Source organism: Cryptomeria japonica, chromosome 8 (assembly GCF_030272615.1).
Source record: "Cryptomeria japonica chromosome 8, Sugi_1.0, whole genome shotgun sequence".
NCBI classification, from domain to species: Eukaryota; Viridiplantae; Streptophyta; class Pinopsida; order Cupressales; family Cupressaceae; genus Cryptomeria; species Cryptomeria japonica.
The window spans coordinates 454,853,195-454,925,283 of NC_081412.1; the positions used below are offsets into that span (position 1 = coordinate 454,853,195).

A 72,089-nucleotide genomic window follows, 5' to 3' on the forward strand; every position below is an offset into this window, starting at 1 on the left:
TTTATTGCTCATGATGTTGTATTTTGTGAATCTTTCAAAAGTGATACACATATTGAAAATGAGTTAAAACAGCTTGATAAATTTGCCACATCTTCTCCTTGGATAGAAAATTCTTGTGAGATTTTACACTCTGGAGGAATGAATACATGTGTAGAACCTGCATCTCAAGCTACCTCAACTCATGATGCTCCACCTCTTCATGTACCAGAAGAAGCCCCTTCTCATAGTGATGTTCTCACTAATGATGAGCCTGACTCATTACCTCCCAATGAAGATTCTAATCTACAAATAGAAACATCTACTGTCCCACAAAAATCCTCTCATAGGTGGACCAAACAAGTTCAACAAACTTTGAAAGATTTGCGACCTGATGAAATAGGTAAAACAGGTACAAGAAGTTCTTATAAAGCAAGGCTACAAGCTCAATCTAATATTTCAAATAACCTTGAGTCTATTGATGAACTCAATCTCACAATCGATTCAACACCAAATTCCTATAAAGAAGCTCATCATATTTCATTTTGGAGGCAAGCTATGCAACATGAGTATAATGCACTTTTGAATAATGGCACATGGGAGTTGGTTGATCCTCCTCTTTATTGTAAACCTATTGGTTGTAAGTGGATTTTTAGAAATAAATATAACGCTGATGGTTCACTTGATAAACACAAAGCACGCCTTGTTGCCAAAGGTTATGCTCAAAAAGAGGGCATAGACTATGATGAAACATTTGCCCCTACAGCAAAATGGACTACTATTCGTGTTTTGTTGGCTTTAGCAGCCCAAAATGGTTGGAACATCCATCACATGGATGTTAAAACTGCATTCTTGAATGGTGATCTTAAAGAAACAGTATATATGACTCAACCTGAAGGCTTTGAAGTTCCTGGCAAAGAGGACAAGGTATGCAAGCTTATAAAATCATTGTATGGTTTAAAACAAGCCCCACGAGCCTGGTATGAAAAACTTACTGAGCATCTCTTGCAGTTGAATTTTCATCACTTTGAATTTGATGATGCAACTCTTTTTGTTAAACAGATTGATGGTACTATTGTCTATCTTATTGTTTATGTGGATGATTTATTTATCACTGGAACTAGTGAGGCTAATATTCAAAATGTAAAAGAAGGATTGCAGCAAGGTTTTGATATGACTGATTTGGGTCATCTTCATTACTATTTGGGAATTGAGGTGATTCAAAACCCCCAATCTATCTTCATCAGTCAACAAAAATATATTGGTGATCTTCTCAAAAAGTTTGGTATGGCTGATTGCAAGCCTCTCAGCACTCCTATGGAGCAAAATCTCAAACTTTCATCTAATGATTCCTCTGATTTGGTTGATGCAACTTCTTATAGGCAACTAGTTGGCAGTTTGATTTATGCTACAACTACTCGACCTGATATTTCTTTTTCTGTTGGAGTTCTGTCACGATTTATGCAACAACCTAGAGAAACTCATTGGTTAGCAGCCAAACGGGTTCTTCGATATCTACAGGGCACTCAAAACTATGGGCTTAAATACTCCAAGATATCAAAATTTTCTTTGCTTAGTTATTCAGATTCAGATTATGCAGGTGATATGGATGATGGAAAATCTACATCTGGTTACTTAATGTCTCTTGGTTCTGCTGTAATCTCTTGGAAATCTAAAAAACAACCAGTCCCAGCTCTCTCTTCTGCAGAAGCAGAATATATAGCAGCATCTGAGGCAACTAGAGAAATCTTATGGCTTCGAAGAATTCTTGCAGATTTGCAGGCATCACAAGCTTCTTCCACACCACTCTTTATTGACAATCAATCTACTATAAAAATGGCTAAGAACCCAGTGTTTCATGATCGTACCAAACATATCAACACCAAGTTTCATTTTATTCGGCACTATGTGAAAGATGGCAGTATCTCCCCTCAATATTGTGCTACTACAGACCAACCTGCAGATATCCTTACCAAAGCATTGGGTCGTGTTAAGTTTGAAAAATTTCGTGAAATGATTGGTTTAACTCCTTCAGATTAAGGGGGAGATGTTAATGTATTAATCTTTAGGTTAAAACTTAGTTATTTTAGGTTAATTTTAGTTTTGTTTGATTTTATTAGTTTTTGTATAGTTATAACTTATTTGTTCCATCCGACAGTTTTTGTGTAACTGTGCAAACTGTTCGCTGCCTTTATTATGCAGCAATTGCTTCTTGAATTTTATTGAAATGTGTTTCATTTTATCAATTCATTTACATTTCTGCCCTAACAAGTTAAACTTGGAACAAATCAATGTTTTCTACCTTCTCTTCCGACAACAAAGGGCGTTGTCAAGAAAAATCAAAACTACGACGATCCTCCACCACAAATCTGTCTTATCCGCTCGTACCACAGCAAACTAGAATTTGCCTCTAAGCCTGCTTCACTGAATTCTATTGCAGATTGAAGGTATGCTCCCATAGATTCAGTTAATAAAGCGGAGAATGTATTGCTGCCTAGAGTGTATGCTTTAAGATTTAAGACGAGATTCAACTGCCTAGGTGTGAAAGAATCAAGCATTCTGTAATCAATTGGTTCAAATTATACAAGGTTAGAAAGACATTTTTCGCTTCAAAATAAATTTGTTTCAATGAATCAAATGAAATACTGATGATTGGATAATTTCATAGGTAATTTTCTAAAGATAGGCCTTGAAGGAATGGGAGGTTCGAAGTATAAATCGTTACACAATTTATCTACCTAGATTAGAAACAAAACGAATTTTTTGTACAATTTCAACTATGTAGAAATGCTCAAGCCCAAGCGCCTCCCGTGGTAAAATCATAAACTTCTAAAGAAAATTAAAAAATTCGCTTCTTTCTTTATTTTTTCTATATAGAATTAGAATAATGATATTTATACAGTTCCTTTATAATAGTAAGTTTGCACCAGGCTGCCATGGATAATTTTTGAAATGCATCTATAGTTGTTGTCATTTTAATTTTTGTATCTGATAAGTAATCATAGTCTTGCGAAATTACTTTCCTAATCAGAACTACTGTAACTGATAAGTAATCATAGTCTAGATTGCTACGCTTGAAGCAAACAATTGCTGTGTGAGCTAAAGAATTATTTGGCGATAGTGTTATTTTATTATGGTTGGCATACAGAAGCAAACATACCCTAGTAGGTCTACATGTACATAGATGGATGTTCTTTGTTGAGGAAATTGTATGGGGTTTAGAGGTTTAGAATGATAATGGGTATACCCAAGGGAATTGAATTATTACATCTGAATAAAATCATTCATGCTGATCTAAGCCTAGAATGTTCTGTGGAGGCTAATGATAATGAGGTATACCTCTCAATTGATAAAATATTAATAATGGGTACAAAAAGCTATTGGACTCCAGAGTATCGCTGGTAAGACAAACCCTTTCATGTAGCATAAATGATATCATTAATGAAAACACAAAAAAAACATCAAAATAGAACAGTTTTTTTTTCACTATTCTCTTCCAAAACTGTTTTTACAACCCAAATAAATTATAATCTATAGTAATCCGAAATTACTTTTTGACAGTTTTGACAACTTTCAGAACTTATCATTTTTTGATAATTTCCAAACTTTTACAAAAAAAATCATTAACTTCCACGCAAATTGTTAACTTTCTAAACTAATAACAAACATGAATTGAAAAATAACTAAAAATCATTTTTTTAAAATCTAAAATAACTGAAAAATCAACAAACATCTAGAAAATGCTCTTCTAGGATCCCCTGCATCACCCTATTATTAGCGATGATGTTTACAACTTTGAAATGGTTGTGTTAGAGATGATAACACGGCAGAAGCATGTTGATCAAGCACAAGGTTACAGCCAGTTCCACATTTCACGATATATAAGGCACATGATAGAGAACAATCGTTTTGAAGAAGCTGTAGACACTAAGATTAAAGAGGAGGGGTGGAACATCTATAATGTAGGAGAAGCCGGGCAACATGATACAAAACTCTGTTCTTTGACAAGCAATGTCCACAACAATATTATTCTTGTACAGTAAGAAGATGAAATTGAAATCATAATTGTCTAGATGGAAATAGTACATGTTCAGTTTTTTATGTTAACATTGGGTTCTTTGGTTGTTGGGAAAACTTATCCATCCCATATGTTGTATATTCTATTTTAGCAACAGAAGTAGTTTAAAGTTACAGACACATGTGCAGGGCGGTTTGTTGAGAGATTGATGTTGGCCTTGGATTTTATTGATGCCATTTGCAATGTAAAAGGCTTCTTATATACTTACTTCTTTTCGATTTGAAGAACAAAGAGCAACCCAATTCAAATTAAGCATCGCTCACTCTAGCAATATTTGATATTTCAGGGTGTGAAAATCAGACAATTATATGAAATTGTAGTCCATATGACATTTACCAATATTCCCATTACTTTATTTATGTAGGATACTTAGAAATTGTTTTAATAAAGGAGGAAGGAAGTCTATCCTATAGAAGCTCAAATTGTTATGTGCATATACACAACAATATTCGCCAGTATCCCAAATACATTACTTATTACATGCAAGAAAACAAATATGTAAGGCTTCAAATTGTTTTAATAAAAGAGGAGGCAGAGAGTCTATCATATAAAAGCTCAATTGTTTTCTTCTGCCCTTCTTCATTAGATTTGCGAGATATACAGCCTGCAGCTGCTCAGCTGCTCATACCCTTTGCTTCAATGCATAGTTAGAGCTGGTTCTCATACCAGATAAAGGGAAATAAATTAATTGCTCTTCTCTTCATCACAAAACAAAGAATATGTAACTGGCTTTAAATTGTTTTAATAGAAAAGGGGGCGGGTATTCAGCATATAGAAGTTCAAAGTTGTAATGAGTATTATTACACGATCATATTCAAGATTACTTCTACCATTTCATAAGCTATCTTTGATTTCATAGCCAATAGAGTTTTTTGCTGCTAAGAGCAACTATGAAAGTAAAAGATCAGTTCTATTGATCCATAAGCTATTTTTTACCTCAGAGCAGTTATATTTCTTCTATTCTAAATAAGCCAATAAATCCTGTGGACTTTATTACTGCCAAGAGCAACTAAACTCTAACATTTACATGGAATAATGTGAGGCAGACTATTTGTTGCAGGTATGGAACAAGCAGAAAACCTGGGCGGCTTGTAAGAAAAGCATCATCCCTGCATATAAAAATGGTATAACCAGCCACAGTTTTGAACTGTGTTTTTCCCAAAACTCGGCTAAAAGAACTCTCCATTTGCTTCTGTAGTACTTCTGTGCTTCGTCTATGGCTTTCTCTACAGGGTCAAATGTATTTTTCCCGATTGATTTACACATACAGTTCCACATCCGAGCCACCTCAGCATCGCTATCCATTTGACAATTAAGAATGCCACACCTCTGGAGCAGAGCAACATCCCCCTCCGTACGAATCAGTCGGCCCATTAAAAATGTGTAGCGTGTGAGAGGCTTTTGCTTCTCTTTCAGATTGAGTTCAAATGCCACTAAGTTTCTTAGCACAACCTCTGTAAAATCATTAATATTGATTTTAGGTAAGAAGAAAGTAGATATTGTTTTCTTAAAACATATTTTCCTCAGATCTCCTGAATCATAGGGTGCAAACTTTATCCCCGCTTCACTCAATTCTGTTGCAGATGGAATGTATCCAGCTGTTGTAGTAGATACCATCTTGCTGAGCTTAATAACGCAGCCTTGTTGAAGAGGATTAGACTGATGTTGAGGTGAAGCTGTAGTAACATAATGATAGAGATAGTCCAGAAGATGTCCTGTGCTGTTCCTGTCTGGTGGCTGTGGAAGATAATTCTCCTCACGGATAAAAGGATTGAAATGCAAGCAAGCATCCTGTAATCAAGGGTTCAAACTATTTAAGGTTAGTAAGACATTTTTCCCTTCAAAATAAATCCTTTAGCGAATTAAAATGAAATAGTGATGATTTGAGATTTTCATAGGTAACCGTGTAGATTTTCTAAAGAAGGACCTTGAAGGTCGGGGGGATTCGAAATGATAATATTTACACAATTTGTTTATCTTGATTAGAAACAAAACGAATTTTTTTTAGAATTTCATCACTATGTATAAATTTTCAGACCGGTTCGCCTCCCATAGTACAATCTTAAACTTCTAAACAAAATTACAAAAATCCTCCTATTCTTTTATTTTTTCCGCATGGACTAGTGATATTGACACAGTTTCATTATCATAGTAAGTCCGGACCAGGCTGCCATGGATAAATCTGGCAATGCATCTATAGTAGCTGTCATTTTAATTATTGTAATTGATGAGTAATCGTAGTTTTGCAAAATTACTTTCTAAATAATGAATACTGTAACTATTGTAGTTTATTGTGCTTGAAGCAAATAAGTGCTGTGTGAACTAAAAAGAATTTGGGAATAGTATTTTTTCTATTTTTATTTTCCTCTGTTGCAGTTGTGCTGTTATGTAAATTATTCATAGTGTACAAGAGAGTGACCAAGTTCGTCTACGAACATAAGCCAAAATATAAGATAAGCTCCTCTTATTCTTCAACTGAAGGTAAATGTAGAGGGGAGAGCTGTTGTTCAACAGAACCACCCGTTCATTCGGGTATTTCTTTCAACCTGAGAATTATAGTGCCTGGTATAGCAACTACTTCTCATAATACAATTCAAACAAATGGGATTACAAAGAGAAGAAGAATTCTAGAGATGCATGCAGGGAGCAGGAAGGGGTGGCTACACAAATTGTTACAAACCTCGCACTTTATTAAATAATATATATAAAAAGCTATTGCCGATAGTTTCACGGAATTGAGGAAGGATGCATTACAGGAGTAAAGATTAGGGTATAAAGGAAACAGGTTATGGATCCCCTGAAACCAAAATATGGGTGGAAAATGAAATTATACTTCTGCAGGTAAAGGAGCGCATAAACATAAACAAACTATATGCTTGGTATACAGAAGCAAACATGTCCTATTTGATATACATGTATATGGATGGATGTTATTGTTCTCTGGAATAAAGAAAATACCCAAAGAGGAAGCCATGTTGTGTGATGCTCTTGAATCGAGTAGCCATCATCTTGACCGAATACTAGTGGATGCAAAGAGTGTCATTCCCTTCATCGTGTATGTGCTATATGCCATGCTTAATTATGTACATAACGATGTGAAATAAGAGGATATACTAGATAATATAGATGAAATAGATGAAGGTAATTAAATATTATTTTTTATAGAAGATGCTTCAATTCATCAATCTATTTTACATAATTATGATGTTTATCATTTTCTTGTTTTCTTGAAATATATACATTTTGATTTCTCCTTCTTAGATGATTTCTTCCTAAAAAAGGAGAAGACTCAATGGTGTCATGGGAATGTGATTCTTTTGTTTTCTCATGTTTTTTGAGATCCTCGTATTTCTATTTCTTTTCTTTTTCATTTGAAGTCTTTGGATCTTTGATGCTTTGTGTTGCAATAAGAGCTTGTGGTTTTGAAGACTTCAATGTGTCCATCTATACCAATTTTACATGTTTTATGGTCACTGATATAGAAAAATTATCAAGTGAAGGCATGTTAAATTGAAGATAGTATCAAATCATCTCTAGTAGTATAGAAGGTAAAAACACATAATAATAGGGGTAAAACTTGACGAGGATGGAAATAATCAACTAAGAGTCTATTTCTTAATACCATACTATGACAAATGCAATTTAAGATACTTGAGTTTAGTGAAGGAGCCTTGGATGATATCAAATTTGTAGGATTCATACCAATAAGTTCATTCTCTAATTGAAAATCTTTCAATGTATCCTACTTTCCAAACAAAGACTCCAATTAAGTCCACATCAGACTGAGTGTAGTGTAAGACTTGATATGAAATAGGAGATCAAGAGACATAGACATAGATAATGTCTCAAAAGCTTCTTCACATCTATTATATTATTTTACCTTGTATAGCATTGTTGTTATTGGTCCAATTTGTACTCATGATCACTTTATACAACCATTGTTTCTTCAAATTGATCTCTATTTAGTTTTTTCTACCCTTAGTAAATTATATGTAGTGAGTGAAGTTTTATGGATCGAATCCATGATATTTATATGAATTTTTTTTATTTTTTTTAAATAGCAATGTAACCCTCACATTACAATAAATTCATCCCTTGACCCAAAAAAATTGACCTTATTTGCACTATTTCTAAGAAAATAACTAAAAATAAAAACTTAAAATTTGATGAAAATAATAGGTACCTCGTAAATATTCAAGAAATAGGTCTAACATCTATACAGAGGGTGAACCATCTTTTCAACACCTTAGGAACCATGAATTTGGAACTCTAAATAAAAAATTATGAGCTTGGGAGTGAAAATAGGTAGATTTGACTTCAATAGGCAATAACTTTTACTAATAGTAGTCCAAAAAAATTGGTAGTAGTTCCACTAGAAAGATCTCAAAATCATCTCTTTGATGATATCTCATTTGTTAAAAACCAAAGTTCATACACCTAAGTTATACCCAATTTCGTAATATTGCTCCAATTTGACTTGTAAAGGAGATTGAAGGGCTAAAAATGTTGGCCTTAGTCACATGGGAACTACTCGATGGGTACTAGGTGGTAGAATAGGTTGTTGGCCCTTGACTGCTAATGGGATGATGAGTTAGGTCCTGATATTAGTAGAGTGGTGAGATCACGCAACATCATGGCTTGGGTGACCATGGGGCGTCAAATTGGTAACAATGGTAGCTCATGGGCCAATGATGTCTACAAATCAAAAAATTATGGTAGGTCCCTAATTTAATGTATCATCATGCCCAAAAAATAGTTGAAAACCCAAAAAATTAACTTCTCCAAAAAATCATGTAACAACCTAAAAAAATTATGTAGTTTCACTATAAAATTATATAGCTTCAAATTTTTATGCACTAAAAATTACCCTTTCTTAAATTTTGATTATGTAATAGTTGATCTTAAGTTTCTTGAGCATTTTGGAAGCAATGGTGAAGTTTATTTTAATCTAAGATACATTGTTTTTATTCAATGTTGAATCTCTAAGAAAATGGATTGAAAAATACATATTTGGTACTCTTATACTATGTTGGAGTTAATTGTTGAATCTCGCAACTCTTAGAAATAATCTATTATAGAGAGAAAAACATTGGATTTTTATATATGCAACTTTGAAAATTTTATTGATGCACTTAATATTACAAAATATGAAATAAATCCTTAAAAGAAAAAAAAAATCTCAAATGAAGATTTGTGAGATTTTGCCAAGATCAAGGGCACAATGAAAAACACATAAAAGAGACAATAGTATGACAAGAACAAATTGTATTCTCATCAATATACAAATGATCAACTATATTAACCAAAACAATGAATATGGGTCTGCTTATATAGGCAATGCCAAATGGATATGTGAGCACACAATCATAACATGTAACTCAATGAGAAACAAGGATAGGTAAGAAAAAGTAGGGGTAGGTAGGAGAAATAATATAATATTTCACAAGAGGTGTATGACCCACCAAATGTGGAGTGTAATAGCAAGATAAGACCACAAAAGGTTGAATTTCTCCTACAAGCATCACCCCTATGTGCACACTTCCCTAAGTGTCTCATATCCAAACTATGATGAGATGCATTATCCTAAGTTAATTTAAGTAAAGTGTAATTATATCCTATAAGAATAAATAATTACACCAACAAGATTTAACTAGATTAAGACAATTGTCCTCGTCCTATACTATGAAATTAAAAAACACATGAACTAATTACAAAAACATATCTCCTAAATTTAATTTGAATATAATAAATAATAAATTCTATTTAATTAATTAAATGATTTTACTAATTTAGTCTAACACCCTCTAACTAATAACAATATTTTTTTTCACCACTTAATATTTTTCATATTGATAATCTAAATTTGACGTATTTAAAATGAGACTTCTTCTATTCAATTATTTTTGGAATGTATGCAATATACTCGTGAGTTGAAGCTCACTTTGTTCTTAGAGGTATATGGAAATAGTTGGGTAAACTAATATAATAATACTATATAATAAAATAATATAAATTATAAATTAAAAGAATATAATATATTTGTCTATAATAAATATCTTGCCACTATATAGTCAACGATCGTCTCATCGTCTTCAATGTCGTCTCCTGATACCTCGAGAGTCTCGTCTCTTGCAGGAAGATCGAATTTCTGGAGTATCGGAGATATCAATTCCAAGCCCGATTCAGGGCTTTTCCCTTTTTTAAAACAGATATTTGTGGAATATCCAATGGTAAATAGAGTGTATCTAATCCATGGCAAAAGGCAAAAGGCAAAAGGGAGAGTACTTACCTGTAATATAACATCCAGATGATTCGATTCTTGAAATCTTCTGTCATCCTGCGTAATCTCCCTTCCACTTGTGTTCACCATTTGTGTGTCTGACTGACTGTTAGTTATAAAGAGGAATGCCTGGATGAGCACAAACATTGGCACCTGATTTTCAAGCATTAGAATATCCTTTTCAATGGCATACCAGAGCGGGGTATTTCTTATGGACTCTAAAATACGGTCCACCTGGCTATCTACACTGAATTTGTAAGACCTGCAAAAGGACTTCAAAAACAGGGGAATAAAAGAGGTGTCCAGAGCAAGAATCCGAGACAGCTCATCACGGCTGTATGAAATACGCTTGCTATAGCAGGCTCTGATTCGATAATCAGAGGATTGCATTTTCCCCACAAGCCTGCTGAAGTTGAATCCGGGGACCTCTCTTTCCAGTGCGCACTTCAATTTCAGTTTATAACTCTCCGTCTCCTCGTACTGCTGTGAACTTTTGTCGTGGTAAGCTCCATTGGAAATCACTTGGGGAACGTATGCTTCGTGCTTTAGCCTCAGAAGTGCGGGAGTTATGCCGAATATGGACACACTAGAATCTACTTCAGAAGCTCCCAATTCAAATTCCTTCAGGTTTTCTTCCACATCTATTGAGCACTCACCATTGTGTTCAGGAGATATAGCCATGTCAGAATGTAATACAGTCAACAGTCACTGCCAAAACAAAATAAAGGCCATCAGTTCAACCAATTCAACAATGCAATCTATTCATGTAGCTTTCATTAATTTACAAGCAAATCAGGAGTGGAAGTCTAAAAAATACAAACCTTATAAACAACAGTGCAGGTTCGAGGAGTCGCTAGGAATAGAAATGCACCTGAAAGATCTTCTAGCAGGTATAAGGAAATTGCTTCACCACTGTAAATGAAGGCAGCATTAGAAAAACAGTTCCATACAAATAAATTATTCATTGGTCTCCGTTTCATCCAAATTTAACTGTTCCATACTAAAGCTTATTCATGAGCCTCCATTTCATCCAAAATGAACATTTACATACAAATAAATTATTCATTATCCTTTTATTCTATCTAAAATGAACATTTATACACAAATAAATTGTTCAATAATCCCCCTTTCAAAATGAACATTTATTTTTTCCGTATGGACTACTGATATAAGCACAGTTTCTCGGATCAGGCTGCCATGGATAAATCTGGAAATGCGTCTACAGTAGCTGTCATTTTAATTATTGTAATTGACAAGTAATCATAGTTTTGAGAAATTACGTATCTAAACAAAATTTACTTTAAGTAGTCTAGATTGTTATCCTTGAAGCAAACAAGTGCTGTGTGAGCTAAAGAAGCATTTGGGAAAAGTTCTATTTTATTATTTTTATTTTACTCTGTTTCATTGTGCTGTTATATAAATTCTTCATAGATACAAGATAGTGTACGAACTGAGTCAAAACATAAAAGAATTTCCTTTTGAATGTAGAGGGAAAAGCTGTTGTTGAATAATGGTGAGATTTAACAGCGTATTTTATGTTTTTACATTTAGCATTAGTCAAAGCTTAAAATATGTTGTTTAAGCCAAACCTTCAATTTTCGATTTTTCTCCAGCCTGCAAACGATGCCTGTTATAACGACTTCCCTCATAATACAATTCAAACAAATGGAATTGCTAGGAGAATAAGAATTCTAGAGATTCCTGCAGGTCTCTTCTTCGAGCAGGAACGTGTGCCTACACAAATTGTTACAAACCTCGTACTTTATCAGGTAATTTATATCAAAAGTTGTTGTCAAGAGTTTCATCAAATGGGGGAAGGATGCATTGCACGAGTAAAGATTTGGCTTTAAAGGAAACAGAGCATGGATCCCCTGAAACCAAAATATGGGTGGAGAATGAAATTGAACTTCTGCAGGAAAAGGAGCACATAAACATAAATAAACTGTATGCTTGGTATACAGAAGCAAACATATCCTACTTCATCTACATCCATATAGATGGTTGTTCTCTGTATGGCTACATGACAGGAAATTATATGGGGTTCTCCAGTTTCCTACAGTTGAAAGCAGAATGATAATGTGTATACCGAAGGATATACAATTCTTACAACTGAATAAAATCATTCAGGTTGATCTAAGACTCAGAATGTTCTGGTGGATGCTAATTATAATTAGGTAAATCTTGTTGAATTTGCGTTTTCCAGGCATGGCACTCACCCCTCAATTGATAAAATAGTGGGCATAAAAGGCTATTGGGCTCTAGAGTATTGCCGGAAAGACAAACCCTCTTTTAAACACTATGTTTACAGCTTTGGAATTATTGATGCAGGGGCATCCACGTGAATGGATTCCCAATTTGAAAATTCAAAATTTTCTTCTCCTTGGCGTTAGAGTTTTAAACGGTGATGCTTGGTAGTGGGGTCCTGTAGGAAGCTAATTTTAGTCATGGACTGCAGGTAACACAAAAGATTATGGTTAGCTTTTATCAGAGGTGTGTGGATGCTTCTAGAGTGGGGCTGCGTAGCATTCAGAGCAGGAGTTTAGAAGTTTGAAAGGGAGCAGTATTTTGGAGGGAGATTTTGCTGCTGGAAGTGGGGGATTTATGGGAGCAGCTGGGGAGATTTGAAGTGTGGGTGGAGAGGACTTGGAGCAGGTCTTTGGGAAACCATTGTAGCTGTTACAAATATTCTAGTGATGCAGGTTTATATAGACCAATAGCAGATTTGGATAGTGGTGTGTGAAGCCAATGAATTTGGCTAATGATTTTGTAAGATTGTTTGCGAATTTAGTGAAAGTTTTAGATGATTGTAATCAAGTGAAAATGATAGATTGAGAGGCCATTGTGAGGCAACTAATGTAAACTTTTGTTGCAAATTTGGTGAATAATATTATTGTTGCAGAAAGTTTCTTCTTGTGTTTTGTTGTCTTGTGTTTGAATTTGTAGTTATAGGCAGGAGTGTTCTGTTCTTACATCAATTATTGTGTTAGAGATAATAACAGGGCAGAAGTATGTTGATCAAGCGCGATGTTCCAGTCAGTTCCAAATTTCAGATATTTAAGGCACGTGATAGAGAACGATTGCTTTAAAGAAGTTGTAGACACTAGGATTATATAGGATGGGTGGGACATCTTTGTCGTAGGAGAAGCCAGGCGACCTCATCCTGATGCGAATCTCTTGCTCACGGAACCCTCAGTTCTTTGACAAACAACACCCAATCTAGATGAAATTAGTATAGAGGCCAAGAATAAATTATTAATCAATTAAATCCTTAAAGATATATATTGTGTTTCACAACGACATTTGATTAGTGTAAAATAAATATCAATAAATTAAAAACAATAACTTGAACAAAGCAAGTAAATATCAAGAGCTCCAGGAAATTCTAGACAAAGCAATTCATGACTCTGGGGCCTTGAATATCTCAAATGGCGGTTTCTGGGAGAGAATTCAGACGACCTAGGAAGGGAGGAGGACCTTATTCAGTTTGCAAGACTCAATGGCATTCTACCTCCGAAACGAGAAGATGAAAACCCTCATTTGGAACAGGCTAGCAAGGGTCATGCTTGTAGGGGTTGCCATGAGACTGGAATTGGTCGTGGTAGAGGTCTCCCTCCGAGCAGAGGCCGTGGACAAGCGAGGAAGGACCACCTGCCATCTGAAGCTCAACAGGAAATTGCAAGCTAGGCCCCTCTAGCTACCTTATGTTTTTTGTTATGTCTCTCGAGTGGCTTTTTGTTTACTCCATTATAATCTCTGTTTATAGGGTAGTAAGACTCTGTCATTTAGACTTTAATCTCTAGTTTTTAAGGGTTTTCTCAAACTTTCATATGGAGTGTTTGCTTGTATTCCTTATTTCCTACAAGAAGGAATTGGATGCACCTCTTGGACTCTACTAAAATTACTACTATGTAAATTCTATATATTCTTAATATAATCTGGCTCTGCCTTTACCTATCAAAAAAAAAAAAAAATACCTTGAACAATCTATCTAGGGATATGCTAGTTCTTTAGTCTTTTCTTTACTAGTGAAAACCATACATGTACACCCTATCCAAAAAGATTATATGTCTTGTCAATAGAAATTTTTTGACATCCATCACTGGGATACCTAGATGTTACATAACTAGCACTAAGATATGACCAAATCATTCTACATAAAGAGGGTGCTCCTTAACATCGTATTATACAATTTATAAAATTTATATATTGTAAAATACAATTTAAATTTGAAAAAGCATTTATAAGACATCAAATTTCAAATTTGATTCAATTTTTTTTAATTCTTAAAACATTTTTTTATAACATTAGATAGTGTATCTCATCCATAACGAAAGGGAAAGTGCTTACTTGTAGTGTTTAACTCATTCTCTTATCCATATGTATTCTAAATTAATTTCAATATGAGTCTTAAATTACTCAAGGATTCTTTTCATTAATATTATCTAAACTTCAACATTGGTTGGTATATATATATATATATATAATGTCACGTATCTACTTTAGATTATGTTTTAGATAAGTTTTTTCATGATTTTGCAATACTCATAGGTTATCACACATCCCTCTTATAGTAATATTGTTTGGAGGATGCTCCATGCATAATTCAAATTTTTTTTTCTACATTTAGGATTTGTGGTATTAGGCTGAAGTCTTCAAATTTGTGAATACTTTTAATCATTTAGATGGCATGTTTTTCTTTTGGAGGGATGTGATTGGTGTAGTTATTTTGGAAAAAATATTTTATAAAACCTATTGTAACATCCTATGAATCCATTAAACTATAAACTTTGCTAACATTTCTTAACTTGTATAATTCAATTTGAAGATTAATTTTTGTGAGGTTAATTAAAATGTCAATCATTTGAAATTACATGTTCTCAATACTAAATTTCATTTTAAAAGAATGAGAATTTAGAGAGCTTTCTATATAAAATAGTTTCATTGAGAAACTACATCATTATTTGGAGATGATTTGCACTTTCTTTCATATTTAAAAGAAAAGAATATAATTTATCAATTTTATAATAAACTTATCTAAACAATTCTTGAAGACATGATTCACAACTATGATGAATAATGTTGGTGTTGATTAATACAAAATTTATAATCTCAAATTCATAATAAACATATGCAAAATGTTATTTTCCTTCTTTAAGTATATCTATTGATACTAAGCTATTAAATCTGTTTGAGAGTATTGACACCCTTCTTTGAATTAAATAAATCAATTTAATTGTTAATAATCCACTATGTATCATCTTTATTTATAAAAAAAATTTATACTCCCTAAAATAAGACACATGATTTGACATATCCATTTCCACTAAAATGCTATATTTTCACCCATCATTCATTAGTTCAAGAATGGTACATATCAACACTAACTCAACTCTCAATGGTAAACTAAAATTTCCTCTTAAGCAATAATCCAAACTAGCGTACATTTGCATTATTGTCACAAACGAGGGTGATCATCTTGGTTCTACACTGCTATATAACTGCATTAATTCGTAGTGTACAAGATAGCGACCATAAAAGAAGTTTCTCTTATTCTCTGTAAATGTAGAGAGGAAAGTGTTGGTTATGGGAAGTCCAACGGTCTCACTCTTTTTCCCTCCATTTACATGACAGCTGGCATTCCTTTTGAAGACTTATAAAACTAAATGAATAATTGTAATAATTTGACATTGCAGAGCTGAAGTATGCTCGTTGTTATATGTGTAAAGAAACAGGGATATTAATAACAGAGGTTTCCCCTGCTCCCTATGGATGTAGTTTTCAATTTATTTGCATCTTTCATTCTTTATTTCTGATTCTGTTAATTTTTTTATTTGCATTTCATATTAAAGAAAAAACACCATCCCTTCATTCTGGTTTTTCCTCCAGGCTACAAATGGTGCCTGTTATTTCAATTCATACAAATTTATCAGATAATTTATATAAAAGGCTAGCGCCTACACAAATTTATCAGATAATTTATATCAAAGGCTAGCGCCAAGAGTTTTGCCAAATTGGGGAAGGATGCATTTCACGAGTTAGGATTTGGCTATAAAGGAAACAGAACATGGATCCCCTGAAACCAAAATATGGATGGAGAATGAAATTGAACTTCTGTAGGAAAAGCAGCACATAAAAATAGATAAACTGTATGCTTGGTATAGAGAAAAAGCATATCCTACTTAGTCTACATTTATGTAGATGGATGTTCTGGATGACTACTTGAGAGAAAATTGCTTAGGGTTTACCTAGAGTTGGAAACAGAGCTTCAGAATGATAATGGGTATACGGAAAGGAATTGAATTCTTACACCAGAATCAAATAATTCATGTTCATATCAAGTCTAAGAAAATATTTTGGTGGATGCTATTGATAATGCGACAAAACTTGTTGATTATGAAAATATAATGTTTTTTATTATATTAGCAAGAAAATGGCCCTGATCCTAAGTACAAAGAGCAGCAAGACTAAGAAACCGCCATCAGCGAACAGCAAGTATTGAACAGTTCAGGAGACACAAAAAAACTGAACAATACAGACACAGAATGCAAGACTAACCAGATTATAACCATATGGGTTCTACTTGCAGAAACCAAAAACATTAACCAAAACATCATACAGCTATACATAACCGAATCCACAATAAACGAGTCTTTAGAGATAACCCCCGGTCCACCAGCATATCAAAACAATTAAGGAACATAGATACACCTTTTGAATCGTTGTTTTAGAGATGATAACAGGGCAAAGCATGTTGATGTTTACTAAATCAAGTGAATCAAAATATAACGAATCATATTATACAATTTACGAAATTTACAAGTTAAAATTGGAAAAAAAATGTCTACAGAGCATCAAATTCGAGGCCTGATTCTTGACCTATTTCTTAGAACATTTTTTTTGGAATATCTAGCAGGAAATGGAGTGTATCTAATCTATGGCAAGAGATAGAGTGCTTGCCTGTTGAGTACTTGCCAGATGATTCAATTTTTGAAATCTTCCGTCTATCCTGCGAAATCTCTCTCTGAGTTGAAGCTCAATATATAGAGGAATGCCTCGATGAGCACAAACATTGGCATTTGATTTTCAAGCATGAGAATGTTCTCCTGGTTATATAAAATGAATTTGTATACCGCTCAATCCATTCATTTAGAGCTTCTGCTTATCAAGCTAGAAGTGGAATTCGTTAATTTAATCGATCATACATATTTTAGAAACAAAGCAGGAGTAGAAGTTCAGAAATTGCAAACCTTACAGAGAAGAATGCAGGTTTCAGGGATTGGTGGAGATAGAAATGCGCCTGATACAGCTGCCGCCCGGAGCCCTGAGCTTAAAACAAATTTAGAGTTCAGAAATTCAACTCTAAATGAAAGAAGCGCCAGTACACAACAGCGCGTCTCGTATCGTGAGACGTGAAAGGCACGGAATCAATCCATAGAGTTCGGGGTGCATCTAAAAGCCTGTGGCAAGGCTCCGGGGTGCACATTTGATTCTTTTGCGGTAGGAAGAATTAGAATGCAGTAGGAAGAATTAGAGTGGTAAAGTTCGGGGTGGATATTTCGATTCTTTTGATTTCTATTCTTTGCGGTAGGAAAAGTTAAGGGTGGACATCGATTTCGATTCTTTGCGGTAGGAAAAGTTCAGGGTGGACATTTCGATTTCGATTCTTTGCTGTAGGAAAAGTTCGGGGTGTACATTTCGATTCTTTTCGATAGGAAGTTTTAGAGTGGGCCCCGCCGCATGCTTTAGATGCACCCCGAACTCTATACATTGATTCTGCGTCTTCAACGTGTCACGATACGAGACACCCTGTTGTGTACTGGCACTTCTTTCATTTAGAGTTGGATTTCTTAACTCTAAATTTGTTTTAAGTTCAGGGCTTCGGGTCACAGCTGTATCAAGCGCATTTCTATCTTCACCAATTACTGAAATCTACATTCTTTTCTAAGGGAAAAGCACCAGTAGCCGTCATGGCTAATTTCGTGCACTCACAGATCTTAAATGGTACGTCGGATTTTGATTTTTTTTAGTTGTCTTCATATGCGACTTAACTGCTTATAGCTATTGATCTGGCTTCTGGGTAGTAACGATGCACATTGTGGAATCAATTATGCGCACAAAGGTCAAAAAGTACACATTTCAAAGTGTCGTCTGATACCTAACTAAAGATGTTCCAGTAATCGTCAACTCAAAATTGCTAGTACTTGTTGACAAATGTCCCAATAGTGGTGCACAAATGTCCCAATAGTGATGCACAAATGGGCCTATTATGAACAAAAAATTACAAAAAATGATCAGCTATTGGTACAAAACAAATTTATTAATGGTGTTTTCACTATGACGGCTATTGGGGGGTCAACATGACAATAAGGTGATGGTTATTGGAACTATGTTATCTATTGGTGCTCTTCCCCTATATGGTTTGCATTTTCTGAACTTCCACTCCCGCTTTGTTTCTAAAGATATATTTCTATCATTTTTATTTTTTTTATATTATTTTCTTGAGTAATTTTATTGTAAATGATTTTTTTTCCATTTACTCTATTGTCTGATGCATCGATTCTTTTATAATTTTTATTAAATATTTATTATTAATAATATTTTTTTCTCAAATCTTGTCTTTCCAAAATTTCTTAGCTTCAATCAATAAACATTCACATGTTCTAAGATCTCTACTCATTCCCAAGTTACACTTCAATGTGTAGATTCAATCAATGAATTATATATTCTATAATATTTTTCCATTCCTCAACTTTTTCAACCTTTAATACGAGTTTTCCTTCATCATAGAGAGTGGAAAATCAACTAAAAAGGTGATACGTTGTCCAAGGTCCATCTTGAATTGAAACTTATGTAAAATATTATGAATCACTCATGAAACTTTACCAACTCTCCTAAATATCAAACAAGGCTGATAAAAATGTAGTTTGATATCTTTAGCTCAACTAGTGATTGAATTTTATAAGGTTGCAACCTTAGAAATGCCATATCTTTAACTTCAAATTATCTCTATGTACATGATTTTGATTTGTACATAATTTCTATCATTTGTGGACTTGGTGCAAGAGGTAATTGTATGACCTCAATATGTTTTAGCTATGCTCCACCAAATTAGTAGCTTTTAGAAATTAGTTATTTTCTAACACTAATGAAAAAAAATTTAATACATTATAACTATTGTCTTGGTGGCTTCTGGATCTAATTCTCTTGATGGAAAGAAATCTTCTTTAGAGAGCATAGAAGATACTACTGGAGGCTAGAGGAAATGGAGGCAAAAGGACATTTATCATCTCAAGCTAGCTTGGTGCTCGGGAATGATTCATTGCATGAGAAACACCTTTCACATTAGTGTCCCTGAAGAAAAGAGGGGGCTTGGCATTATGTATCCCTTCAAGGAGTAAGCAGGGGCACTAGGTTTTCTTGTGGGTGCAGTTTGGTGTATTCATGTTTGGTTAGTGATTGTACAGTTGAGGAGGGATTGTTTCCACAACACTAGAGGAGGCATTCAACACACTTGGAGGAGATGTGAAATTTCAGAGGAAAGGTGTCTCGTGTGCAACACTAGAGGAGGCATTAGACACACTAAGAGGAGATGTGGAATTTCAGAAGAAAAGTGTCATTATTCATAGAGGTTGGGAACACTTTATGTCCTCTCATGTTGTGGAGATGGTCATAGGCTCTGTAGTTAATAGATCCACTGATGCAGTCAATTTGGTGTTTCCTGAGTGAGCAAGGAGAATTGGTGAAGGCACTTCACCAAAGTCTCTAGAATGGTTGTGTTCAACTTCTTGTTTAGATTAATGTAAGAATGGGGGGATGTTGGAGTATTACATTAGTTAATAGTTTTAGTTTTTACATCAATAAATTATCACTTCATTAGTTTGTGCAATTATGTAATAGTTTTGGTTTTGCCTATTTAGAGGCATATGCTTTGAATCAATTAATCATCAAGTTTTCATTTGTGTTCTTATATTTTCTCATAAAAATTCAATTGACTAATTAAGGTATTAAATTCATTAATATGATTTGACATATTCCCCTTGTTGAATGTCCCGGATAACTAAGAGGGGGTAGGGGTGAATTAGTTATCCAATAAAAATATTAACTTATTCACTAAAACAGATCCGACAAATATAGATTTTAGATTGCATAACCATAAATAGATAATATCATGAAAAGATCACACACAAGAGGCATCAAATATGACATGGAAAACCCAAGAAGGGAAAAACCATAGAGAATGTTATCAACTTCCTTCTCCAAAAACCTTCTTTACCATCTTTCATTACAAGTGATTTTTGTTGGCATTATGTGAACCAGTATGAGGACATAATGACATTGTATGTTGTCATTGATGTCAATATGCTGAAGAGGTGAGAACCAGCATATGTGAGAACCGGTATAACAATGTGAACCGACATTTGTGCCAAAGTGAAGCGGTGTGTTTGTTCAAGGTGAACTGGCATATGGTTATGGGAACCGGCACATGGAAGCGTTGTATGACTACCAGTTGGTAATCTCAACTTCAGGGTTTTTGGTTGAAGTGCTTCAAGCCTGTGTGGTTCAACTGGTGACTTTGTGTGATGAGTTAGCATTGTAACGAAGAACAAATCATGTTGCCACGTCAACCTTGTGCGCGTGAAGGATCTTGCATGAAGGAGATTGTTCCTATCTACCTCGGGAATGTGCGAAGTCTATAAACGGTGATAACATGTGATGGGTTATCAGCCACCATGAAATTGGTGGAAAACAAACAATGGAGAACGTCTTGAGATTGGATCAAGATTGTTGCATTTAATGCAGTGTGCTCAACGACCAGGATTGAACCGTTTGAATTCCTTAACCTAACAGGTTTAGGGTTTAGGGTTTATGCTACTGACCTATTTGTTTTCCTATAAGGTCGATGTTGTGATTCTTTCTAGGGTTGTTGGCAAAAGTTGTGTGTGTATCCAAGAGAAGAGATACGTGATTCTTGCCAGACCAAAGGAGAGAAGTGATACCTGCAGAGTGTGAGTGCAGAAGGTGAAGAGGATCTTGAGCAGATCTGCATTGGCATTGAGTGATGTTACCAGATCATTGTAATACTTGTTGATCTCTAACCACCTCAACAGTTGGAAAATCCCTTAACATGGTAGCCTTAACCGGCTTGCTGTAAATCCTTTAACAGGGTGACTCAAAACCATTGAGTTCTTGAAATCCTCTAACAAGGTGACCTTTAACAGGGTTTAACCCTTAACGAGGTATTCTAGCCATCCCTTAACCGGGTGATCCCTAACAGGAGCGGTTCCTAACAAAACCTATTGTATTAGTCTTTAACCAGACAAGGCTCCTAACAGAGTGAACTTCTAAAGAGTTCAAAAACAAGCTTGTGGGTATTCATCCCCACCGTGGTTTTTCCCAATTGGGTTTCCATGTGAAAAATAAGTGTGTCATGTGTGATGTCTTCTTCATGTGATGTTATGTTGTTTTCTGTCAAGCGGTGAATCATGTTGATCTAGTTGCTTATATGTATATCTTTGATGGTAGATTACCTGTTCATGCATAAGGTGTGTAGGGGAAAAAGCGAGACTAGGTTAACATGCCCTAATCCTACCTTTTGACACACATTACGGAATACGAAAGAGCCTAGAGATATCGCACAATTGGCTACTTCTTTTTGTGAAAGAGAGAGCCACGGGATATCTATTAGGATTTCTATTCCCTTGTTGAAATTGAAAGATAAAATGTTGCAAGTTCAAGTCCTAATCCCAAAATGCAAATATGAACTAATAACAAGATTGCAGAATTGAGATTAAACAATGAACAGCTGTAAATACAAGGATAAGACAAGAATGAAAATGCGTACCCGGAGTTCAAATCTGAGTGAAAATGTTCGGGACGGGGGCGCGGGCGCCACTGTCCTGATTCTGACCCTGAAACTACTCCGGAAACTACTGTTTTGCACTTTGGAAAAAGCTGTCAAAAATGCTGAAAATGCTGTCTGTCAGGAGAACCAGGGCGCCCAGCAGGGACCAGGGCGCCCAGCGCCCCTGTCCTGGCAGGACTAGGGTGCCCCACACCCCTGTCCTGGTCTTTTGTACTAAAATTTGGTGGAAAGGTCTGTCTCAGTCTGCTTCTCCCGGATCTGCAACCTGCGGCGTCGTCCGAGTCCCGAAACCTGCACTTATATCTGAAAAGGTGTTTGGGCGGCTATATAGGGTTTTGCCTTAGTCAAACCCCCGCTTCGGTGATTTCCACCTCCATGAATAGCCAAGTTGTATAGTAAAATGTATTGTGTGTGCAGACCTAGTGTGTGTGCAAGGTCCTTAAATGCAAGAAAGCAAACTAGAGCAACCTAGAAAGTAAACCCTAATTGCTTGTAAATGATAATGTAAATGCTCTAAATCAATATGCAAAGTGATCTAAAGCATGAATAAATGATATATTGAAGCTTATGCAAAGACATGAAAACAACATGAAATCATACCCAACCCTCAAGGGAGGAGTACAAGCCAATCTTCAGTCGGTAATCTCCTATTGTTCTTCAATGTCTTCCAAGCCCTAAATGAATGAATGAAATTGATGAATGCTTGATGGATGGATGTTGATTGTTGTTGAAGTCTTCAAAGATCTGCTCTTTCGCTGCATATGAGGTCCTGAAAATCAAAAATCGGATCCTTTCAAATGAAGAAAGAGAGCTCTTATGTATGAAACCCTAGGTCGTAATTTCATCTTTTGGCCGACCTAGAGATTGAATATCCCGCCAATTTCTTGAGGTTAAGCTTTATTTAATGATTGGATTACGCTCCTAAAATTTCGGGAAAAATGTCCGGGACCATGTTGCACTCCGGGCGCCATGGTCCTGACAACTTTTCACCAAATTTTCAGGGCCATCAGATATGATGATTTTAGAGAGAATCCCGAAGTTACAGGTGATTTCGAGATGTTTTGACCCCCGAAATCAAGCCCCCAAGTTCAAAATAGGACCTAATTAGGGTTTTTGATTAAATGATGTATAGGAGGAATAAAATGAAAAGGGCACACTTTAATGAAAGGGCCCAACTTTATGATGTGGGATAGGATAAAATAAAGCCTTAGACCTAATTAATTTGATTAATTAAGTGCTAAAGGGGAAATGCAATGCAAAATGCAAAATGCGCCAAGGCGGGTGCTAAACTAGATGTGAAATTGTACCACCCTAGCAAGTGCGTACAATTTACGACGCTACATTTAGCCCCCACTTTAGCGGTCATATGAACACTACGTGCATATGCAAGCTAAAGTACAGAAAAGTAAACATTATTTGAAAAAGGATATATCCATAAGTCTATCGGACAAAGCCCCCAGCGGTATCTGCAGTACACAGTTATGAACCGCACCCTACAAAACACACGTCAGATCACAAAATCACCTAATGCTTACTAAGGAAGGTGATGAAAATTCGAGGGTAGCTATATGCCCCCCCCCTGTTTCGGCTTGCTAATTTTAGTGAGTTGAAACAGGGTATCATGTTTACCACTTCGAATTGTTAAAGAATATCGATGACAAATGCTCACAAGAAGATTTGATATGAGATCAAAAACTAATGGAGAATCATTTGGTAAGAAAGAGGACTAAATCTCAATTCCAACACAACAAAGAGTGTGAGGATTTGAGAGTTCTCTAACACAAGATGAGGGATGTACATGGAAACAAAATGCAAAGAGAAGAAAAGAAAGGAAAAAAGGCATGAATACACACATTGGTGATCCATGAGTTAGACAAATATAACATCTTCTAGAATAAGACAAAGAAGAGAATAAGAATGCAATACTTCCTTCTTTTGCGAGGTGAAAGTGATTCTTAATGAAGGATGACGCTCTTTTTAACCTAATTAGGAGAGTGAATTCATCATGGATGTATTTTACCAAGTGCAAAAGAGGTTGTAGTCAAGGACTTACACCTCTTGTAAGAGAGAATCCTTGAACAAACAACAACAAATGCATACAAGGAATAACATCAAGTAATAAAGTTCACACCATCCACAAAATAGGAAAAAGTGGATCCTTAGATAAAAATAAGGAAAGATCATTGCCTCCCCAGGATAAGGACAATGAGAAGGACTTACACAATCTTCTAGGGAGAGATTTGGACATAAGCAAAAGAAGAGATGTATGAAATCACTCTTGTCCCCATAGGAACAAGAAAATTAGGCTATTATGTTGCTTCAAAAAAAAATATGATTGCACTTGACATTGTACCATCATGAATGACAATGAGCCCCCAGTAAATGAGCTACCAATGTCACATAATGATGAGCAACATAATAGCCATTAATGTTATTTAAAGACATGATAGATTGAATGAGGTATTTGAATATGACATGCTAAATGCTCAACTATAAGTGAGATCAAAAACATGTATAAAATGATAAAAATTGAAGAAGAAAAGTCACAAGAAATCTTAGAAGAGGGATGAGTGTAATTTATTAGAGCCTTATCCCTAGAGGAAAGGACTTTATGATGAATAGGAGATAAAGATTCATAAGTGGATTTAGAAATTTGAGGGGAGTCATAAAGAGATTTGTTCATCGCCAAGATTTCCTTATGAGGGGAATGAGAGTTGATAGAAGTAGAAGATGATTTAGTTGAAGTGAGATCATCATCACTACTAAATATAGCATAACCACCTTGAACCACTAAGATAGGCTTATTTAAAGGTTGAGAATTTTGAGAAGGACAAGCACCTTGGATAGTGAAGAGAGGTTTGTTAGGTGTCTCATTCACATGTATCAAATTGATTGAGGATGGTTTAGAGGAATGAACAAAAGTGTTGGAAGAATTATTGATAGTCTTCTCTTGCACTAAAATCTTATCACGGATCAAATCAATTTTAGGAGAGAGACAAGGGATAGGCATTGAAGTTCTAGTAGGAAGAGTAATACTAGGAAAGGTCATATCATCCTTTATCATCACAGGATCTACATGGGGAATAAACTCTCTAGGAAAAGGATCAACACTACTCTCTAAAGTCTCACTTTTGAGAGGGAGATCTTTGAAAGAAATGTTAACCATATTGCTTTGAACTAGGGTTTCCTTATGAGTAGAACCAAGTTGAGGAGAGGGAGATGCTTTATTTTTAGAGGGAGAATAATTGAGATTCAAGGAAGGGGAGAAACTATCAAGGGAGTTTCTAATCTTGATTTCATCCCCTTTGGCTAGGGGTAGAGAATAATCTATACCTTCTTCTAATGGTTCATCCCAAATAGTGAGGTTGTTGAAAGGAATGTTTAAAGTATTGTCAATTTCGGGAGAGGAGATAACATTGTTTATTAATTCCTCATCCTTAGGAGGGAAAGCATCAATAGATGTGTTAAACTCATCCTCTTTCCTCAAAATATGTTCAATATGATCTTTAGGGGAGAGAGAATTAAGGAAATTGCTTATTATTTCATCTTCTTTCTCTAAGGGATGCTTATGGGTAAGACCAACTTTAGGAGAAGGGTAAGCATTTATCATTAATTCATCATCTCTAGTGGGAATTTTGTTGGAAAAGGAAAGGCCATCACTAGGAAATGTAGGGATAATGTCATCTTCTTGCACAAAAGGATCCTCATGAAGGGAGTGTTTTTTAAGAGCCACACAGTCATCAAGGTCATCATCCAATAATGCATGATCATATCTATTAAAAGGTTTATCTTTTGATTCAAAAGGAGATATTTCCTCATAGAGGGGATTATTGAACACAACCATGTTACTAGATTTAGTGGAAGAGTTGATAGGAATGTACCCTTGAGAGGAACCATTTGACTTATCTTTCTCATCACATCTAAATGGCATAGTAACAAGGTTTATGAGTTTTTGGTAAAATGAAGGTTTGGTATATTTAGGTTTCAAAAATTCATCTAAAGCTTCATCTAACTCATAATCATCACAAATATGATCATCTTGCAAATAAAAATCTAACATTTTGAAATTGCATAAAATTTAAACACACAATGCAAAGAAACACACTTTTTTTTTTCTTTTTAATGAAAATGAAATGAAAACACACTAAATCTAGATCTAGATCTAACAAATGCAATGCAAGAGGAAGCAATGATAGATTCACGTCGGGTTCACCAAAATGTGTAGGGGAAAAAGCGAGACTAGGTTAACATGCCCTAATCCTACCTTTTGACACACATTACGGAATACGAAAGAGCCTAGAGATATCGCACAATTGGCTACTTCTTTTTGTGAAAGAGAGAGCCACGGGATATCTATTAGGATTTCTATTCCCTTGTTGAAATTGAAAGATAAAATGTTGCAAGTTCAAGTCCTAATCCCAAAATGCAAATATGAACTAATAACAAGATTGCAGAATTGAGATTAAACAATGAACAGCTGTAAATACAAGGATAAGACAAGAATGAAAATGCGTACCCAGAGTTCAAATCTGAGTGAAAATGTTCGGGACGGGGGCGCGGGTGCCACTGTCCTGATTCTGACCCTAAAACTGCTCCGGAAACTGCTGTTTTGCACTTTGGAAAAAGCTGTCAAAAATGCTGAAAATGCTGTCTGTCAGGAGGACCAGGGCGCCCAGCAGGGACCAGGGCGCCCCACGCCCCTGTCCTGGTCTTTTGTACTGAAATTTGGTGGAAAGGTCTGTCTCAGTCTGCTTCTCCCGGATCTGCAACCTGCGGCATCGTTCGAGTCCCGAAACCTGCACTTATATCTGAAAAGGTGTTTGGGCGGCTATATAGGGTTTTGCCTTAGTCAAACCCCCGCTTCGGTGATTTCCACCTCCACGAATAGCCAAGTTGTATAGTAAAATGTATTGTGTGTGCAGACCTAGTGTGTGTGCAAGGTCCTTAAATGCAAGAAAGCAAACTAGAGCAACCTAGAAAGTAAACCCTAATTGCTTGTAAATGATAATGTAAATGCTCTAAATCAATATGCAAAGTGATCTAAAGCATGAATAAATGATATATTGAAGCTTATGCAAAGACATGAAAACAACATGAAATCATACCCAACCCTCAAGGGAGGAGTACAAGCCAATCTTCAGTCGGTAATCTCCTATTGTTCTTCAATGTCTTCCAAGCCCTAAATGAATGAATGAAATTGATGAATGCTTGATGGATGGATGTTGATTGTTGTTGAAGTCTTCAAAGATCTGCTCTTTCGATGCATATGAAGTCCTGAAAATCAAAAATCGGATCCTTTCAAATGAAGAAAGAGAGCTCTTATGTATGAAACCCTAGGTCGTAATTTCATCTTTTGGCCGACCTAGAGATTGAATATCCCGCCAATTTCTTGAGGTTAAGCTTTATTTTCTGATTGGATTACGCTCCTAAAATTTCGGGAAAAATGTCCGGGACCATGTTGCACTCCGGGCGCCATGGTCCTGACAACTTTTCACCAAATTTTCAGGGCCGTCAGATATGATGATTTTAGAGAGAATCCCGAAGTTACAGGTGATTTCGAGATGTTTTGACCCCCGAAATCAAGCCCCCAAGTTCAAAATAGGACCTAATTAGGGTTTTTGATTAAATGATGTATAGGAGGAATAAAATGAAAAGGGCACACTTTAATGAAAGGGCCCAACTTTATGATGTGGGAGATGATAAAATAGAGCCTTAGACCTAATTAATTTGATTAATTAAGTGCTAAAGGGGAAATGCAATGCAAAATGCAAAATGCGCCAAGGCGGGTGCTAAACTAGGTGTGAAATTGTACCACCCTAGCAAGTGCGTACAATTTACGACGCTACATAAGGGTGAAATGGAAATGAAGTGTTAGATTGTATGAGAAGATAAGTGTCAACTGGTTTATGCTTGTCTCAGTTATTCTAGGTTTTGCCGGTTGTACTTTGTTTAAGGACCAATGTTACTATTTGTTTGTCAATGCACAATGTCTGCAAACAAACCAGTTCAAGAGTGTGTTTTTTGTCTGTATTGATTCACCCCCCCCCTCTCAGTACCGGTTTGGTACTATTCATTCATCATTGAGTTATCAATTGGTGTCAGAGCGTCCTCTAGGTCCTTTGTGTTATAAGCTTAACCGCTTGAGGTAAAGATCCCAGTCTAATGATGAAGAGGGAAGGTCCAAAGTTTAACAGAGAAAATTTCAATATATGGAAAGACAGAATGAAGATATACATCAGAAGCATGGGTGCTCAACATTGGAGCTATGTTGAGAATGTCTATGTTGCCCCTACCAGTACTCTCACCGATGACCAAATGAGAGAGATGTAGGAGAATGGGCAAGTCATGGAAGCCCTAATTAGTAGTTTATCTGACATTGAGTTTATTGATGTCCAAGATAAGGTAAATCCCAAAGAGGTATGGGATACTCTTGAAAATATCTATGGCAGTGATGAGCATGTAAAACAAGCTAAGGAAGAAAGCCTTAGAGGGAAGTTTGAAGACATGCGGATGGTTGAAGGTGAGACCATTCAACAGTATGGAATAAGAATCAAAACCATTGTTGGAGATATCAAGAGTGCAGGTGGTAAAATGGAAGATTCCACTATGGTAAGCAAAGTCCTGAGATCCTTATTACCGGTCTATGCAATAAGGGTTGCTGCTATTCAAGAGCTGAGATCAATAGACAAGACTAAGGTATCCCTAGACTCCATCATTGCAAAGTTGACAGCCTATGAGCTAAATAGTTTTGATGGCAATATTCAAAAGACTGAATCAGCTTTTAAAGCTTCTGTTGTACCATCCAGAAAAGGAAAAGAAGTTAGCACTAGTAGTGAACCAAGACAGAGCAGAAAAATGGATGAGGAGGAGATTCTGATGGCATTTGAAGCTCTCCTTGCCAGGAAACTTCCTAAAGGAACCGACAAATATAGAGGTAAGCTTCCTTTGAAATGCTTTTCTTGTAACTGGATAGGACATATTGTTGTAAACTGTCCTAATGGCGACAACAAGTACAAACCGGAAAGGTTCAAGAAATTCAAAGGAGGAAATCGAAGAAACTATTTTGTGGCAGTTGATGAAGGTGTCGCAAATGAGGAATCAAATGATGAAGAAAATGAAGATGTTGTGTTTGTTGTTGTCAAGGAAGATGTGTCAGACAAGAAGGCTCTTGTCTCTCGATTTGATAATTCCAATGAGTGGATTATTGACAGTGGTTGTTCTCACCATATGACTAGTGACCAGAGCAAGTTTCTATCCTTGGAAGAGTATGATGGTGGTGTGGTTCGCTTTGGTAATGATGCACCATGTATTGTCAAAGGCAGAGGGTCCATCTCTCTGAATGGAAAGAGTAGTGCTGACAATGTGTACTGGGTTGATGGTCTCAGACACAATCTTCTAAGTGTTGCCCAGCTGAATGATAGTGGCCTCACTCTAGAATTCAAAAATGGAGTGTGCAGAATCAAAGGAAAGAATGGTGAATTGGTGGCCACCGACATGCAGACCAAAGGTAACCTATTTCAGCTTAATGCAAATATAAGTACATGTCTTATGGCTAAATTTGATGATAGTTGGATATGGCATAGGAGACTCTGCCATGTAAACTTTGATAACATTGTGAAGGCTAGTAGGATCAAGGCAGTTAGAGGGTTGTCAGTGCTAAGCAAACCAGATAATACCTTGTGCAGAGAGTGTCAATTAGGGAAAATGTCTTCCTCAACCTCTAAAGGTAAATCTTTCACTGTTGACAATTTGCTTGATCTTGTGCATACTGATTTGTGTGGTCCTATGAAAACTAGGAGTGTGCAGGGTGATAGGTACTTCATGATTCTCACTGATGACTACTCAAGAATGATGTGGGTCACATTCTTGAAAGATAAGTCTGAAGCTTTTGTAAAGTTAAAAGCTTTCAGAGCATTAGTGGAGAAGGAAAGCGGTAAAAGGATCAAGTGCTTGAGAATTGATCAAGGAGGGGAATTCACTTCCGGTGAATTCAACAAGTACTGTGAAGAACATGGCATCAAGAGGCAATTGTCTGCCCCCCAGACTCCACAGTAGAATGGCCTAGTAGAGAGGAATAATTAGACTGTGGTTGAAGCCGCTAGAACCATGTTGATTCAAGGAAAGGTAGCTCAAACCTTTTGGAGAGAAGCGGTGAGCACTGCAGTCTATACAATGAACCGGGTACTCATCAAGAAAGGTAAGGATAAAACTCCTTATGAGTATTGGATCGGTAAGACACCTGTGGTTAGCTACTTTAGAGTGTTTGGTAGCAAATGTTACATCAAGAGGAGTGAACACTAGAGCAAATTTGATGCGAAATGTGATGAGGGAATATTCCTAGGGTATTCCACCAAGAGCAAAGCTCTCAAGTGTTTCAATAATAGGACTCAGAGAATCATGGAAAGTATCAATGTAAGAGTTGATGAAACCTTTGAGAAAACTGAGGAAACCGACAGTAAGCAAGTGGTAAATGAACCGGTTGTAACCTTTTGGGAACCGGTTGTCAGTCAACCAAGTACCAGTAATAGTGTTCCTACACCGGTAGATGTAGATGCTGACACTGATGGAGATGAGGATGAAAAAGAAAAGCAAGAGGAATCCATCAAGACCATTCATCGGTATGTCAAGCTGAATCATGATCCTAAGCAGATCATAGGAGAGAAGGATACAAGAATCCTTACAAGAAGAAAAGTCAGAGAAAACTCATGTATGATCTCTAAATTCAAGCCTAAAACATTCAAAGAGGCACATAAAGATGAAGACTAGATCAAGGCAATGGAAGAGGAACTTGACCAGATAGAGAAAAATGGTACATGGTCTTTGGTACCCAGACCAGAGCATAAAAATGTCATTGGTACCAAATGGGTTTTAAAAAATAAGCTGAATGAAGATGGCACAGTGATTAGGAACAAAGTCAGATTGGTGTGCAAAGGATATGCCCAAGAAGAAGGAGAAGACTATGGAGAAACTTTTGCTCCTATAGCCAGATTGGAAGGAGTTCGTATGCTTCTTGCATATGCAACTTTTAAAGGTTTCAAAGTATATCAAATGGATGTAAAATCTGCATTCCTAAATGTTGTACTTGAAGAGGAGGTGTATATAGAGCAACCAGATGGGTTTGCCCTATCTGAAGATAGTGACATGGTATGTAGGCTACATAAAGCCTTATATGGTCTAAAGCAGGCACCTAGAGCATGGTATGAACGTTTGCATTCCCATCTTGTGAAGATTGGATTTGAGAGAACAAGTGAAGATAGCAATATCTACTTGAAGTCTGAAGGAGATCAGATCCTGATCTGTGAGGTATTTGTTGATGACATTATCTTTGGTGGAGATGACAAGATGAGTCATGAGTTTGCAAATGAGATGAAAAAAGAGTTTGAGATGTCACTCATAGGAGAGATTAAGTTCTTCATTGGACTGCAGATCCAATAGATGAAAGATGGAATCTTTATCACTCAATCCAAGTATGTCAAAGAGGTGTTGAAGACCTTTGGCATGGAAGATAGCAAACCAGTTGGTATTCTGATGGTGACCGGTTGTAAACTATCCAAAGAAGATGACTCAGCATTGGTTGATGAGAAGGAATACCGATCAATGATTGGTAAGTTGCATTATGTAGTGCATAGTAGACTAGATATTGCACATGTAGTTGGCATTACTACAAGGTTCTAGAAAAGCCCAAGAGAATCCCACTTGGTTGCAGTCAAGCGGATTCTTAGGTATCTGAAGGGAACTGTTGATTATGGATTGTGGTATCCATATAGCAAGGATTTCAACTTATAAGTATACACAGATGTTGATTGGGCAGGTAATGTAGATGATCGGAAAAGAACAACTGGTGGTGCATTCTTTCTCGGTGGTAGACTGGTTTCATGGATAAGTAAGAAGCAGAGTTGTATCTCTCAGTCTACAGTGGAAGCAAAGTATGTTGCAGCTTTCATGAACTGCACTCAGACAATTTGGATGAAGCATGTGTTAAATGGCTTCAAAGTTCCTATATCTGAATCGGTAAGTATATTTTGTGACAATACTAGTGCAATTAATATCTCCAAGAATCCGGTTTTACATTCTAGAACCAAGCACTTTGAGCTTAAGTATAATTTCTTGATGGAAAAGGTTTAGAACAAAGAGATTGCACTGGAACATGTTTCTAGTAAGGAGCAGTTAGCAGACATATTCACCAAGCCTCTCCCAAAGACTACATTTATGTACTTAAGAGGTGAATTAGGGGTGTTTCCCCTTCAGGAGGTAAACTAAAGGCATATGCTCCACATTAGTCAGGTATTGCACTGTCAAATTTTCTTCAGGATTGATGTGTTGAAGGATGCTACTCCTTAGGGGGAGCAGCATAATGGAACAGGGAAGCTTGTGCCTCCACTTTGGCATTGTTGTCAAAGGGGGAGAAGATGTGAAGTGGAGAAGATATCTGTAGAAATTGGGGGAGAAGATGTGAAGCAGAGAGATATCTTTGTATATTGCCATCAATGCCAAAGGGGGAGATTGTTGGCATTATGTGAACCGGTATGAGGACATAATGACATTGTATGTTGTCATTGATGTCAATATGTTGAAGAGGTGAGAACCAGCATATGTGAGAACCGGTATAACACTGTCAACTGGCATTTGTGCCAAAGTGAAGCGGTGTGTTTGTTCAAGGTGAATCGGCATATGGTTATGGGAACCGACACATGGAAGCGTTGTATGACTACCGGTTGGTATTCTCAACTTCAGGGTTTTCGATTGAAGTGCTTCAAGCCTCTGTGTCTCAATCGGTGACTTTGTGTGATGAGTTAGCATTGTAACGAAGAACAGATCATGTTGCCACATCAACCTTGTGCGCGTGAAGGATCTTGCATGAAGGAGATTGTTCTTATCTACCTCAGGAATGTGCGAAGTCTGTAAATGGTGATAACGTGTGATGGGTTATCAGCGGCCATGAAATTGGTGGAAAATGAATGATGGAGAATGTCTTGAGATTGGATCAAGACTGTTGTATTTAATGCAGTGTGCTCAACGGTCAGGATTAAACCGTTTGAATTCCTTAATCTAACAGGTTTAGGGTTTAGGGTTTATGCTACCGACCTATTTGTTTTCCTATAAGGTCGATGTTGTGATTCTTTCTAGGGTTGTTGGCAAAATTTGTGTGTGTGTATCCAAGAGAAGAGATACGTGATTCTTGCCAGACCAGAGGAGAGAAGTGATACCTGCAGAGTGTGAGTGCAGAAGGTGAAGAGGAGATTAAGTAGATATGCATTGGCATTGAGTGCTGTTACCAGATCATTGTAATACCTGTTGATCTCTAACCACCTCAACAATTGGAAAATCCCTTAATAGGGTAGCCTTAACCGGCTTGCTGTAAATCCTTTAACAGGGTGACTCAAAACCATTGAGTTCTTGAAATCCTCTAACAAGGTAACCTTTAACAGGGTTTAACCCTTAACCGGGTATTCTAGCCATCCCTTAACCGGGTGATCCCTAACAGGATCGGTTCCTAACAGAACCTATTGTATCAGTCTTTAATCGAACAAGGCTCCTAATAGAGCAGACTTCTAAAGAGTTCAAAAACAAGCTTGTGGGTATTCATCCCCACCATGGTTTTTCCCAGTTGGGTTTCCACGTGAAAAATAAGTGTGTCATGTGTGATGTCTTCTTCATGTGATGTTATGTTGTTTTCTATCAAGCGGTGAATCATGTTGATCTAGTTGCTTATATGTATATATTTGATGGTAGATTACATGTTCATGCATAAGGGTGAAATGGAAATGAAGTATTAGATTGTATGAGAAGATAAGTGTCAACCGGTTTATGCTTGTCTCAGTTATTCTGGGTTTTATCGGTTGTACTCTGTTTAAGGACAGGTGTTACTGTTTGTCTGTCAATGCACAGTGTCTGCAGACAAACCAGTTCAAGAGTGTGTTTTTTGTCTGTACTGATTCACCCCCCCCCCCCCTCTCAGTACCGGTTTGGTACTATTCGTTCATCATTGAATTATCAATCTTTATATATATATATCAATCTCCAAAATATATAATTCAAGTCGATGAAGGAAATAATAATCTTTAATTCAAAAATAGGTCTCCTCTAAGAATTATCATGGTGGAAAGGAATGAAAAGGACCACACCACAATGCAACAACACATTATCAAACATCACAATCACCAAACCAAAAGATAGAATATTTGGGGACAATTCAAATCGAATAACATCATGATCAAAAACACAATTCTGGAGCACAACAACACATGCCTTGAGACAAAACAACATAGACACATGTAAGAACATTATAATCCCAAACGCACAAGACAAAAACATGAATGTGGAGAAATCCGGACCTTTGCAAATCTTGAATATTCAGATTATTGCATAGACTTCTAGAGCACCAAAACTCATACTACTAATACAATAGTCTATATCATCTGCATCATACATACCTGTCTTTGACAATCATACATACCTGTCTTCCACATAAATCAAAACCAATGCAGACCACGAGATTGACATCAATAACAACATAGACAAGTGATTCTAACAATCTTCCCCTTTATCATTGATGGCAACATTCATCAACGACAAACAATTTCTCCAATAGCATGTTAAAAATACTTCTCAAACTCTTCTCCCCCTTAGAAAGAACAAATATATACTTCTAGACTTCTCAAGAAAAAACTTCTCAAAATTTTCAAGCACAAACTTCCCAAAACTTCTCCTCCTTTGACATCAAGGAAAAAGGTAGAGAGCAACATAGCTCAGGAACCACTATGCCCCCCCTGAGAGGAAGCCCCAAACATTAGCCCAAACAAAAATATGAATGAAGTATCTTGGACTAATGCACTACCAAATTTGCTTAGTTCAAACAAGGAAGGGGAATAACCCCTAACAACTGCCAGAGATACTCAAAAGTATCTTTGCACAATGCCTCTATGAAAATAGTTACAACTTGTTCTTTGGTAGGAACATATTCAAGTTTTACTTCATTTTCCAATACTTTCTCTCTCAAGAAATGATATCAAATAGAAATATGCTTTGTTCTGCAATGCAAAATTGGTTTCTTAGAGATGTTGATTGCAGTTGTATTATCATACATGATTGAGATGGGTTCATCAAATAACATGCCAATATCCTTCAATGTTTGTTTCATTCAAAACACTTGAGTCCAACATGAAGCAACTGCAATATACTTAGCTTATTTTGTTGACAAAGATATCAAAACCTACTTCTTACTTAGCCATGCCACTAATCGGGAGCCATGGAAAAACATTCCACCACTTGTACTTTTCCTATCATCAACACTTCCTACCCAATCTGAATCAGTATAAGATTTTAAAATAAAATCTAATCCTTTGGGGTACCATAATCCATAGTCTTCTATTCCTTTCAAGAATTTAAATATCCTTTTTCCAACAACATGTGACTCTTTTAATTCTTTCTGAAATATGGAGGGATGAAGAGAGGGAAAGAATGGAGAGAATGGAAAGAATGGGAGAGAGACACCTAAGAGACAAGGAGAGAGAGATAGAGAAAGGGAAACAAAGGGGTAGGGAGAGATAGAGAGAGAGAGAGATATATATAGAGAGAGAGGGGGGGGAGATAATGAGAGAAAGAGAGAGACACCTAAGGGAGGGGAGTGAGAGAGATAGAGATAGAGGGTGAGAGGGAGAAGGGGGTTGGGAGGGAGAGAGGTAAAAAGAGTTAGAGGGAAAGAGATAGATACCATATGGTATCCTAAGGGGTCATATGGTGTTCTACGACCTGTTAGGACACCATATGACTCCTTAGGACACCATATGGTGTCGTTATTGGTCGTATTGTGTCCTAAGGGGTCATATGGTGTTATATGATCCCTTAGTACACCATATAACCCCTTAGGTGTTGTTAGGGGTCATATTATGTTCTAAGGGGTCAAATGGTGTCTTATGACCCCTTAGGACACCAAATGGTGTTGTTATGTGTCATATGGTGTCCTAAGGGGTCATATGGGGTCCTATGACCCCTTAGGACACCATATGACCACTTAGGACACTATGTGATCCCCTAGGACACCATGTGGTGTTGTTAGGGGTTGTATGGTGTCCTAAAGGGTCATATGGTGTCCTATGAGCCCTTAGGACATCATATGACCCCTTAGGACTCCATATGGTGTCGTTATGGGTTGTATGGTGTCCTAAGAGGTCATATGGTGTTGTATGACCCCTTAGGACACCATTGGCTATCATTATATGGTGTCCTTATGGGTCATATGGTGTCCTAAGGGGTCATATGGTGTTCTATGACCTCTTAGGAGACCATATGACCCCTTAGGACACCATATGGTGTTGTTATGGTTCGTATGGTGTTTTAAGGATTCATATGGTATCTTGTGACCCCTTCGGACACCATATGACCCCTTATGTGTCATTAGGGTCATATGGTCTCCTATGACCCCTTAGGACTCCATATGGTGTCATTATGAGTTGTATGGTGTCCTAAGAGGTCATATGGTGTTCTATGATCCCTTAGCACACCATTTGGTGTTGTTATGAGTTGTATGGTGTACTGAGGGTTCATATGGTGTCTTATGTCCCCTTAGAACTCCATATGACACCTTAGGTGTCGTTATGGGTCATATGGTGTTCTATGATCCCTTAGGACACCATATGACCCCTTAGGACTCCATATGGTGTCGTTATGGGTCGTATGGTGTCTTAAGGTGTCATATGGTGACCCCTTGAGACACCATATGACACCTTAAGACACCATACGACCCATAACGACACCATATGGTGTCCTAAGGTGTCATATGGCATCATATGACCCCTTAGGACACCATACGACCCAAAACAACACCATATGGTGTCCTAAAGGGTCATATGGTGTTCTATGACCCCTTAGGATACTATTTGGTGTTGTTATAGGTCCTATGGTGTAGTAAGGGATCATATAGTTTCCTATGACCCCTTAGGACACCCTATGACCCCTCAGATGTTGTTAGGGGTCATATTGTGTCCTAAGGGTCATATGGTATCCTATGACCCCTTAGGAAACCATATGGTGTCATTATGTGTCTTATGTTGTCCTATGACCCCTTAGGACACCATATGGTGTTGTTAGGGGTCATATGGTGTCTTAAGGGGTTGTATGGTGTCCTAAGTGACAGGGAGCAAGGGATGGGAGGAGAGTATAAGAGACTAGAGAGAGAGAGGTGTGAAGAGAGGGAGAGAGGGAGAGAGTGAGAAAGAGAGGCAATGAGAAAGGGAGAGAGGGAGAGAGTAAGAGAGAGATACACCTGAGAGAAGGGGAGAGTGAGATAGAGAGAGGATGAGAGGGATAGACTTCAAAGATAAAGAATGGGAGAGCGAGAGAGAGAGAGGGGGGTAGGGAGAGAGTGGGAAAGAGATACACTTGACAGAGGAGGAGAGTGAGATAGAGGCAGAGAGGGAGAGAGACTTAAGAGAGAGAGAGAGAGAGAGAGAGAGAGAGAGAGAGAGAGAGAGAGAGATGGAACATTGTTTAGGCACCTCTCTCTATGCCCCTATATGTATGTCTCCCCTCTCTCTCCCATCTAGGTATAGGGTATAGGATACAAGATTGATGGAACATTGTTTAGGGTAGATAGGGTTGTTGGTAGCATGATGGTATTTAGTTTGGTTGGCTATAATTGTGTTTTCAGGTGCTGGGTCCTACTCGGCAAACAAAACACTTTTCCTGAAGCCTCACCAATCAAGGAAAGCACACCATGATCCTAACATAATTTATAAATGGCGTCTACCGACATCAAGTTGATGGAGAGACTATATACTTACTTGCAAGTTTCCATCGAATTTTGTCCCCAAATTCTGTCGCCAACCCGACTTGCGAATTTCCATCCTCGAATGAGAATTTGGAGCTAAAAAGAGGGTTATCACATGAAATTTTTAAGTTGCGTTGTCGATCACTTATGAAATTTTTAAGTTGTGTTTTCGATCACTTATGAAATTTTTAAGTTGCTTTGTCGATCACTTACGAAAGGTCTGTGCCGGCTATAACATGGCGTGTTATGCGCCTTCGCTGATTCGTGGCCTGTGTGGCTGCCATTTTCTTTGGCCTTGTGAAACCACAAAAGCGTCTAACATAGCGTGTTATACGCCTTCGTTGATTCGCGGACTATGTGTCCACCTTTTTCTTTTGCCTTGCGAAACGACAAATTAGACTAACATGACATGTTATGTGCCTTCGCTGATTCGCAAACGGCCTGGCCTGCATTTTGTTTCGTCTCGCGAAACGACGAATTAGACTAACATGGCATACTATGCGCCTTCGTTGTTTCGCAGATTGCATGGCCAACATTTTCTTTGGCCTCGCGAAACGACGAAAGTGACTAACATGGCGTCTTATGCTGCTTCGCTAATTCGTAGGCTACGTGGTTGCCTTTTTCTATGGCCTCGTAGAACAATGAAAGCGACTAACATGGCATCTTATGCAGCTTCGCTGATTCACAGGCTGTGTGGCCGCTTTTTTTTAGGCCTCACGAAACGACAAAAGTGACTAACACGCCATGTTAGTTTAATTCGTTGATTCACGGATTGCGTGGCTGCCATTTCCTTTTGGCCTGTGAAACGACGAATTCAACTAACATGACATGTTAGTCACTTTCGTTGATTTGCTGACTGTGTGACCACCATTTTCTTTTGGACTGTGAAACGATGAATTCGAATAACATGGCATGTTAGTCGCTTTCGCTGATTCACGGACTGCATGGCCGCCATTTCCTTTTGCCCTGCAAAACGACAAATTCGACTAACATGGCATGTTAGTCACTTTCATTGATTCACAAACTGTGTGGCCGCCATTTCCTTTTGCCCCGCGAAATGAACATTTCATTTTTGAAAGCGACGCCCTCTTTTTCCTGCCAGTATATCGTCTGAACACGACCATTTCATTTTTGAAAGCAACGCCCTCTTTTTCCTGCCAATATATTGTCTAAATGCACTTTCTTAAATCGCTAGCAATTTTTTTTATTTTATGGCTTTTTTTTAAGCCTGCACCCTCTTTTTCCCGCCGGTATGTCGTCCGAACTCAGTTTCTTCAATCGTTGGTGGTTGTTTTTGTTTTTGGCTTTTAATGTGCATGTTATACACAAAATACTGCCGCTAACCACTAAGTGAGCCGCCGCCCTGCTCCGGCATGTCCACGTAATTTTGCATGGGGCCCAACGATTGAAACCGGCGACTCCACGACAACTCCACGTCACATAACGTGGATCCGACCGCTGCAGCAAATTGACATGGTATGCATATCTCAAACATGTATGTCGATGCATGTCGTTGGTACGACAGATCCCTTTTGGAACCAAAATAGACGCGTCCCCAAAAGAGAGGGAGTTATGTTGAATATGCACACATCAGAATTTGTTTCACACGTTTCCCCTTCTCCCTTCTCCACGTATTTTCACACGCTGTAACCACTCAGAATCGTGTTCAGCAGCTGTAGCCATATCAGGATTTAATACAGTCAACGGTCCTGAAAAAACATTCAAAACCGTCAGTTAAACCGATTCACATTCCCAGCATTCGTTAAAACAGTGCAATCAACTCATTTAGAGCTTCCGCTTTTCAAGTTAGAAGTGAGATTCATTAATTTACTCGATCTCGCGAGCCAGGAGTGGAAGTCCAGAAAATACAAACCTTACAAACAATAATTTAGGGTTGAAGGATTGCAGGAAATAGAAGAGAGCCTGAAAAATATTCTTCTACCTGGAGGGTTGAGCTCTTAAGAAATGTGTTATACCAAAACAAACTCTACCATAAAAAAAAGCAAAATGTTGTAGAAAATCAAGCAGCAAATTCATACCCAGGTTATAACCTTTATCAAAATCTGAGAAATCAATAGTTCATTCCGCGTTCTTTTAGATTGAAATGGTCATCCGCTACAGTAAAACGCGTGAAACTTAGTGGAACAAAGCATTGTCAAAATTGAAGAAAAGTTTGGAATAAAGAGACCACTTATTTTTCAATTTTTCATTGGAAGATATTTTAGAAAGGCTTAAATCACATACACTAATTTTATATTTTTAAGTTTAAAAGTGTTAAATACTTACAGTTGAGTTACTTTTTTTGGGCTTAATATGTTACTTAATATATGTTGTCACATTAAGAATACATTTTTAGGCTTAAACGTGTTAAACACTTAGGAGCTTACTAACATCCTCTAGACTTTGTTGCTTATTGTGTGTGGTTTAAGGCTGACTCTAAGATTTTGATTAGATACTAATTTTCCTTAAATTTTACACTCACTTTCTTCTTCTTTTAATAAATTATGTTGTTTAAATAAATATATTACATTGTATATAGAATAAAAAATAAGAACGGTATCATACTCGAATGATTATACAAGGCAAACATTTTAAAGAACATATATAAAATATGAGATAAAATAGTAAGCATTTAAATTCTTAAGTAATAAGAGTTAAATTTAGTAAAAAGTGGGTGTGGATCATGGTCATTAAATTTGTCCTACCTATTTAGAAGGCCTTCATCATCACGAATTGACACTAACCTATAATGATACATTCCTCATTAGCATGTTTTCCATCTAGTGACTAATTTCCATCCCCAATGGCAAAAATGGTCAATGCCAAGCAAGGAAGTTTGCCATTGTCCAATTAATGAGGGGCATAATTCATAATTCTTTAGAAACAACACTATTGATATACATTTAGCATTGTGAGATTTATATTATTTTTAATCATATTATTTCTCATGGTTATACATACCCTTTATTTTGAGATTGCACCCTTTATTTTGAGATTGCAAGTTTCTAGAAATATTAATCATTTTCATTTGTTGGATAGTACAAGTTGAGAGATAACTCTTAAGAAAAACAACAACTTCTACTCTTCATTCAGAGAAGACATCTCTTTGTAAACTTCTTGAGCTAGGAGTTATTATTTACTCATATTTCATGCTTTTCTCATTCTCTCTCTTTTATGCAGCCATTTTTAGTTCATTTCAATTCTCGTAGGATTATTATTGTGTTATCCATCTTCTTAAAATTCTAATGCTCAACTCCTTACCCATTTTAATTTGGGATCTTTTATTTCTATTATTGGTTTTTTTTAATTCTTCAATCTATCTTTCTCCTCGATACACATGAGATATTTAGCATCTCAATTGACCTAAGTTTATAAGCATTGTTGTTTTTCAATTCTAGATACATAAGATTATGAACTCAAAAATATTATTAAATTTGTAATCATGCTTCACTACTCTTGATCTTTATTCTCTTCTTTTCACATTTTTCATGGATTTCTCATAAATTCCATAAGGACTTCTTCATCTAGGTGTTTTATTTTCTCTCGCTATATTATGATATGTGCACTTCCCTCCTTTGTCTTCCCCTTACTCCTAAATACAACCCTCATATTGAGGAAGATGAGTTTTATAGTGAGGGGGACTTACATGTAATTACCCATGAGATAATTAAAACATATTGATAAACACTTACAAAACTTTCCATACACTCTTCATGTTGACAAATTTGACCTCTCAAATACCAACCCTATGATAGATGCTAGTAGATCCATTCTTGTTAACTATCCAAAGGGGCTTGATTTCTTATGATCATTGGGCACATTGTACATGCTTCTCTTTTTCTTGAGACCCCATCAAGACTTCAAGGCAATATACTTCTCATCTGTGGAATACCATTATTTATATATCCTTGTCTACTCCCAATGATATTAGCCATTGTATCATCCATCCCTCCTACCATAAGATCTCCTTCCTATTTTCATACCCAAGGATATTTGACAAATCTTATTTTTAGTTACTACTTTACCCCACCTTTTCAACCTCTCATATTTCCATATAATGTTGGAATATCAATAACTTCCCAACCATTCTCTTTACGACCATTCACCACTTGTACTAGCCAAACTAACTTGATCTAGTGATTAATAAATTAATACAAAAAATGAGAATTGTCCAATAGAAAATGGATAACCTTTTGTATTGTTGCATTCATTGACTAGCATGCAATTTTTACATAGTCCTCTTTACTTAGAGATTCTTGTGAAGAATTTTTCACCCTAGTTTTCAGTCCTACATTTTAAAAAAGTACTATGGTAAATGAGACCCACAAAATCATATCTCCATATTCACAACTAATTGTAATGATAAAATAATGTTTCCTTAATCACTTCGTCAGATGGAATTGTTTGTATCCAAGTCAGCTTCATAGACCTTGTCTACTATTGATAGGACCCTAATAAAAAATATTACCTTCATCCTCTAATATCAATATATTATTTCTCGAATTTCATACCCACCTCTTGATGCTAATTTATTAAGCACATTTATTGGTCATCTTACCCAAAAAAATTGTGATAAAATTATTTTAATAAAATATTATTCATTCTTACACTTATGTTTATCTCTTAGGGGCTATTTGAAAATATTTAACTATTTTGAGGCACTTCCTTTGGCTACCTCACTAGCTATTGTTAACTTTTCAACTCCCTCTACATAATATTCTTCAAAATATAAAAAGATCAGCAACTTCTTTTATAACACCCGCATCAAAACCTACTATGAACCTAGCCAACACCATTGTGTCTTCTCTAGTATGACCTTTTACCCATAGAATGATCATCAATTCACTAAGCTAGTTAATCCCCTCCACATCATCCTTCAATAGCTTCTAGATAAAACCCTTGTTCAACTTCCTTGTATCTATCCATTGCATACTAATCTTCCTAAATGTCTTGAACATATGATCCTAAATCTTTTTCTAGTATCATCATGTTCTTGGCCATGACATTGGGAGGTGCATGTGCCTAAGACATGTGATACATGGTATTTTTTACTCTCAATCTATCCATGTTTTAGGTGCAAATGATCAAGATATCCAATCAATGGCTCCTCCTAATAACAATATTCAAATATACACTAATACATTTTCCCATGTGTGGACCTAATACTACCTATGTCGTGTTCTATACCGACTTTTGATCATCTTTTCTATCTTGTTATAACTCATTATGACCCTACTTCTACTATCTCCTAAATTTTTAAGATTGTGGATGTTATAGAACCTATGTCCCCTCCATCTAATTGTGTGACTCCTTCTATATTGCAAATACCCTACTGAAGATGTCTATTGATGATTCTCATGGTTTTCAATATGTTGAATGCCACATAAACCATAAGCCCATCTCAAACATTATGGTGGACACCATGAGCACCTACAACATGTTTTCTAAGGATAATCATATTTCATCTTCATCTAGAATTTTATTGTTCTTCAAATAGTCCTAACACACCCATAATGGAATATCCATTTCAACCATCACTCTTTCTATTTAGGAAGGATTGAAATGCATCGATATTCCCTATCACATCATTACCCATTTCTAACTAAATTTAGTTTCTCTTAGTTCATTCTTAGCTTAGGATGATACATGCCATTCCATATATCTTTCACTAATACTTAAATTCTCATGTAATGGAAAAATATTACTATTCTTGACAACCGCTATCATCTAGTCTCTAACTTAGATAACTTATCTGTTGATTATTTTTTGAAAAATCCTTCTACTCCACATAAATCCTATATAGATGCCCTATTCAGACACTATCCACCATATGCACCTAAGATCTATCCCTCCTCCCTTACACCCTCCCCCTGCTACCCCATCATCCCAACCCATTATTGTCTCATCTTCCCTATCCACTACTAGTTTTTTCCCTTAACCTTTACAAAATAATGACAAGCAAAAATTATAGAATTTCAACCTATCCCTTCCATTCACCAATTTACAACTAAATACTTCCCACCTCCTAGACCTCTACCTTACCATAACAATCCTATTCCTCCCCTCCACCTAAATTTGTTCATCAACAACCCCAAAACCCCTACACTACGATTATTTACTGAAATTTAAAAAAAAAAATCCAAGAAAATTAAGGTTTTTCTTACCCTACTTAATATTTCCCCTCTAATTCTACTTCTTCATATACTTCTTTTCCTACAGTCAATAAATTTTCCAAACATTAGCATTAATTCCTAAATATATTCTATCCACCCTCGTTCCTCTCACCCACCTCATCCTTGTTGTCCTAGGCAATCTATTCCAACTACTGGACGATAAGGACCGAGTCGGGTGATATGAAGGGTAATTTGGGTTTCTAAAGTTTCCATCTAAGGATATAATTCTTAATTTGGTTAATAATTGGCTGCTTAGTGCTAATTGTCATTTCTACCTTCCTAATTTAGTGGTTGATAAAGAGGGAGAAATAAAACAACTGGTTATTGTGGAGTTAATTAAAATATTTACAAGCTTAGTTTTGATCATGCCTAGAGCTTTAACTACTATGGATTCGTGTTTAGCTCAGCATGGCTTGACAACCACATGGATTTGATGATTTAGCTGAACTATTCCTTCTGATCTTGGTCTAGCACTTTGAGGATAATATTTTGCATATTTGTTCATTTTGATTGCCATGTATACTTTGACAGTTGGTTTAGATTTAATTTGCGTTAGTTTTGTTTTTAGAACTGCCTGTTTAAAAAGCTATGGATGAACATGCATGATGATGTGCATATTGAGAGAATCTTTTAATAGTTACCTTTCCTATTTTTAGAAGCGTGTTACAGTTTATTTTTGGGGATTGCAAGCTCTATAAACGACAATCTTCAAAGCCCTCTATACTTAGGCAGTACGTAATCCATTGATTGAATGAATGAATACAAATATTTCTGTTTTTGTGTTAGAACGATTATTAATGTGTTTACTGTAGCAGTGTTCTGTTTTTTATCCTCTGTTTTTAGATTTCACAATATTGAGGTCCTCCACACTCCTAATAGATCCACTTGTTCTTGCTACATTTATTTTTTCTGTATAGACTAATGATATTTACACAGTTCCTTATCATGGTAAGCTTGCACCAGGCTGCCATGGATAATTCTGGAAATGCATCTAAAGTAGCTGTCAATGGTCATTTTAATTATTGTAATTGACAAGTAATCATAGTTTTCGAAATTACTTTTCTAAACAAAACTACTGTTAACTAGAATAGATTGTTATGCTTGAGGCAAACAAGTGCTGTTTGAGCTAAAAAAGCATTTGGCAATACTATTATTTTATTATTTTTTATTTTACTCTCTGACAGTTGTGCTATTATGTAAATTATTCACAGCGTACAAGATAGTAAACAACGTGAGCCAAAACATAAAGGAACTTCCTCTTGTTCTTCATCAGCTGTACATTTACAAGGGAAAGCTGCCATTCAACAACACCAGCTGTTCATTCGTGTTTTTCCTCCAGCCTGCAAACGGTACCTTATACAGCAACTACTTCTCAGAATACAATTCAAACAAATGGGATTGCAAGGAGAAGAATAATCCTAGAGATGCCTGCAGGTCTCTCCTTCGAGCAGGAATGGGTGCCGACATAAATTGTTATAAACCTCACACTTTATCAGATAGTTTATATCAAAAGCTTTTACCAAGAGTCTCATTAAATTGGGGAAGAATGCTTTGTAGGAGTTTACAGGGATGCTTGCAAGGAAAAGATTCAGCTAGAAAGGAAACAGAACATAAAAATGTTAAACAAAAATATGTGTGGAGAATGAAATTGAGCTCCTGTTGGACATAAAAATAAACAAACTGCATGCTTGGTGTACAGAATCTAACATACCCTAATTGGTCTACATTTGTATAGATGGATTCTCTCTGAATGACTGTTTGAAGGGTAAATTGAAGATTCTGAAACTATTTTATTGATGTTTCTTTGAGCCAAATGAAAACCAATTATAAAGGAAAAAATAAACTAACTGTTAACAGAATATATTATCCAGAACAACAAATAACTTACGGAAATTGTATGGGGCTTTGCTACAGTTGAAAGGAGAGGTTCAGAATGATAATGAGTAAACCCAAGGGAATTGAATTCTTACAACTGGATAAAATCTTTCCTGTCGATCTCAATCCTCAAAACGTTATGGTGGACATTAATGGTAATGAAGCAAGGCTTGTTGATTTTGGGTAGAGTTCATAGTTCCTTTTTCCTCAAGACTTCTTCCTAAAAAGGAAGGCATTACTACCTTACTCTCTGTTAAGATGTCTATACTTACATCCTTAGAAGCTATATAATCAAGGATATCCAAACATTGCAACACTCATGATCTAAAAACTATAACATGAGGCTATTTCATAATCTTCCACAGATGAATCCGTGTTTCACTAAACCATAATCTCTAACTGTCATAGATCAGTTAAGATTCACCTTAGAATGCCTGCTAGGTTGAGTCAATTGCAACTAGAATTACATTAAGTTTTGGGCTATAGACGACTCAGTTTTGAACCTCCAAGATATTGAAGCAGTTACAGCAGTCATTGGACCGTGCCAATGATGAATATTTGGGGCTATGTTGTACCTTAAGGACTAACCACCATTCACATGTAACAAAGAGGTGAAGGATTGTTGAAATGGCTATCCAGTAGACAAAATTATCTTTTTGTTAGTTGTAAAATATGTTTTACTATCAAATAAAAGAGTCGTTTTGTCGGCTTAATAGACACTGCCTCATGTCAAGGACTACCCTAGATGTGATAGTAGAGTAATTGAGCTGATAGATACCCTTACCATGTAGGTAATAGAAACTGGACCTGACTGTTTTATCAAGAGGGTTAATAGATAGTCACTTGTAGTGCAAAGGTGATCAAAGTCGAGTGCTACTACGAAAGGGAGAGTTAACAATATCACTAAGATTACAAAGTGGTTTATGTCAGAAGCTACTTGTTCCTAGGTGGACAGATTTGTTGTTGATGGCCTAAGAATGATTGAAGTTGAAATCCACCAATCTGGATAGTTTCACTAATTGTGACCATTAGTGACCATTTGGAATTGAGTGTGGACCCCAAAGCTATATGGAACACTCCAAAATCTTCTTCCCAATTGTCCAATGGTATACTTGATCCTTGGTGATGAGGGTAGACATTTGATGTTATATGAGATACACCAAATTCGTCTTTGCAATTAATCTTTTAAAAAACCTAGTTTTCACTTGTTTATGATCATAACTCCTCCATCAGGATAGTTTGCTAGGTCCATTTGAGGACAGTATTTTGCATAATGAGGTCCTCCGCACTCCTAATAAATGATTGGTGCATTGGTCCACCTATCACTTGATAATGCTACATTTATTTTTTCCGTATGGACTAATGATATAAACACAGTTTCTCGGATCAAGGTTGCCATGGATGAATCTGGAAATGCATCTACAGTAGCTGTCATTTTAATTAGTGTAATTGACGAGAAATCGTAGTTTTGAGAAATTACTTATCAAAACAAAATTACTTTAACTAGTCTAGACTGTTATCCTTGAAGCAAACAAGTGCTATCAGCTCTGTGAGCTAAAGAAAGATTTGGGAAAAGTTGTATTTTATTATTTTTATTTTACTCTGTTTCATTGTGCTGTTATATAAATTCTTCATAGATAAAAGATAGTGTACGAACTGAGCCAAAACATCAAGGAATTTCCTTTTAAATGTAAAGGGAAAAGCTGCTGTTGAATAATGGTGAGATTTAAACAGCGTATTTTATGTTTTGACATTTAGCATAAATCAAAGATTAAAACATGCTGTTTAAGCCAAACCTTCAATTTTAGATTTTTCTCCAGCCTGCAAACGATGCCTGTTATAACGACTCTCCTCATAATGCAATTCAAACAAATGGAATTTGCTAAGAGAACAAGAATTCTAGAGATTCCCGCAGGTCTCTTCTTCGAGCAGGAACGTGTGCCTACACAAATTGTTACAAACCTCATACTTTATCAGGTAATTTATATCAAAAGCTGTTGCCAAGAGTTTCATCAAATTGGGGAAGGATGCATTGCACGAATAAAGATTTGGCTATAAAGGAAACAGAACATGGATCCCCTGAAACCAAAATATGGGTGGATAATGAAATTGAACTTCTGCAGAAAAAGGAGCACATAAACATAAAAAAACTTTATGCTTGGTATACAGAACCAAACATAACCTACTTCATCTACATCCATATAGATGGGTGTTCTCTGTATGGCTACTTGAGAGGAAATTATATGGATTTTTCCAGTTTTTTACAGTTGAAAGCAGAATGATAATGTGTATACCGAAGGGAATTGAGTTCTTACACCTGAATAAAATCATTCATGTTGATCTAAGCCTCGGAATGTTCTGGTGGACGCTAATGGTGATTAAGTAAATCTTGTTGAATTTGGGTTTTCCGGGCATGTAGATTGGCATGGCACTCACCCCACAATTGATAAAATAATGGGCACAAAAGGCTGTTGGGCTGTAGAGTATTGCCGGAAAGACAAACCCTCTTTTAAACACTTTGTTTATAGCTTTGGAATTATTGTGTTAGAGATAATAACAGGGCAGAAGTACATTGATCAAGCGCGAGGTTCCAGTCAATTCCAAATTCCAGATATTAAGGCACATGATAGAGAACGATTGCTTTAAAGAAGCTGTAAAAACTAGGATTACATAGGATAGGTGGGACATCTTTGTCGTAGGAGAAGCCAGGCGACCTGACCTGATGCGAATCTCTTGCTCACAGAACCTCAGTTCTTTGACAAACAGCACCCAGTCTAGATGAAATTAGTGTATGTGTTCTCTGGCTGTTGGAAGAACTTATCCATCCCATACGTTATAAATTCGATTTTAGCAACGGACAGTAGTTTAAAATTACAGGGCAGTTTGTGTGAATGATTGATGTTGGCCTCGATTTTATTTATGCTATTTGCAATGTTAAAGGCTGCCTTCATACATATACTTGTTTTTTATTTGAAGAAGAGAGAATTACCCAATTCAAATTCAGGCGTCGCTCACTCTCTGGACTGTAATATCTGATATTTGACCTGATGTGAAAATTAGACAATTCAATACTTACAAAACATTGAATTGTTGTGTCCTCCGTCTGTTTTGCAGTTCAACTTTTAGATTCACCGAGTTTAAAAGATCTGTAATTTTTCTTTGCTTATCTAATGATTACAGTCGCTGAAACTTCGGTGTTTGGATCAGGGATTTGTACTTTTCTCAGATGATTGGGACTGGAGTTTACCTATTTAAAAATGCTGTAACTGTAATCTTAAGATAATTTGCTTAAATTGAAAAAAAAAGAAATCACTCTTAGTTGCCAGTGGGTTCTAATTATGTAACAATTCAGTACAAATCTACAGATAATCTAAGTTGCCTTATAGGACCAGGGAAAATAGTTTTTTAACCATTTTAATCAGGACTAATTTTTGACCTCTGTGAAGAATTTTTTAATAAGGGTTATCTAGAGATGTTAAAAATATTATAGGACATGGTTAATCTCCACACAAAATTCTATTGCCCACAATTTTAAAAAAATCTGTGAAATTTTCAGTAGTTAAATCTTCATGATCTACATATTTGTTGCTGCAAAAACACTGTGTTTTGTAGATCTGAAAGTCTTTTTCAGTGCCTTTTTGTGTGGAGATTAGCTGCTGGCAATATTATATGCTACATAGAGTCGTAAAATAAAATACCTAAGAATAATTGAGGCACCCTCAAATTTTATGGTCATCCTTATCTAATATATGAAATAACAAATCCAAAAGCTTGTTTTCCCCATCAAGTCGAGCTACCATCTACTCAAATTTCCTTGTGGTTTGATTATTTAACTTTTTAAAATAATCTTGTAAGAAAAATAGCCATTAATAAAAAAAAAAGAGTTTATAGAAAGTAATAAATATGAAAAATTATAATCTAGATATTTTGTTTAGAATGTATATAAATTAAAAAACATTTATTTAATTATCAAAAAAAATATATTAAAAATTAGACATTAAATTATAGAATAAAATTTATGTATAAATCAATACTATCATCATTTTATATTTATAAAGATTTTATTAATATTTCAAATTCTAAATTTTAAATAAGATTATCATCATTTTCCATCATAATTTACTAAAATATTATAATAATCTTGTCTCACTATTGTGAATTTTTTTTTCCTTGAAATACTAATGTCCTAAATAGAAATTGGTGAGAGGGTTAAGAAGGTTATACATAGAAGATCAATAGATTAAAGAAGCCAAGAATAAATTATGAATCACAAAAAAGATATATTTCAAATCTTCAACAATTAAGTCCTTAAAGATACATATTTCTTGTGTTCCACGGTCACATTTGATTAGTGTAAAATAAATATTAATAAATTGAAAAGGCTAAAAATTATAGATTTGTTGAGAAATCTCTTACTTGTCATCTTCTTAAGCTTGAGGAAGAATGTCAGCTTTCTCCTAGTAATAGTGATTTGTTACTAAAGTGGCTAAGGCCATAGATGTTCTCAAAAGACATCAACAAGTTAAGATTAGAGGGGCCATAGTTAGGGCTCATCATCAGTGGCTCCAATTTGGAGACAAAGGATCAAAGTTTTTGTTTAATTTTCTTAAGCATAAAAACACCAGGGAGAGAGTGGATAGGTTGATCATAAATAACAAAGAAATTGTTGATATTGGTAGTATCACCGAGGCTTTCTCCCTCTTTTATTAGAACCTTTTTACCTTTGAGGACTCTAACTATGCCGAAAACTTGAGACTTAGATGCAAGGGCATTATCCTGTGTAGGATTTCTGTTGAAGACTCTCTTCTTCTCAAACAAAGGATCTCAATTGGAGAGATTAAGCGAGCCATCACTTCTCTTAAAAATGGCAAAGCCCCTGGACCGGATGGTCTCCCTGTTGAGTTTTATAAAGCTAACATTATTCATAATTGTGATGAATAATGTTGGTGTTGATTAATACAAAAGATATAATATCAAATTCATAATAATCAAATATGTTTGAGAGTATTGGCACCCTTCTTTGAATTAAAAGTCATTTATCCAAATAAAAAGAAATAAAATTTAAATTATGATTGTATTTAATTGTTGATAACTCACTCACAATTGTAATGTGTCATCTTTATTTATAAAAATTCTTGACACTCCCTAAGGTGATACACATGAGTTGATGTATCTATTTCCACTAAAATACTATATTTTCACCCATCATTCATACACTAGATCAATTCTCAATGGTAAACTCAAATTTCCTCTTAAGCAATAATCCTAACAACTCTTCTAGGGGAGAGGACCCAGTAGTTGTGCACCCTAACTTCTCGCTTCTCAAAATCCTACGTGAAAATTTCAAATCACTCCCAATTTTTACGGCAGCTTACTTGGCAAGTCTCTTGCTTATAACTAAGGTTTCAGGGCCACATCATCAGATATGATGCCAGATCAGCATGCTTTTTGCCAAGGTGTCCAAAACAACCAAAGAAAAAAAGTGAGACCAATAGACGTGCAAAAGGGGCCCCAATACTTGTGCAGCTGATGTGGCATCACATGTTTGTTTGCTTTTTACAACAAATGGTATATTTCATTCAATCATCGGTACTCATCATAGCAATAACTTTAAAATCACAACTATTAGTGCAATGTTGTACAAAAATTAGACATTAAATCAACAAATATGAAAGTATTAAATCAACTCGTACATTTACATTATTCTCACAAACGAAAATGATCATCTAGATATCTTCTTGGTTCTACACTACTGTGATAACTGCATTAATTCATAGTGTACTAGATAGTGACCAACGTGAGACAGAACATAAAAGAAGTTTCTCTTATTCTCTGTAAATGTAGAGGGGAAAGTGTTGGTTATGGGAAGTCCAACGGGCTCACTTGTTTCCCTCCATTTACATGACTGCTGCCATTCCTTTTAAAGACTTATAAAACTAAATGAATAATGTAATAATTTGACATTGCATAGCTGAAGTATGCTGCTTGTTATATGTGTAAACAAAAAGGGATATTAATAACAGAGGTTTCCCCTGCTCCCTATGTTTGTAGTTTTCAATTTATTTGTATCATTCATTCTTTATTTCTGATTCTGTTAATTGTTTTGTTTGCATTTCATATTAAAGAAAAAGCACCATCTCTTCATTCTGGTTTTTCCTCCAGACTGAAAACGGTGCATGTTATTGCAATTCATACACATGGGATTGGAAGGAGAAGAGGAATTCTACAGACGCCTTCAAGTCTCTGTTTCGAGCAGGAACGGGTGCCTACACAAATTTTTCAGATAATTTATATCAAAGGCTATTGCCAAGAGTTTCACCAAATTGGGGAAGGATGCATTTCACGAGTAAGGATTTGGCTATAAAGGAAACAGAACATGGATCCCCTGAAACCAAAGTATGGATGGAGAATGAATTTGAACTTCTGTAGGAAAAGCAGCACATAAACATAGACAAACTATATGCTTGATATAGAGAAAACGCATATCCTACTTAGTCTACATGTATATAGATGGATGTTCTGGATGACTACTTGAGAGAAATTTGTAGACAGTTTACCTAGAGTTGGAAACAGAGCTTCAGAATGATAAAGGGTACACAGAAAGGAATTGAATTCTTAAACCAGAATCAATAATTCATGTTCATATCAAGCCTCAGAATATTTTGGTGGATGCTATTGATAACGAGGCAAAACTTGTAGCTTATGAGTTTTCAGGGGATGTAGTTTAGCATGGCATGCACACCGAAAGACAAATTCTCTTATGAAGATGATGTTTTTTATTATGTTAGCAGGGAAAGGGCTCTGATTCCACGTACAAAGAGCAGCAAGACTAAGAAACCGCCATGAGAGAACAGCAAGTATTGAACAGTTCAGGAGACACCAAAAAACTGAATAATACAGACACAGAATGCAAGACTAACCAGATTATAACCATATGGGTCCTACTAGCAAAAACCAAAAACATTAACCAAAACATCATACAGCTATACTTACCAAATCCACAATAAACGAGTCTTTAGAGATAACCACCAGCAAATCAAAACAATTAAAGAACAAAGAAACACCTTTTGAATCGTTGTTTTAGAGATGATAACAGGGCAAAAGCATGTTGATGTTTATTAAATCAAGTGAATCAAAATATAACGAATCATATTATACAATTTAAAATTGAAAAAACGTCTACAGAGCATCAATTTCGATGCCTGATTCAGGGCTTTTCCTATTTCATAGAACAATTTGTTTTGAACTATCGAGCACGAAATATAGTGTATCTAATCCATGGTAAAAGAGAGAGTGCTTGCCTGTTGTGTACTTGCCAGATGATTCAATTCTTGAAATCTTCTGGCTATCCTGCGAAATTTCTCTATGGGTTGAAGTTCAACACTTGGACGTTATAAAAAGGAATGCCTCAATGAGCACAAACATTGGCATTTGATTTTCAAGCATGAGAATGTCCACCTGATTATATAGAATGTGTAGTTGTTAACATCAAACATTGAAATAAATGTTAGCAACATTGAAGTGACAGTGCATATGAATAAGGTATTCCGGAGTATTGTTAGGTGGAGGCGTCTGACTCGCGAGGAGTGAGAGTGGGCCCCGCCGCAGGCTTTAGATGCACCCCCGTGGATTGCCTGCACCGTATGGAATTTGTTTTGTTTAAGGGGAGCAGAGTACCACAATTCTTAAGAGGTTGAAGATTCTGAGGCGCTTCCCATTTCTATCACCACCAATTCAACTGCATTCTTTTCTAGAAGGATTCCCCTGCATTCTTTTCTAGAAGGTTTGCATTTTCTGGACTTCCACTCCTGCTTTGTTTCTAAAGATATATTTCTATCATTTTCATTATTATCTATTATTTTATTTAGTCATGAACTTTTTTCCATTTACTCTATTGTCCAATGCATGGATTTTTTCAATAATTTTTTTTCCTACAATTTTATTAAATATATATTATTTTTTAGTTAAAAATTAGGAAAAGATTTTTACAACAATATTATTTATTATAATGACTTGAATAGATATCATTATTATTTCTTATTAGACCTACATTCATTATAAATTTTTCTTAAATGTAATATTAAAAAAACTGTAGTCTATATCATAATTTTTGAAAAATTAATACTAAAGAATACATATTTAAAAAATAGCATTTCAAAATAATTTCATTTGATCCCCCAAAATGAAACTAAATTGATTTCTCTTTAGCATTTTGATAGGTGTAGAAAAGACTCTATTAAGAGTTTTTTCTAAGTCTAGAATGTGCATCGAAGGGGTTTCATCTAACCCCTTCAATCAAATCTTATTTCAATGGAACCCTTCTCGACTTCAATCATTATTTTCTCTAAAAAATGCACAATTGAACCACATAATTGTGGGATCATAGTAAACTACTTAGAGCAATAATTAGAAGGTCTCATATTTTGGGCAAAAAACAAAGTAATAATATACACTTATCATCTTCAATATTAATATGAATGGATTCTAGCTAACTCACAATCAAATTTTATTCATCTAAAAGGTTTAAAACATAGTACCCATCTTTTATTTTTAATAAATATAATTTTCTTCTCAAATAAAGTTAACTTTCTTTTAAAATCTTTGTTTGATAGATGTCACCAATCCATTTTCATAGACAATGTATGACGATCTCTTCAAAAACAATTAGCTGAATAAAATCTTCAAAATATAAACAAATGGTTTCTCATTCTTTGTAACAACTCTTAGCAATTTTTTTTAATATAAATTAATCTAGAATAATGCAAGGTATATGCACCAAGTTGTGGTACCAAAAGGGGGGTCTTTTTTTTTTGTTAAAAGGGTAAAAACTTTATTGAAATTTAGACAAAAGAATTACAGAGAGAGACGGAGCTCTGAGGCCCCAGACAAAAGCCACAAATCCAACCCCATTTTAGCCAACTTCATAACCATCCATGCCCTCAGTAAGAATCTTCTGCAAGTCCTGGCTATAATCCCCGGAGAGATGCTCCCAACCTTCAACTTTCCAATTACTATCATGATCCGAAGCCCACTTGGCCAAGCAATCAGCTACTCTATTCCATTCACGAGGGATGTGGATGAAAGACACATATTCCATTAAAGTACCAATTTGGAGAATCTGCTGGACAATCCCAGCCAACTGCCACTGAATCCCGCTAACCTTCTGATCCTTCAACAAGTTAACAACCACTTGTGAATCTGAGTCACAAATCACCTTCCTTCGACCCAACTCCCAAGCCCTCTCTAGGGCATAGAGAATCGCAAATCCCTCCACAATGTTATTAGAATGCCACCCTTTATGCACCGAAAAGAGGATAACAACCTCCCCCGTGCTGTTCCTGCCAACACCGCCAACTCCAGTCGGGCTCGGGTTCCCCCTTGATGAACCATCGGTGTTAATCTTGAAAATCCCTTCCAGGGGGGGAATCCACCTTCCCACCCTTTGCACCTTCTTCATAACCCATCTACCTCTCCTGACACAAGCTGAAACAAGAGGCAACTCCTACAGGCCAAGCCTACTCACCATATCTACCTCGTCTCTACTCAGCGGAAAATTCACCTCACATTTAGCATCCACTGTCTCCCGGATCATAGCAATGATCCTATTCCAAACTTGTTGAACAAACAATTTGTCCTCACGAAAGATCCCCATGTTCCTCTTGAGCCAGATCTGCCACAGAATGAAGATGGGCCTAATATACCAGACAGTCTGGAAGAAGGGGGACAAGATAGGAGGTCTGCCCAAACTATTCCATAACTCTACCAGAGAATCTGCGTGGACACAGGGATGCTTCCATACCCCCCACCAATAATTCCAAATAAGCTGGGAGAAAGGGCATCTAAAGAATAGGTGTGAAGAATCTTCTTCCCCATAACCACACAAAACATAGATAGAGGATCCCAAAAATCCCCGCTTGCAAATATTGTCCCAAGTTAGACATCTATTCAAAGCCAAAGTCCAAGCGAAGCAATTACACTTCGGCCAAGAAGCATTATTCCACACCTGTTTCCACTAGATCACCTCTCTTCCCTCAAGTCTTCGGTAACAATTCCCGGTATCCACTAGCCATAGTAAAAATGCCCTTAGGATTTGGAAGCCAAGCAAGCCCATCCCTACTCTTGAGGGAGCTACAATGTCTACTTGCCAGAATGCCCTGCAACTCAGCACACTCTTCCTCCATCTCAACAGCTGGCCACTCATTAGGAACCTTTCACCGCTCCAACTCCAGCCAACCACACCTATAAGCAACCTTAAAGTCACTCACCCTAGACCATCCCGCCTCCAAAAATATCTGGCACAAATTCCCAAGGTTAGGAAACTAGTCCAGGATGGGAGGATATCCATCCCAAGAGTCGTTCCAGAAAAGGACCTCTTCCCCCCTTCTGCATATCCAAAAAAGTCCATCCTTTATGAGAGAGGCCCCCCTCTTGAGAGTATACCAGATCAAAGATCCCTTTCCCTCCAGCGGATATCTAGGGATTTCCTCCATCGGGATCCTCTGCATATATGTGTTGGCTAGAATCCTAGCCTAGCCTTGATCCTACTCAACACACCACCTCTAGTAAAGTTTAGCCGCCAACGCTTCCCCAAAAAAAAACAGACTGCCTTAAACCAAGCCCCCCCGACTGTTTCGAGCTACACACCAAGTCCCAATTGACCAGACTCCATTTGGAAGAGGAAAGATTGCCTACCCATAAGAATTGCCTAGCTAGAGAATCCAATCCCTTCAGGAACCACTTAGGAGCCACATGAAGCATACATCGGTAGATCGGAAGAGCCTGAACCACCGACTGAATCAATTGAACCCTTCCAGCGAAGGATAGCCATTTATGAGTCCAATGTTCAACCTTCGTGCGAAATTTGTCCAAGATACCCTGCCAGGTCGCCCTAGGAGGGTTGCTAGGAGAAATAGGAATACCTAAATAAATCAGGGGAGAAGCGCCAACTTGGAATCTCAAGATAAGGGCAATCCTTCTTTGAATAGCTTCAGGAGTGTTGAAAAATAGGATTGAATATTTATCCTCATTGATCAACTGGCCCGAGGCCGCATGATAAACATCCAAGACCTTACGCAGATTAGTAGCTTCCTTGACCTGAGCAAGCCCCATAAGGGTCGTGTCATCCACAAACTACAAATGGGATTGCGACTGCAAGTCATTACCCCATTTCCATCCCTGAATAATACCTAGCCCCATATTATGCTTGATTAGCCTTCCCAGACCCTCAACCAAAAGAATGAATAAATCGGGGGAGAGGGGGTCCCCCTGGCGAAGACCTCTAGAAGCACCAAACAACTCCATATGGTCACCATTAATAAGCACCGAGGAAGAAGTAGAAGTGACACAACTCATAACCGACTAGACCCACTCATCTGCAAAACCAAAAGCCCTGAGGATCTTTTGAAGGAAGGACCACTGAACTCTATCATACGCCTTAGCCATATCCAGCTTGATAAACATAGCTTTGTCCTTGGATGATGCCATAGAATGAATGGTCTCCGTAGAAATGACCACCCCATCCAAAATTTGTCACCCTTCCACAAAACCACTCTGCTCCTCAGAGATAACATTCCCCAGGCACTTCTTCAATCCATCCGCTATCAGCTTGGAGATGATCTTATAAATCACATTGCAGAGAGAGATAGGGCGGAATTGGCCTAACCGGTCAGCCCCCTCACATTTGGGGATTAGAGAAATGAACGTTGCATTCAATGCCCTAAGCATCTGCTTATTCCTTTGAGACTCCTGGACCACATCCAATAAATCTAATTTGATAATATCCCAGAATTCTTGAAAGAATTCAACCGGGAACCCATCCGGTCCAGGGGCTTTTCCTTTCCTCGTGTGAAAGACAATCCTTTCTAGCTCTTCTAACAAAATAGGACACAAAAGCTTCTCATTCATCTCCCCTGTGACCTGTAGCATCGTAAAATTGTGACACTTGCAATTTCAACTGCATTTGGGTCTTCACGATGGCGGTGCAACGTTGAACCTGAATAGAGACCCCGAAACCTGTTTACGACATCAAAAACTGCATCTTTCTGCACCTTGGCCTGATCCTCCTTGCACCCTGCTGTCTCGGGAGGTGGGACCATGGCGCCCAGCGCCCTGGTCCTTCAGGACCATGGCCCCTAGCGCCCTGGTCCCTCAGGACCATGGCACCCAGCGCCCTGGTCCCTGGCCCTATTTTGGGCCCGATCTCTTGTTGGGCATCGGGTCTTCAAGCTTGCAATTTGGAAAATAATGCTCCTAGGTCGGCCTAAGGTCGGAAAAATTAGTCTCCTAACCCTAATTGACAAGTATATAAACTACATTTCCCCTCCCAAAAAAAGAGGAGGAAAAACATATGTGTGCAAGAGGCGGAAGCGATAGGCAAACATTAAAACATTAAAACATTCAAACATTCAAGCATTCCTTCAAGCAATTGAGCATTCTAGGTCTCCATTCAAGGCTAGGTGTTGCATTCAAGACAAGGATTCAACCATTGAAGAGGAGATCACCTGCAACACACAACATACAACATACAACATCATTACACCTTCGCATGTAAGAATACAAACATTCTTACAACAAGGTATCAGTACTTGATTACATTACAAACATTTGCATTTACAGCATTCTCATTTCTTGGTTAATTCCAAAACCGGGGTTTGACCTGAAGGTAAACCCCTAATCCCTAAACCCCCAATCGTCCTCTCTTTTATGTGTGTAGGTTGCAGGTACGCGACTGTAATTGAAGATCTGGAATCCTTGTGCAGAGACGAGCAGATCCCCCTTCGTTTTGCGGATTTTTCGGAGGACCGTGTGCACTCCGGGCGCCATTGTCCCCTCAACTTTCGCTCAAACTTGCAGGACAGCATCGTCTCGACATTTTACTGCTAATTTCAGGTTCGTAGCTTCATCTCGTGTCTCTATCTCCGTCTACAAGCGAATCTTTCCTACTTTTACATACACTCCTAGTTCAATCCTTCTATCTACATTCTTTACAAAAGAGGGTATCCTTGCTGTCTCAACCCTTGAAACTCATCTAGAATTCAATATTGCATTGTCTGGGATTGGATCTTGTGAGTTTCAACCCCTCTTTTGAATGTAAAGTATCTCCTAAGTGAAAACCGTCAATCCTAGTGACCTCCTTTCTCTCTCTGTGGAGTGGGGGAACACCTAGGGTTCGATTTTTCGCTTTACATTTTGGTGAACCCGACGTGAACATCCTAATTCTGATTATTCATGGTTAGATCTAAAAAATTTTGCTTCCTTAATTACATTTTCATGTTTGATCTTTTGCAAATTTTAGAGGTTAATTGCATTAAAACCCTAAATTTTCTTTTTAGTAATTGAGCTTGTGGAATGTTTAATTGTTAATGCTTGTTTCAGATCTACCCTTCTATTGCAAACTGTCAATTCATATTTGTGCTTTAATTCTGAAAATTAGGTGGTTAAGTGTCAAAACCCTAATTTTTAAAACCCTCTTGATTCAACCTTTGACCGATGATTTCACTGATCAGAACACCTCCAAATCGGCTGTAACTTTGGATTCCGCAACAAAATCATAATATCTCTCATCCCTGAAAATTTTGAAAAAAGTTGCGAGGACTGTGTGCACCCCGAGCGCCACTGTCCCTGACATTTTTTCCAAAATTTCGGGAGCTAGATCTTACTGTATTTTTCTGCTAGAATCCAGAATCTTGGCTGATTTCATCAATTCTAACACTTTCAAAGTTAAAGTCAAAGTTGGTCTAGTGATTGCTTGGATTAAGGCTTATAATCATTCAAAAAATTGTTGAAATTGAAATTTCGTGTCAAAATTGTGTTTCTTACTGTCCTAAATTTGAAAAGTGTGTTGGCATTCATTCAAAGTTTCAGTGCTTTATTCAAATTTTTGCAGTTTGTGACTTTTGAAATTAAATGTTTAATTGCAACAACTTTGATTTCCGCTTTCAAAATTGAATTTTGCATGAAATTGAGTCAACTTTTAAATTTCAAAGCTTGCATTGCTTTTAGTCTTCCCTCTAAAATCATAAAATTCAAAATTTTAGTTTCCCTCTTTTTCAAAATTCAAATTTTGCATTTTTCAACAATCTTGGTAGGATTCAATTTTGAGATTGCAACTTTAATTTGGCCTATCTACAAATCGTAAAATCACTCAATTTTTTCAGATTAGCTTTAAAATCATCATAACTTTCATCCTTGAAAATTTCGAAAAAAGTTGCGAGGACCGTGTGCACTCCGTTTGCCACAGTCCCTGGCATTTTTTTCAAAATTTTGGGAGATTGTCATGATTGCATTTAACAGCTTAAATCTAGGAGATTGGCTGATTTTATTGAAATTTGCTACCTCTAAATTCGAAAATAAATTCAAAATTCAAGATTTCAATTTTCAAGATAACAATTAAAATTAAGTGCTACCTCCTTGGCCCTAATTTTCAATTGTGCCTACCTTTCTTGGAAGTTGTGTTTCCCTCTTCTTTCACAAAGTTCAAATTGGATAATCATTATCTCATTGTTCAATTTTGCCAACTTTATTTTTCAAAATTCAAAATCTTCTCTCCCTCTCTAGTGCATGAGTTTTACAACAATAAGCCCTACTTACACTATTCTCATTAGACGAAGCCTTAGAATTAAGTCTTTCCAAGGTTTAATTACCGAGGAGATGGAACCTAATTTGAATGGCCTTTTTAACGAGGACACGGGTAATTCCTCTAATCCTCTTAATGATGAAGAAGCTCTCCATGAGGTTTCTGTAGAACAACTTTCGAAATTGGATAACCAATTTGATGATTTTCAGTAATGGATGTCTCAAGAATACCCCGATAGCCAAGCTCTTTCATTAATTGAGGGTCTAAAACGTATGGTTCAAAGTGATAAGAATGGAATTGATATTTTGCGTAGTATTGCACACATCGTGGATTCGAATGTGATGCCTATGAAGAGTTGTGCCGAAACTTTAGGTTATACACAACCTCCTACTCAAGTCAATCATTCTATCCCTTTGACAACTTCTATTGTTAGTATACCTACTTTTACATCAAACATAATGACTACTTCAATACAAAACATTCCACCTATGATCACCAGTCATGGGGGCAATCCTTCCTCTTCAATCAACCCTCTTCCTTCATTCAATCCGACTTCTTCATTCATTCCTTCGATGAGTGTCCCTATTACATCTCCACAAATGAACATGACGCAAGGGGGCAATTCATTCAACCATTCCATTCCTCCTTGTAGTGTTCCTTCTTTCCAATCATCTCCTATGACTAACTATCATAGTGTCCCGCCACCTTACCCTCAATCAATACCTTCTTTCAATAACATAATACCTCCATCACAATCTAACATGTCTAATATGAACTCTTCAACTGAAGCAACCATTAACAATCTTGCACAAACTGTCTCTTCGTTACAGCAACAAATTGCCTTTATGAATCAGTCTAAGTTTAGTGTGCCCACATTTGATGTTGCGAGCCCACTTTCTCTTGACATTGTTCGAGCTATCCCCCCTAAGCATGTTGAAATCCCACAGTTGGAGCTTTATAATGGTAAAGGTGATCCTCTAACACATGTTAAGACCTTTCAAACAATATGTACCGATTTTGCTCATGACCAAAGGTTGCTTGCAAAACTGTTTACTAGAACATTAAGAGACAAGGCTCTACAATGGTATTGCTCGTTGCCTTCCTATTCTATTACTTCTTTCCAACAACTTGCAAATGCTTTTATTCAACAATTTCAAAACAATATAAGTCCTAAAGTTACTTTGATTGATTTAATGCATTGTAAACAAGGTGTTAAAGAAAAAGTGACTGATTTCATTGGTAGATATAAGCATTTGTGTGCTCAAATTTCTTTTCCAGTACTTGACAATGATATTCAAAGAATCTTTATTTCTAATTTACAAAAAGATATTAGAGAAAAACTTTTGTTTTCTGAGTTTACTTCTTTCCAACAGTTGTGTGCAACTCTTCACAATTATCAAATGACTGTGAGTCAAATGGAACAAGCAAATCCTATGGCTCCGAGTGATAAGGGTGATAGTAGTCAACAACCATTTGGGAAGTTTAAACTGAATAGAGGGTTCATTAAGTTCAATGAAAACATCATCAACAACAATGTGAATGCAGCATCAGGTGTGCCTCCTATTTCTAAGTTTTTCAAGAAAGAAAAAGAGTTTACTCCTTTGAATGAATCATTGCATAGTATTATGAATAAGTTATTGGAACGAAATGTGCTTACCGTCCCTCCTATAAAGCAAATAGATCCTGCAAAGATTAATTCACCCTATTTTGATAACAAATCTTTTTGTCAATTTCATCGTCAACCTGGGCATGATACTGAAAAATGTTTTGCTTTAAAGGGTAAAATTCAAGATTTGATTGATAATAATACTATCTCTGTTTCAGGTGTGAATGATAAAGGCAACACATCTGTAGCTCTTCCTAACCAAAATCTTAAGATTTTTACTGATCCATTACCTTCTCATACCTCTAATGTGATTGAGACTAATGGTTCCTCTTTCTCACCTGATGGTCTTGTGTCTATGACTCCGAATGTGATTAACTTTGTAGAGTAGCAGAAAACCCCTAAAGAACCTTCCATCACATTTGATTCCAGGGTCTAGGGAAACTATCAGGGCACCTAATGGTCCTTTATATATAGTTGCAAAAGTCAAGAATACACCTTGCCATGGAGTGCTTATTGATCCTTCTTGCATGGTTAATGTTATTACTGAAGAATTTCTTTTTACTTTGCAATTGAATCAAGTGATCTATGACAAAACAAATGTGGTTGTGAAATTATTTGATGCATTTTCTTCTCCTGCAATTGGTTCTATTACATTACCTATTGAGGTCCATAACAAATCCCTTGATGTGAGCTTTGCTATTATTCCATCATCTGAACAATTTCGTGTGAAGCTAGGCTATCCTTGGCTATCTTTCATGAAAGCTATTGCTTCTCCTATTCACAAGTGTTTGAAATTTCCCCATAATGGTGAAGTTGTTACTGTCAATCATAGTCTCTTTAAACCAGCTGAAAGAACTTCTAGTGTTCCTATTGATTATTTTTGGTCTAAACAATTTTAATCTCTTCCACCACAAAGTGATCATCTTTTCAAATCTTATCAAAAGTGGAAAAAAGATATGATCCTATCTCTAAGTGAACCTCGAACACCCAAACTTGATATTCCTATCTTTCTTCAGAAGGAAGTTCTTCCTTTGAAAGATAAAACTAATGTCTTTCCTCAAGAAGATTCCCAACCCATTCTTGTGTCTAATAAACTTTCTAAAAGTAGACCTATACCTCCTCGTCATGATGGACTTGGTCTCCTTCCTAAACCAAATATTCCTCCTTTATATGGAGCAGTTCCTCCTCCTTCCTCTTATAAAGAGAAGAGACCTTCCTCTTCTCCTATTATCCAACCTAAGAGACCACAACCTAAACACCCAAGTGATAAGGATGAGAACATTCCTCCTCCTCAATCTTCTCAACTTCCTACTAAGACTAGACGAAATCGTTCTGCGCGTGAACGCCGATGAAAGCGTCATCTTAGAGCTCGTGCAGCTGCTTCTCAAACTTTGCAATCCCCAAAGACACCTTCAGCTAGTATTATTCCATTTTCTCCTCAGCCGAAAATTGAGCCAAAATCTCCTAAGCATAAGATGCATAATGGTTTTGATCCTGTGCGAGTTAAAGATCCTATTTTTATAAATCTTGATGATGATATAGATGAAAATTTTATTCATGATGAAAATGTTACTTCTCTTGCTTCTGATAGTGAATATGAATATGTTGATATTAATAACCATTTATCTAACGAATTTTCTAAAGCACTTATCTTAGCTCCTAGACAAGAACAACGTGGCTTGGAACATGAACATAGCCCTTGTTTGGATCTTGTGATAGCTCCATCTACTGTGTTGGATGTTCCTCCTCTAGCGTGTTTCCTGCCTTCCCGAAATATTGATCAGCAAGATCGGGGGGTGGATGACGTGCTAGACTAGTTCATTAGCACAACAGACTCTCTCCTCCTCTCTTGATCTCTTTTGTTACTTCTTCTATGTGTTATTCTCATTCTTCTATTTGTTGTCCTTAGTGTTGTCTACTTGAGGACGATGCAAAGCATTGAAATCTCTTTTGGTCTCTCTAATGTTGACTCAAAAGACACATGTGTTCCCTTCTTCTAGGTGACCTTCCTTGATTGGGGAATGAAGAACAATTATGCATACATACATATGATATACATGAATTATCATACAACATACTGACCCCAAGGAAAGCGAAGTCACCTCGGGGTTTGTGTTTTGTGTCTATTATCCTTGGGTTTATCTCACACTTGGGGGCTAAATCTTTGTGATAACATGCTCCTTTCCCTTCTCATTTCTTATGTGTATCACTACCTTAAAGCAATCGCCCCCGATGAGGCATGTGCGATCTCTTTAACGTAGGGGGCATAAACTCCGTTCATATCTCTTCAAGATTCTTAAAAAAATTTCTTGGCGAACTTAGCTTTGCCTTGAAAATTTTTGGTATTTTTTTCTTGCATGACTCATAGTGAGGGAGCCGTACTACTGTCAGTCATGGTTCTCCCTCATGATCTTCCCTTTTACTTTGTCAATCAAAGTCGTAAGATCCTTAGTCCACTGGGGGCTTGGTGTATCTTGCCTCCTTGACATGGTGAAAGTCTTTCAATGTTGTTTCCTTGTACTTTACCGGAAGTATGGGCATACGCTTATACTCCCGCTAAAGTGGGGGCTAAATGTAGCATCGTAAAATTGTGACACTTGCAATTTCAACTGCATTTGGGTCTTCACGATGGCGGCGCAACGTTGAACCTGAATGGAGACCCCGAAACCTGTTTACGACATCAAAAACTGCATCTTTCTGCACCTTGGCCTGATCCTCCTTGCACCCTGCTGTCCCGGGAGGTGGCCCTGGCCCTATTTTGGGCCCGGTCTCTTGTTGGGCATCGGGTCTTCAAGCTTGCAATTTGGAAAATAATGCTCCTAGGTCGGCCTAAGGTCGGAAAAATCAGTCTCCTAACCCTAATTGACAAGTATATAAACTACATTTCCCCTCCCAGAAAAAGAGGAGGAAAAACATATGTGTGCAAGAGGCGGAAGCGATAAGCAAACATTAAAACATTCAAACATTCAAACATTCAAGCATTCCTTCAAGCAATTGAGCATTCTAGGTCTCCATTCAAGGCTAGGTGTTGCATTCAAGACAAGGATTCAACCATTGAAGAGGAGATCACCTACAACACACAACATACAACATACAAAATCATTACACCTTCGCATGTAAGAATACAAACATTCTTACAACAAGGTATCAGTACTTGATTACATTACAAACATTTACATTTACAGCATTCTCATTTCTTGGTTAATTCCAAAACTGGGGTTTGACCTGAAGGCAAACCCCTAATCCCTAACCCCCCAATCGTCCTCTCTTTTCTGTGTGTAGGTTGCATGTACACGGCTGTAATTGAAGATCTGGAATCCTTATGTAGAGACGAACAGATCCCCCTTCGTTTCGCGGATTTTTCGGAGGACCGTGTGCACTCCGAGTGCCATCGTCCCGTCAACTTTCGCTCAAACTTGCAGGACAGCATCGTCTTGACATTTTACTGCTAATTTCAGGTCCGTAGCTTCATCTCGTGTCTCTATCTCTGTCTACAAGCGAATCTTTCCTACTTTTACATACACTCTTAGTTCAATCCTTCTATCTACATTCTTTACAAAAGAGGGTCTCCTTGCTGTCTCAACCCTTGAAACTCATCTAGAATTCAATCTTGCATTGTGTGGGATTGGATCTTGTGAGTTTCAACCCCTCTTTTGAATGTAAAGTCTCTCCTAAGTGAAAACCATCAATCCTAGTGACCTCCTTTCTCTCTCTTTGGCGTGGGGGAACACCTAGGGTTCGATTTTCCGCTTTTCCTTTCCTCGTGTGAAAGACAATCCTTTCTAGCTCTTCTAACAAAATAGGACACAAAAGCTTCTCATTCATCTCCCCTGTGACCAGAGAGGGAATGCAAGCAAGAAACTGATTCTCCGCCTCCACTTCTCCTTGGGAATCCTCCTTGAAGAGGGTCTGGAAAAAATGAAGTGACTCCCTCAAAATCTCCTGCAAGGATAGGCACTGATCACCTCTATCGTTAATAAGAACAGGGATGGAATATCCATGTCTTCTCGCTTTCACTGAATTGAAGAAGAAAGCAGTGTTCTTGTCCCCCTCCTTCAACCAATCGATACGAGCTCTCTGCTTCCAATATATTTCTTCCCTAAGCTCCCATTCCTCAACCACCTTGACAACCTTGTCCTCCTCCCTAAGCAAGTCCTCAGACAACCCATGCTCTTTGATTTCACTGGTGATCCCATTCAACATGCTTTGAGTCACTTTCTTAGCATGAAAAATGATCCCGAATCCCTGTCGGTTCCACTGTTTAAGCTGAAACTTAACAAATTACAGCTGCTTGGCAAAAGAGTACATGGTTGTGCCAAAAACCGGCCTCCCTTTCCTCCACCACTCCGCTACAAGAACCTGCAAAGTAGGATCCCGAAGCCACATGAGTTAGAATTTGAAAGAAGGTGAGCGCGCTACTCGAGCCGAAGAAGACACCAGCTTGATGGGCCAATGATCTGACCCTCTCTAGTCCAGAATCTCAGAACTTGTGGACCACCCCCCCCCCCAATCCAAAAATCAGAGACCAAAAAATGATCCAACCTCTCTGCAATCCAATACTCTCCCAACCTCCTATTGTTCCAAGTGAACAACCCATTGCCAGGCTTAATATCAACAAGGTGCAACAAGGATATACTATCCTGAAAAAGGTGGGAAGAGGGTTCCAACCTCATAACCCCCCCCTTCTTCTCACTCAGCTCGAGGATTGCATTAAAATCTCCTGTCATAATCCAAGGGTGAAAGGGGGCCAATCTTCGTACACCTGAAATATGGGACCATAAGTTTTGCTTGCCCTGAAAATCAGTAGGGGCATAGATGTTAGAAAACAAGATTAGTTCTCTAGTCTCAAGACTAGATATAACCTCGGAAACCAAAGATCTGGAGGCCACCCACCAGACAAGGAGAAATCTTAATGGGTTCCAAAGGTAGGTCACCCCTCCAGAAGAACCAATTGCCCCAACACACTGACACTCACCTCGCCCCCACAACTTTGGCACCAGACCCATCATACTCTCCCCTAAAATTTTAGTTTCTTGCAAGAATCGGACATCAGGTGAATGATTCCTAATCAACTCCCGAACAACTTTTTGTCTAGGGCCACTGTTCAAGCCCCTCACATTCCAAGAAAGCACAATTATTTAGGAGGATTGAAAAAGTGAGAATCCAAAGTCTCCACTGACCTTGACTCAACCAAGTTCTCCCCCATCAATTTGATCTTCTCCAGATCTTTCTTTCTCCCCACCTTTGAACTCTTCTCTGAAGCACTTTTCTTTATATCTTTCTGATACAAACCCAGGTGAACGGAGGGCTTATTACTTCTAACCCTAGCTAGTTCCATTTTTAGAGCTATCAAAGACCCCTCCCCCTCAACCGAGTTCACCTCAAAGCCTGGAGTGATTTCCAACTGGGCTCCTACTGGCTGATCCATCTCCATTTGCTGACTTCCAACCGCAAGCAAGGCCTAGGTAGAGTTCTCAATTACTCTTTCCGGCCCCCCCTGAAGCACCTTGATCCAAAGAGGTAAGCCCCAGATTTACTTCCTGATGGCTAAGGTCATCCAAGACTTCAAATCTGTTGAAGGAATCCCCCTCTTGTTGCTCCTGTAAGGGCCTCTTTTGTCCTCAATTCCTGTTTTTTGTCTTAACTGAGACAAACCCATCAGCACCCTCACCCTTGACCAACATGGCAACTTTCCCCTTCTCAGCCCTATCTAGGCCCAGGTCTGACTGCTGAGGTTGGCACACCACCGACTTATATCTAGGACACTTACGCTATAAATGACCATACTCGTGACATAGATGACATCGAAAAGGTAGAGTCTCATAATCTAACTGTTGAACCCAAGAATAAGAGCCTGCACACATATCTATAGCATCTAGCAAGGGTTTACTAAGATCAATTTCAACATAGATACGCGCAAAGGTCATTACCTTTCTCCCCAGGGTTTGTGTTGATGATCCCACAGGCCTCCCAAGCAGAGCAGCAAGCATCTAGAGCACATCCTCCCGACAAAATTCCACCAGAAAACGTGGTAACCGGACCCACACTGGAACCCTATTTGGGAGCTCCTCAGAAGGATTAAACCCCACATGCCAAGGCTTGATGAAGAATCCCACTTGGTTGTAAAAGTACGACCCCCCTTCAAAGACCCTATTGCGATCCTCCATGCAATTGAAAGTAACCATGAAGTAGTTATTGGCCAACAACATGATCTCCATTTCCCCTTTTGGTGCCCAAGTCCTCCGCGCCTAGTTTTCCAAAAACTGCAAGGAGACCCTCATTCCCAAAAACTTACAGTATAACGAGTGTTTTGAAAAATAATCAATGTCTTCCGCTATCATCTCTGGAGGAATAACCAACTTCAGCCGCTCGCTACATCTCTCCAGACAACCATTAATCTTCATCAAGCGAGAGCTGACACCACTCCCAAACCCTGAATCTGATGCATACAAATTATTGTTAAAGGTCTTCATACTCTGAGGTGGGGGTTTTGAGCCCACCACGAAAATCCAAGGCTGGAGCAACCTGTGAGGCCTCACCACCAAAACTCGACATTGAAGCATAAAAAATAAGAAGAGGATGCCTAGAAAACCACCCCCTCAAAAGGTTGTTCAAAGAGGCTCAAAGCCCGAGACACCACCTTGCCCGAGCACCACTGACTAACAGAGCCAGTCGACACCCCAAGCTCACGGGAGACCCTCGAGCCACCCCCAGTCGGAGCCCCACTCGCAAGCCACCTAAACCCCACTCCCACACCACTAAAACACCACCCCTGCGCTGCCAAGGCTCCACCCCCATGCAGCCTCAGCCCCACCCAGCAACCCCTGCAACACCCCCACACCCACTACCGCTCTCAGCCCAACACTTGCGACCCTGCCCGACCCTCGACACCCTGCACAACCCTCCCAAGCCGCACCAGCAACGATGCCACCCTCGAGCTAGGGTCGTGAAACCCTAGCTCGACCGCATGTAGACGCCCAAACACACGACATCCTCCGATATTGATCCGCCACCAAAAGGGGGTCTTAAGATGCCACTTTTTTTTTTTTTTTTTGAAATCAGGAAAGTCTGAACTTCAATGACAAATTGAACCTAATTACACTCCAAATTTGAAGATGCAAGAAGAACAAGAGTCAGAGTGCTTCAAGTCTACTTTCTAAACTACTAATTTGTTTTGAAAATGGTGGAGATTAAGGGCTTCAAAAAGGGGGGCCACAAAAAGTGGTCCTATTTTTATGCAAAAAACATAACGTAGCATCTGTTGTGGCCCCCCTAAAATGTTAACTTTTTTTTTGAATTTTTAAAATTGCTTTAGTGAGAAATTAGCTAACACCTTGTAGTTTATGCCAGATTTTTCAGCTATTTTTTTAATGAGTATATGATTTTTTACTAATTTTCGAAGTGGACACATCTTGAAAAACAAAAATTTGAGCGTGCTCCCCCCTAAAATCATTGAAAACTAATAAAAAATCATTTTTTAAAAAAATTGTGTAGAATGGAGTCTAGTTTCTTAAAATGTAAGTTTTTTCAAAATCCGATGAATGTGTAAAAATCTATACCCAAAATAGTGCATATTGGTTTTTGACAAAAACGAACACATTGACAAAAGAAATTATAGATGAAAGACTTAACGAAATCAAAATTTGAAATAAATTACATTGTTGGATAGCTAAGAGGGAGCTCAAGTTTACCAGGATATTTTTTTTAACTTCAATTAAACACGTGCAAACCTGACGGAGAGCACAACCAAAAATATGTCAAAATTTTCAATGTTCTGATGAAAACACGTCTCTAGCCTAAAATGGTCATCCAAACCTTTGGGTTGGATGCCCAATGCAAATCCAACCCATAGGTTTGGTGTTTCCCAAAGCGGGTCATTAGGCGTGTGTCAAATATGGCACTTGCCCTATTTGGCGTGCGCCAAATGTGATGAATGGGTTTTCCCATTTGGTGCACACCAAATGTGGTCCATATTCCACATTGGCGTGTGCCAAATAGGGAGAGCGCCAAATGTGTACATAGTGTAGACACCTAAAAATGTCCCATTGATCATGTACTAATTATTCCTCTAATTGATAAAATAATTCTTTAATTCTTTAATTCTTTAATTAAGTTAATTATTCATATTCTTCTAATTTCATATTTCCTCATCATTTTACTAATTATTCTATTTCCTATTCTATCATCATTTAATCATTTTAACTAATTTCTAATATTAATTAAATATTTATTATTTAATTAATTCTGATTAGTTCCCCAATTTAAATAATCTTTATTATTTAAATAAATTAATTCTATTTTCAATTTCTATCTCTAATCATCTAATCATTCAACCCTTTTCTAAATATTAATTAAATTATTTAATTAATTGTGATTTAATCCTTTAATTTAAACAATCTTTATTATTTAACTAAAATCCATTTCTAAAATTATTAAATAGTATCTTTAAATTATTTAATTAGCTAATTAATTCTTCCATTTCAAAATTTGTAAGTTCTAATTTCATTTAATTTCATATTCTTCTAATTTCTTCTAAATTCAATTACATGTGCATATTTCAATAACCAAATTCGAAAATCAAAGTCAAGTTCTAAATATATTCAAATACTAAATTGAATTAAAATAAATTCAATTATTTGAATAAATTTCATGCAAAGATTAAATTGAAAATCTAAGTTAAAGTTCAAGCACATGTAAAATTAATTAATTAATTAATTCAATTATCTCTCCAATCTCTATTTCCATCTTTTAGTTAGCTTTTTCTAAATAAAGTTCTCTTTGTCATGTCTTCTTTATTTCCTCCAATCATTCTTTTACTTCTTTCAGTTAGCTTTTTCTCAATCAGTTAACTCAATTAATCTATTCAATCTATTATATTTAACCTCTAAATCAGCAGTTCAACTATCAATCAGCACATGAGCTCACCTGAGTTCCACCTTTTAATCAATTTGTTCCACCTCTCAATCAATCATCTCCAATAATCTATAAATTGAGCATTCAATCTCCATTTTCAACAATCACGAACTTTGAATATTTGTGTCACTTGCAGGTTACCGGTGCAATATCTGAGAGTCATCATACCACAGAGAAGAGAAGGGCAATAGAGGTTATACGCAGTCATGGAATAGGGAGTCTTTAATTGATTTCATTTATAGTTCCTATTTTGTTTGATTGTGTTATTTCATTGTCTGTTTGTTCGAATTCTTTCATTAGATCGAGATTCGTGATTTCCCTTTGATTCTAATTGATATTTTATAGGATGAATTTTACTTGCACACATTTTGGTGAACCTGACGTGAACAACAACTAATTAACCTTCTCTGTTTTCTGTGTTTTTTGTAGATCGTAAGGATTTTTTTCTTTTTTTTCCAGGTTTTGCACAGATTTCAAGATAGATCTCTTCATCACGCATTCACAGATGCATCATCACGTAATCACATAGACAGATCCACACAATTGATCAGACATGGTTACATATTTGTGTGAAACCCATAACGCAATCGATCTGATACTGTCACACATTCGTTTTGGATTGTTTTGTTTTGATAATTTTATTTTCATTCTATTTCTATTCTCTGATCTATTTAATTCGACATGAAATTGAGTAAATATGGAAACAAATTATTTTTATTGCATGTTTTGGTTTTAACAGTTTATGGCACGTAAGCTACAATTCAGGATTTCAGGTGCCAGAAGGACAAAGGAACAAAGAAGACAGGCTAAACGCTATCAAAGGGTTCTGCAAGCAGAAAAGAAAATACAAGATTGGGAAGATCAACCAACCTTTGATAGATATAATAGCTTAGTTCTCTCATATCAAGTTAAATATGATTTAATTAACATTGAATGGATGATGAGAGATTTAGCTAGGGCCTCATAACTGGTTTTGCAGGT

General features: G+C 37.0%; 2 protein-coding genes across 10 annotated transcripts; one reads left to right on the forward strand and one right to left on the reverse strand.

The window, feature by feature from the left end:
* The first annotated feature begins 2,252 nt into the window (after window positions 1-2,252).
* On the forward strand, window positions 2,253-45,936 carry LOC131857980 (uncharacterized). Of its 9 annotated transcripts, none has more exons than XR_009358809.1 (5): window positions 2,253-2,564; window positions 2,645-2,789; window positions 5,115-5,535; window positions 5,638-5,873; window positions 45,351-45,936. XR_009358809.1 is itself a non-coding variant. In XM_059210809.1 (4 exons), exons 2-4 carry the CDS (start codon window positions 2,764-2,766, stop codon window positions 45,806-45,808), a joined length of 399 nt encoding a protein of 132 aa, XP_059066792.1. In that variant the 5' UTR covers window positions 2,253-2,564; window positions 2,645-2,763; the 3' UTR covers window positions 45,809-45,936. The 9 variants fall into 9 exon arrangements, 2 of the variants coding, with proteins under 2 accessions (XP_059066792.1, XP_059066793.1); XR_009358812.1 differs by lacking the exon at window positions 45,351-45,936 and adding an exon at window positions 5,953-6,256; XR_009358810.1 differs by lacking the exon at window positions 2,645-2,789.
* Window positions 4,735-10,792, reverse strand: LOC131031345 (putative UPF0481 protein At3g02645). The gene is made up of 2 exons (XM_057962444.2): window positions 10,344-10,792; window positions 4,735-5,845 (listed from the first exon to the last, which is right to left on the reverse strand). Exons 1-2 carry the CDS (start codon window positions 10,722-10,724, stop codon window positions 5,102-5,104), a joined length of 1,125 nt encoding a protein of 374 aa, XP_057818427.2. The 5' UTR covers window positions 10,725-10,792; the 3' UTR covers window positions 4,735-5,101.
* Window positions 45,937-72,089: the final 26,153 nt, after the last annotated feature.

Coding starts and splice junctions, on each gene's coding strand:
- LOC131031345 (XM_057962444.2), bottom strand. CDS start 10,724: ATGCAATCCTCTGATTATCGAATCAGAGCCTGCTATAGCAAGCGTATT. Junction 5,846..10,343: donor ATCTGGATGTTATATTACAG/GTAAGTACTCTC, acceptor CCTTGATTACAG/GATGCTTGCTTGCATTTCAA.
- LOC131857980 (XM_059210809.1), top strand. CDS start 2,764: ATGCTCAAGCCCAAGCGCCTCCCGTG. Junction 2,790..45,350: donor AAGCCCAAGCGCCTCCCGTG/GTAAAATCATAA, acceptor AATTATTCACAG/CGTACAAGATAGTAAACAAC. Junction 45,489..45,573: donor TTTCCTCCAGCCTGCAAACG/GTACCTTATACA, acceptor AGATGCCTGCAG/GTCTCTCCTTCGAGCAGGAA.